This window comes from Nymphalis io, chromosome 8, assembly GCF_905147045.1.
Source record: "Nymphalis io chromosome 8, ilAglIoxx1.1, whole genome shotgun sequence".
NCBI classification, from domain to species: Eukaryota; Metazoa; Arthropoda; class Insecta; order Lepidoptera; family Nymphalidae; genus Nymphalis; species Nymphalis io.
Window position 1 is genome coordinate 5,419,945 of NC_065895.1, and position 72,089 is coordinate 5,492,033.

General features: G+C 32.8%; 1 protein-coding gene across 1 annotated transcript; it reads right to left on the reverse strand.

The window, feature by feature from the left end:
* Nucleotides 1-246: 246 nt before the first annotated feature.
* Nucleotides 247-44,235, reverse strand: LOC126770305 (heparan sulfate glucosamine 3-O-sulfotransferase 1). The gene is made up of 9 exons (XM_050489663.1): nucleotides 44,002-44,235; nucleotides 18,738-18,765; nucleotides 16,927-17,174; nucleotides 15,149-15,317; nucleotides 6,960-7,103; nucleotides 6,463-6,678; nucleotides 5,732-5,949; nucleotides 1,776-1,933; nucleotides 247-1,302 (listed from the first exon to the last, which is right to left on the reverse strand). Exons 3-9 carry the CDS (start codon nucleotides 17,025-17,027, stop codon nucleotides 1,097-1,099), a joined length of 1,212 nt encoding a protein of 403 aa, XP_050345620.1. The 5' UTR covers nucleotides 17,028-17,174; nucleotides 18,738-18,765; nucleotides 44,002-44,235; the 3' UTR covers nucleotides 247-1,096.
* Nucleotides 44,236-72,089: the final 27,854 nt, after the last annotated feature.

Below are 72,089 nucleotides of genomic sequence, written 5' to 3' on the forward strand. Positions count from 1 at the left end.
CATGGCAACACAATGTAGTCATGGCAGTCGGGGTTGGTTAAATACGATGCAGTATATTTTATAAAAATTAATATATTACTTTACTTTTTTCGTCACTACAGATGTATTTGGCATTTTTAAAGCATATTTAAATATAAATAGTATTTATTAAAACCAAAGTATATTACTAAATAATGTTTTTATAATTTGAAATATCTTGACAAGATAGTGTTGCCTGTAAATAAAAAAACGTCAAAATTCCGCAGCATAACAAAGATTTTTATATTATCTGTCGGCCTTTACTAAAAAAACTTATAAGATTGAATTAAACATTAAGACACATTGCACGACCAAATTACAACATCTAAAAAGAGAAAGCGAATAATTTACAACACTCATTCATTTAGCTATACTTAGAGATTAAACTTACATTAATTTCTCTTAATATTATTAAAATCAATCGATTCTAAAAAACGAAACGATCACAAATATTAAAATTCATATCTGTATATCTAATTAACTTTGTATAAGGATAGCACACAATACTTAGTTATATATAAAAAATATATTGCTCAGGGTTTCAGTGGGTCGGTTTTATCAAATCAGTACACGTTGGATGCCTGTAGATTACTTCTATTATAAGTTTGTATAAAATACTAAGAAAAAAAACACTATCAGCTCGAAATAAAATTAATCATTCAATTTTATTTATTAACATTTTGTTCCCTTTCTTACACACTGCCCGTAAAATTTCAAAAACAGAATTTACTAATAAAAATTTTAAATAATCAACATAATTATGAAAATATATATATGTAGCTAACATTTTAATTACTTCTTTTCGAATTCAATCATTAAAATTATTTGCCTAATTTAATAATTATAATCACTCGTCTTTATGTAAATAAATAATTAATAAATCTCTTAAATAGCTTATTCTATGATACGCTAAAATGTATACATAAACATTTTTAAAAAATCTTATTAACTAGTGATATGTTAATTTTTATTTGATATGTATGTATTACATTGATATGTTCATCACAACGATATGTAATGTTTCATCTTTGATAGACAAGTTGATGGATTAGTTGATCGACTAGTCGGATTATATAGCTTAGTCCTCAGGCCAGCCGAGATCTTCCCCGATTAAATCGTAAAATCGTTGATTATGCTGGACAAAGAATTTCCGCAACTTAGTGACGACTGCGGGGTCTACCCGAGGGTGCTTGCGGCCTTTTGTCTCCCGGAGGCACTTGTCCGTGGTGTCGTTACGCAAGCAGTAGAATCCTTTAGTTTCGTTGAAGTAGAAATTTTTCCTTCCTGTTGTTAAACAATACTCCAGGATAAAAATTGCAAAAGTAAGACAGAAATCTCAAGTCTTGAGGTCGGTCGGAAAACTTTTGTTGTAAGGATGTCAAGAGTTCTTACAAAGGTAACTGACTTCTCTACCCGCTCAAAAAGTTTTTTCATTAATATTTTGACAAAATGTATGATTGCTTGTATTTAAGTAAATTATTATAATTTATGTTTTCTTCTTCTTAGGTATGTTTACTAACACGAAAAACGTATAAATATAATCTTAATTTCACAAACTAGGATATACATATAAAAATATAAATAAAAAATTATACATTACGATACTATCGAAGTTAAAATCTATGTATTTCTCATATAAAATCTCATATCAAAATAGATGTCAGTAAGTATTATGTATTTAAGCTAATTTCGAAGTTTAATTAGCAAACAAATTGGGAGTGCTTATCATTTTTCTTAAGATAAAAATATCATATTACCTATTTTATGCTCCAATCCAAGAAACCTTTCGATGCGACGCAGCTGCGGCACCGGATCTTCAATCAATTGGTCTCCGTTCACGACCAAAATCTGTTCGCGGGGGAACACTTCGAGCCATCGATGTAGATACGCGTGGTATAAGGATATGGCTATTGGCCTATGAACAAAATTATACCATAAGGCAAAGTATTTATATGAGATAAACTGTGTATTATTTTATATACAAGTTTATTTTTAAGAATATTTTATCAAATAACATTTTTGATATTAACAAAATACAGACAAGTAGATAAGCCATTTAATGGTATTTTTATATTTAGGTAAGGGATTGACAAAGTCGTAGGATCTTAGTTGTAAGCCCCTTGAGCCTGCAATTACTTGGGCGCGTTCTTTCCGTAAATGTAGATTGTATGAACATAGAATATAATGAAAGTATTTATATCCATTTATTCAACGATTATATGCTTTTGTTTTTAACGTATTGTTTACGATATTCACCGCCTAGATAACATGAGTCCCTAACCACTTAAGAATTCTTATGCGTATATCATACCTTGACATTATTTAGTTTCACGTCAATAATAATAATTATATTTTTTATAATAAGCCGTGGAGTACCGGCTTAGAATAGTACTCCCCCAATCTCATCCCGTGGGTGTCGTAAGAGGCGACTGAGGGACGGGGAAAAGGGGGGATGGGCAGCAGCGTCCCTCCCATAAACATCTTACCCCCCCTACTGCGCTCGCCAACACGCCTGCCCAGCGCGGCGAGTATGGGCAAACCCCTCCATTAATGGCAGATGCGCCCAAAAAAAAGGCCCCCAGTTACCGGCAAGCCCGCTAGGCCCGACCAAGGTAGCGGTCGCGGTATCGGCAGGGCAGGGGGTGCTAAGAATCACCGGTTCACGGCAGGCTACCGTATAAAACGACTGAAAATGGCAACGTATAATGGACGCTCGATGAGGCTGGACCATCACCTCGCCGAATTAGAAGTAGAGTTAAGTCATATAAACTGGCATATACTGGGGTTATCTGAAGTCCGAAGACAGGGGGAGGACACGATAACTCTAGAGTCCGGTAACTTACTCTACTTCCGCGGAGGTGATAACCTCTCCCAGGGTGGTGTCGGTTTTCTAGTCAAAAAGGATCTCATTAGCAGCATTGTGGAAATCAGTAGTGTGTCGAACCGGGTAGCGTACCTTGTCCTAAAACTTTCCGACAGGTACTCCCTGAAGGTCGTACAGGTATATGCGCCAACTTCGACATACTCTGATGATGTGGTCGAAGCGATGTACGAGGACATCGCAAAGGCCCTCAACGACACCTCGAAGGCCCACTACAATGTTGTTATGGGAGACTTTAATGCTAAAGTGGGAGTACAAGATAGCGGTGAATCGAAAGTCGGACCTTACGGCTTGGGCTGCAGAAATCACAGGGGGCAAATGCTGGTAAACTTTCTCGAAGCTCAGGGGCTTTTTTTGATGAATTCTTTCTTTCAAAAGAAGCCTCAGAGGAGGTGGACCTGGCGAAGCCCCGATAACGTGACAAGGAACGAGATAGACTTTATCATTTCGAATAAAAGGCACATATTTAGAGATGTTTCAGTGATCAACAGGTTTAATACCGGAAGTGATCACCGCTTGGTTCGAGGCACTCTAAATATCAACTTAAAAGCCGAAAGATCGAGAATGATGAGGTCTACTCTCCGACCTACCATGCTCCAAGCTGCTCAAGGCTCCGAAAAGTTCCAAATGGAACTTCAAAATCAATTCACCGCGTTGGAAACCATAAGCAGCATTGATGAGAGAACCGACACGCTGGTCAAAATACTGCAAAACACATCCCGCAAGTGTTTTCCGCCACAGAGAAGAGACAACGCACCAAAACTCTCTGCTGAGACACTCGAGCTCATGAGAAAACGACGAGAACTACCATCGTTTTTGTCAGATAAGGCCTTAAACCGAACAATAAAAACGCTGACGCGACGCGATCTCCGACGCTCCAATACCCGTGCCATCAAGGCTGCGATTGAGCAAAATCGGGGATCGAAAGTGTTCGCTCGCAAGTTTGGGAGGCCGCGTCTGACAAAACTTAAAACTGAAAATGGTGGGGTCGTTACCTCTAGGCCTGAGATTATCGGAGAAGTAGAGAGGTTTTATGGGCAGTTGTTCTCTTCAAGATCGGATAAACCCGTGGGAATCAGTATTGATGACCAGCGCGCCCCTCTTATGCGCCATTACTCCGAGGAGCTCCCGGTCGTTGACCAAGGAGAGATTAGGGCGGCTCTAGAACAGCTTAAAAACAACAAAGCTCCGGGAGATGACGGAATCACAACAGAGTTGCTTAAGGCAGGCGGGACTCCGGTCCTGAAAGAGCTAGCAAGCCTCTTTAATTCCGTCATCCAACATGGCAAGACCCCGGAAACGTGGAGCGGGAGTGAGGTGGTACTGTTTTTCAAGAAAGGTGATAAAACCCTCTTGAAAAACTACAGACCAATCTCCCTCCTGAGTCACGTGTATAAGCTGTTCTCAAGAGTCGTCACGAACCGTCTCGCCAGACGACTTGACGAGTTCCAGCCCCCAGAGCAAGCCGGCTTTCGATCAGGCTACAGCACCGTGGACCACATCCATACTGTTCGGCAGATTGTGCAGAAGACCGAAGAGTACAATCAGCCGCTGTGTATGGCATTTGTGGACTACGAGAAAGCCTTCGACTCCATCGAAACCTGGGCAGTGCTCGACTCATTGCAGAGATGTCATATCGATTGGAGATATATCGAGGTACTGAGATGTCTGTACAACGCCGCTACAATGACTGTCCACATCCAGGACTGTAAGACGAAGGCGATCCAACTGCGCAGAGGGGTGAGACAGGGGGATGTAATATCCCCGAAACTGTTCACCAACGCGTTGGAAGACGTTTTCAAAACGCTGGATTGGACTAGGTATGGAGTCAATGTAAACGGCGAGTACATCTCACACCTTCGATTTGCCGACGATATCGTCATCATAGCAGAGTCGCTGGAACAACTCACCGAAATGCTGCGTAGCCTAGGCGAGTCTTCCCGGCGTGTCGGTCTCGGTATGAACTTGGACAAGACCAAGGTCATGTTCAATAGGCATGTCGTGCCGGGACCGATATATGTCGAGGGGAAACCTCTCGAAGTTGTTAGTGAATATACCTACCTAGGACAGGTAATACAAGTCGGTAGGAACAACTTCGAGAAGGAAGCCGATCGAAGAATTCGCTTGGGATGGGCAGCATTTGGCAACCTTCGTCAAGTCCTCAAGTCGTCTATACCGCAATGTTTGAAGACGAAAGTCTTCAACCAATGCGTCTTACCTGCCATGACATACGGTGCCGAAACGTGGACACTAACTGCGGGACTAGTCCACAAATTCAAAGTCGCTCAGCGTGCTATGGAGCGAGCTATGCTCGGAGTATCTTTGAAGGATAAGATCAGAAATGAGATTATCCGGAAAAGAACCGGAGTCACCGACATAGCTTGCAAAATTAGCAGGCTGAAGTGGCAGTGGGCTGGTCACGTATGTCGTAGGACCGATGGCCGTTGGAGCAGACGAGTCCTAGAGTGGAGACCGCGAATCGGCAAGCGCAGCGTAGGGCGCCCTCCAGCCAGGTGGACCGACGACCTTAAGAAGGTGGCGGGCACCAACTGGATGCGGAAGGCGGAGGACAGGGAGCTTTGGCGCACCTTGGGAGAGGCCTATGTTCAGCAGTGGACAACGATTGGCTGTTGATTGATTGATTGATATTTTTTATATAATTTACGTGTAAACAATGACGCATAAGGGCTGGGCTAGACTTAGCTAGATATAATAAAATAAAAGGAATACAATTATATAAACAACTTGTCGGTTATCAGACAAAAAATAAGATATAAGATTAGTATCGTTATTTTAAAATTGACCAGAAATAAAGTTACGTAAGAATCTCACCTATAAGCGATATTTATAGAACCATCAGGTGCCAAAGCGAGATGTTCGAAAGGTTTCGCAGCGTCAGGTAATGGATGACCCACAAGGGATACCGTAGGTGCCGAGGGTGTAGCACGGCTGCGTAGCTGAGTATAGTCAGATATGGCTCGAGTCACTGGTTCCCGAACTATTAGTAACAGACGCACCGAAGAATTCATCGCACGCACCCTTTCTGGTACCTAAAAAATATCTTCCATTAATTTATTTTTCAATTATAAAATGTTCAGAAAAATGTATAAACATAAACTACTACAATATTTACATCACAAAACACTTAGGTAATGGGCGTACATACATATGTAGTATATATTCAAATCTAAATTCAATTTTAATATTTTCACTATTATGCTAAGCGAGCGAATAAATTTCGCACAACTTTTATGTTCTGAAAACATTTTCGACGGTATAATTACTTTAATTAATTATTACATTTACGTAATGGAGTCAGAAAAACTGTATGTTCTTCCTATAAAAACATTTTCAGTAAAGTTTCAATGTAAATTTAAGGTAAATATGAATTATTCATACTAATAAACTAAATTTATAAGAATGCGTAACGGTATATACATTTCTTTATCCCAATTAGCTACATTTTACGAATTGGTAAAATTGTTTTCGTCATAAGCCTTGCCAACAAATGCCATGCAATATTTACTTAGTAAACAAGCCACGGCACGCTATTTGTTCCTTACCTCGGGGGTAACGAAGTAGCTTGGACTTTTTTCTATAGTTATTTGCCCTTTAAATGAAAGAGGCATTTTGCTTCGATACCATTCTAAGCCGAGGGCGTAATTTTCATCACGGTCGAAGAAATGCACCTCTCCCGACGCCTTTTGTACCATAGGATGTAGATACAGCATTTCTAAGAGAGCACGGGTTCCGCATTTACGGACTCCGATGATAAGTGCCTGCATGCAAAATATAATAATTATTTTTATCTATTATAAAGAAATAATCAATTATTGAGATACAAGAAGTATACAATTTTTAATGTTATGATATGAAAGCGACTATGGAAAAATCATTTACATTTGAGATCTATGGAAGATATATATTTCTTTCAAAAGTTTAGTATTTCTGGTTATCCTCTATAATTGTGGTATTGGAGTATGAGTAGCACTTACGTAGCGTATATTGGCGGCAATTGCCAGATGTCAGTGCAGAAATATATGTGTCAAGACGTTTATACCTGCGGGAGTCGGCGGGCAGGCCTCGGCGCGCGTGGCGGTTTTAACCTTTTTCTCAGAGCCATAGGGTGGCTTATTGTACGGCTGCTCTCTTGACTTTGTAATATCTTACGGCCTTCACTGGCAGCTGACGCCATGCTCGCCGCCTGTGGAAATACACTTGATCTCGCTAACTTCAAAATGTAGGAAGCATTTCATTTTAGCATAGAATAGTATTCGAAATACTATTTTATTTTTAACAATGTAACAAATTTATTTTCCTTACATTACACCGTGAAATTTATGTTTTAAATTGAATAATCGAATACATTACCCTTATTTGAAACTGATGAAACTAAAGTCAACATATTTGTAGTGTCAAAAGGAAAGGTGGTTTATTTTGACGTTTCAAGAGGCAGTGAAGGAAAACATCGTAAGGAAACCTGTATCACTTGAAAATCTGCTACATGTGTATAAACCGCATTGGAGCAACGTGGTGGAATGAGCTCCAAGCCTTTACAGGCTGTTACCTTGTACTTGCCAACCTTATATCTCCATCACATCATATTAACCATCCTTGATAGTAAATTGGTATTATTCAACCGAGAACTTCCATTCGGCAGAAAATGTTATTGATATGCATTTACATTGCAAATCTTGTTCCGAACGTAATAAGAGCTATAATTGTGTATTTTATCTGTCTGGTTTGGCTATATCTCCACTGTAGACAATATTCAGTGAATCAGTTTCCATTAGTGCATTCTCTTTGTAGTCGTTCCACTGCGATTCATCATTTAACATACAATTGAATTGCGTATATCTATCAATCTATCAGTGTACATCGAAAAATATGTTCATCTTATTCTTACTTACTCTCTCTTTTTCCATCTTAGTAAGTAATCATCGTATATTTTTAACTTTTAATAATTAAAGTATCATACGACAATGACAATATGATAAACGACGAACGAACTTAGATGCCCGTCCCAACTTCATAAAAATCCATTTCCCAACAAGGAGGGAAGTTGAAGAAGTGAGCAAGGGAGCTCATAAGGTATTTATTATTCTGTATAATTATATACTCTATTATTTAAAAGCGAATTACAGCAATACAAAGTATGTATGTATAGTATGTTTGTTGCGGTAGATATTGTTGATGTTTTTCATTCCGAATCATTATTTATTACACATATCTAATACTGATTAAAAAAAATGTGGTATCGGCAATTATCCAATCGCTTATCGAAATTTCGATTTTTTTCTTGGCCTATTTATTCTTGATGTATTTAGTTCCAGTAGAAAATATTATTCAATTGGAATTAAAGCTATTGATCTATATAATAATTTTATATAACTAAGTTATGTGTAATGTTGCTATGTAGACGTTATCATACTACTACCGCTATATATCGTAAAGTGCCTGTAACTTCGAGGTAATTCAACAACGGTGCCATTAACTTCGGGTAAGGTAGCCCATGTATTTATGCAACATGCCAATTTAAATCGTAAACCGTTTTATTAAAGATTAAAATGGTTTACACGTATATATTGCTGTCTATTTGATGGTATCTTAAAGCAGGTGGAAACATTACGCCTTCAGAATATAGAGACCACGATAGTTCGCAGTAGGGCTTGGTCTGACACGCCCATCACGTACTCATCATTATCGTAACATCGAACGGATATAAAATATATAATAGGCTATTTTACAAAATAAGTTTCTTAAGAGAATACTTACAATTGACATTAAAATTTAAAATCAAATGTATTTTTTAAGTCCAAGAATTCAAAAAGACATTTTTTGGTGTTATTTTTCTGATAATTATAAAGATTAGATATATACTTTAGTATAAAAATATCACAGCAGTCGTTTTAGTTTAAATTTGCTTTACTTAGCTTATAAATAAAATTAATGAAGCAAGAGCTTGGAAGTCTGTTTATTTCTGTCCCTAAAATTGCATCTTCAATTTATTTAAAATTTATTTGTAGATTAAGGTTCATTAAGTTATATTCAACAGTACGGGCCGCCAGATCCAGAGCGGACGATATTAGGAGTACCAGATTCAAAAGTATTCTTAACCAATACTGAATATCACAATAAGAAAAACATTCGATATATTTAAATTTTTAAAACAAATGCAATAAATAATATTAAACTTAAATTTTTAAGTATTAGGTCCATACATATGAAATTAGGGTTTTGTCGTACTTGACCACTTTGATCTGAAATATCTCCTCTTTGGTTAAGAATTCCAAATTCAAATATATAGATTCATTTAGCTGATACATTTGAGTTTTGAAAACAGTCATTCATTTGTTTTTTCCTCATTATTTTTTCTTTGGCGTCTTATTACCGCACAATGGAAAACATGAAATATCGGTATTTTTTTTTTTTTATAGAATAGGAAGGCGGACGAGCATATGGGCCACCTGATGGTAAGTGGTCACCAACGCTCTTAGACATTGGCATTGTAAGAAATGTCAACCATCGCTTACATATCCAATGCGCCACCAACCTTGGGAACTAAGATTTTATGTCCCTTGTGCCTGTAATTACACTGGCTCACTCACCCTTCAAACCGGAACACAACAATATCAAGTATTGCTGTTTTGCGGTAGAATATCTGATGAGTGGGTGGTACCTACCCAGACGAGCTAATTTTTACGAGTATGAGTTCTACCGTGGCACCAGTGCTGCAGAAACAGCTCCAAGGATTAATGATGTGTACGGCGCTGGTGTCGCAAAAGAAAGCATGGTACGTTTTTGGTTTCAACGTTTTCGTTCTGGAAATTTCGACCTTCAGAACCAACCCCGTAGACGGCCGGAGACCAAAGTGGAAAATGAAGAATTAAAGGCTATTGTGGAAACGAATCCATCACAAAGCACTTCAGAGATAGCTGCAGGCAGGGTAAGTGATAAAACTGTATTAATCCACTTGAAGCAAATCAGGAAAGTAAAAAAACTTGACCGATGGGTACCTCATGAATTGAGTGAATCAAACTTGCAAACACGCTTCGACTGCTGTGTTACTTTGCTCAACCACATTGACATAATAATGAAGGGATTTTAAATCGAATCATTACTTGTGATGAAAAGTGGATATTGTACGACAATCGGAAGTGCTCGTCGCAATTGCTGAACCCTGGAGACCCAGCCAAATCCTGCCCTAAGCGAAAATTGATTCAGAAAAAGTTACTTGTGAGTGTTTGGTGGACTAGCGCCGGTGTTGTTCACTACAGCTTGCAAAAATCTGGCCAAACGATTACGGCAGATATCTATTGTCAGCAACTGCAAACCATGAAGGAAAAATTAGCTGCTAAACCGAGATTGGTCAATTTCTCTAGACCACTGCTGCTCCACGACACCGCAAGACCACACACTGCACAACAAACAATGACTAAGTTAGATGAACTACAATTGAAATGTCTGCGACATCCACCGTACTCCCCGGACCTTTTTACCATTACACACACACACACACACACAGATTACCATTTTTCCGGAATTTTGACAACTTCTTACAAGGAAAAATATTCAACTCCGATGCGGCAGTCCAAGCTGCCTCAAAGAGTTTATTGATTCTCGCCCCCATGGTTTTTTTAGTAAAGGGATCAATGAACTACCTATGAGATGGCAAAACTGCATAGATAACAACGGTGCATACTTTGATTAATTAAATATATTTTACAAAAAAAAATGACCTTATATTCCTCCCGTACAGAACGCCAATTTCATATGTAAGGACCTAATATTAAGTAGGGAAATTAGTAGTCTCCTTAATATTGTTAGCGTAATATTTTTAAACTATATATATATATATATATAAAACTACACATCACAAAAAATCGCAGCGCTTCTATAAATCTAAGAAAGTGTTTTATTTTGTAAGTGGTTTTGTTTATGTTTTTCTTACCATTTAATAATACGTCGTTACTTCTTCTACATAGATTAATTACATTGTTTAGAAAAAATATATAATCGTTAATATGAATAATATTAAATATTTATTTTTTACTTAACTGTTATTACACATTTTATTCATAATTCCGTCACAATATTAAATAAATATGCATTAGAATAACATAACTTTAGGTATTAAATGCACGCTACATGTTTGTCTATTATGATAAAAAATAGCAGCTTTTAACGGTTACAGGCATAGCGTCGTTGGCTAGTTGGTAGGAAATAGTAACTAGGGAGTTTCTTGCCGGTTCTTCACGGTAGATTGTCAGTACATGCAAGCCGGTGGTAGCTGTGCAAAGCTATGTAAAATAACAATACGAACGTACTTGTGAATGACTTTTTAAATAAAGTATATATTTTGATTTGATTAGATTTGACCTTGAAAAAGATGACGCAAATAAAATAAATTATTCTTATTGGCTAAAAACTGAAACTTTGTAAGTCGGTCACGTAAAACAAGCTACTAATGGTCCCGTTCGCTTAAGCGAGTTTAAATAAATTGAAATCGAATTTGTTACTTAGTATTACACTCTATATTAAATATCTTTAGTTTTATTTATATTTTTATATCATTAAATTATTTATTTATTTATTTATTTATTTATTTATTTATTAGGGAAACATACAGCATATCGTATATTACAACTTAATATAATAATCATATTTTAACACTTATGCCAGTTAAGTTTCCACTACTGTTTTAACAGGGAAGTGGACTAATTTTGATGTTACATAAAATATAACTATTTATGACAAAGTAAAATTTTAACGTAAATATGGTTATGGTTAATTACTAATAAGTATTTTTCACAAGATTATAAAATTTACTTAAACTATTTTTAAACAGATCAATGTGGTTGTATTTTCTATTATGACTATTACAAGATCTTAGAATAAAAGAATTTTTGAAATAATTAGTTCTATAAATGGGTATTGAAAAAGTATCCTGAGAGCGAGCGTTAAAACGAGGACACTTAAATAAAATCTCACTGAGCAGATATGGAGAATCAATTAAATTATTTAATATTTTGTAAAGAAACATTTGGTCTCTTTGTTCTCTACGTTCTTCAAGTGGCATAAAAACAGAGTCAGGAAAAGTAAATTTGTATCGCAACCTCCTGATAAATTTGTTTTGTATATTTTCAATTAAGTTGACATATTTTGCATATTGTGGATTCCAAACAGTTGACGCATACTCTAAATGTAATCTAACGAAAGCATCTATCTTTACTATAAACATTGTATAAATAGATCTTTCATATATCCTAATTATTAATTTATCGTCGAACATTTCAATGTGTTTAAGTTTGGTATAAGTAACTTTATATTATGATAAAAATAACATGAGTATCTGTAATATATAATTTGATATGTACTATTTATTAGTAGATGACAAATTACTAAAAAAAATAATATAGGATTTACCTATAAATGTTGCTTAAAGGGTGATTTGTTAAACAATCCTGTGTCTTCTTCATTCGAATGTTAATAATGATGATATAAAGAGAAAAAGTGTACACTAAGAAACGCTTATAAATGTGATAGTAATTTAATTATCAGGTTTTAAAGTGTAGACTGTGAGTATGCTATCCACTTCAGTAGATTAGTACTAAAGCTAAAATATTTCAATTTTACACTCACGACGTCTGGCAAAAATAATTCAGTGGCATTTATGTGAGCAACAATCGTTTCTTTTAATTAAGCTATTACTTTGTTACTTTCGTCGTTTCATTATAAGATGTTTGTGCTATTTTAATAAAATTCTATGTGAAGTTATTATTGAAATAAAACTCTGATATTTGTATTAATTTAAGTTATACATAGTTGATACAATAGAATAATTTTGTATCATATTTCTAATGTTAACGATGTATTTTAATAAAAGTTAAATTTCGGATTTATTACAAATACCTTTTAGATTTAAATGGGAAAAGCTGTTCTATAATCGAAAAATGATGATGAATGATATGAGGAATTCTTCATATTATCGTGTGACAAAAAATATGTACGTTTATGTTTATTTCACCGTGTAACATTTTCTAAGTAAGCTTATTACAAACATAAAACCTCCCATAAAGTATGTACTTAATTTGACTTTATTTAAAAGTATTAAATATATCATTGATGTCTAATTCTATCAGTACATTTTACACAATGTAACAAACTATAAAAGTCAAAATGTCTTCTCACAAAATAGACAATATTTTTAACCTTTTATTTTGAGAACAATCTCCTCGCTGCAGAAGCTGAAGCAGTAATAACATAACATAACTTTGTATGTGTCATGTGTTATTTTTATAAGTGTTTAAAAAAATACATAAATAGCTCCGTATTTTATTGAGATTTATTAGAATGACTTGATAGTCTTTTAGCAGCCTTCAACTGTTGACTATTTATTACGATTGTTGTTGACTATTTATCATTTAGTTTTTAATATAATAATTATATATCATAAATAATCATTATATCAATTTTTATTTATTGTGGTCGATTAATAATTATTTTAGCATTGCATATAAAATTGACATTTCAATCCTTTATCTGTCACTGTTCTTATATATTATTGCTTTCACAAAATTCTTTATTTTAACTAAGATATATATGGTAAGAGGACTGCCCAAAAAAAGAGGAATACCCTTTCGGTCAATTACAGACAAGCATTTCATACGTATTTTGCCATACACAATTTGTGTTGGTTTTGATGATTATTTTATCAAATTGACAGTTCTGTTCTCCCATATTATCGTTAGTATTGATGGATAATGATTGTCATTATTTGGTAAATATCAATCAGAATAGTTATAACATTCAGACTTATTTTTATTTTAACTCATCATTACCGTCAAGTACCTCGGAAATTAGACGTGGTAGAAACATGATACATAACGCGCACCTGCTTTAATTAATAGAAATCTATTATAGCTACCTATTTTCCGAGAACCGATTTGTGTCGCATACTGATTAATCGCTTAAATTTGATTAAACCAAATAATTTAATCGGTAGCCTATTCAATTAGTTCCTGTAACATGACTATTTAAAGTGATTTGAAGAGCCTTCTTGAATAAAGAACATTTTGATTCCAATTTAATTGAATTTCAGAATAAATTAAAATATAGAACATGAGAAAATATAATTTATAAATAATAAATTGCAATCACAGAAAAAGCTAATAAAACTACTAAAATAATAATGAGATGTTTGAAAGTAATGTGATCGTTAAAGCTAAAAGATTCATATATATCTCAAACTGTATGTAGTACGACGCTTCAAACGCTGTAAATGTATCCATTTTACGCTCTAATTGCGAAATTGTTCATGTGAATTTAGAACGTACATTTGTGTATTTACAGACGACAATACAATTGTTCGCTGTTGCATCGTGACAAGTAAAAACAACTTCAACCACTATGATTATATTTTGATATGTTATTTGTTTATTTGGTCACCAAATGTATACTCATTTACGCGAAGGCGATTTATTAATTTTACGGCAGAGCAGAACAAGATAAATGTTATTGATAGTATATGCCGAGATGGCCCAGTGGTAAGAGCGCGTGAATCTTAACCGATGATCGTAGGTTCAAACCTGGGCAAGCACCACTGAGTTTTCATGTTCTTAATTTGTGATTATAATTCATCTGGTGCTTTACGGTGAAGGAAAACATCGTGAGGAAACCTGCATGTGTCTAATTTCACTGAAATTCTGCCACATGTGTATTCCACCAATCCGTATTAGAGCAGCGTAGTGGAATGAGCTCTAAAACTTCTCCTCAAACAAAAAAGGGAGGCCTTAGCCCAGCAGTGGAATATTCACAGGCTGTTACGAGGAAATGTATTACATAAATCAATTTCAAAAAACAACAAAAATATGTAATCAAACTTTTACAAAAAATAGGCTCATATTAAATTACAAAGTTTATTTTAATACACCACAATAAGGTACAAACTATAAGGGGTTACGGTTATAAAATAAGAGATTTCAGAAAGATTTATCAGAAATAATTACATAAAACATATATGAAAAGTTCTACTAGCAACAGTTCACGCAGATTAAAATTGTGAAATTATTGAGGAATCATGAAAGAACTGATAAAATTAAATAGTTTCATGTTAGAATACGAAGCACCAAATAAAAACCTCAGTTACAAGAGCGAAAGATATATAAACACAACTCATATTTGTATCATAATGTCGACACACTAGAGCATCACGTAGTTAACCTGGTAATTAATGATGCAACTACTTACTTGAATACTGTAAAGGGCGCTGTCGTAGAGCACATGAAAGGTGAGAAATAATGATAGTAGTGTGACGGAGAGGAGGGCCGCGGCGAGCTTGGGCCGCGACACTCCGACAACGAGCACGCAGTCTGCCAGCTCGCCCTCCGCCGGCCGAAATGACGACCGCGGCAACCATCTAACAAAATAAATAAACATAATTATTCTGTTGAGATTTCACTTCTTATCATTTGCTAAAACATTAAAATCGTTATTCAAACTATCTCTTTAACCGTTAAGAGCTCTTCTCCCAGGATTGGGACATTTACAGTCACTTTTAAGTCTCGGTCAAAAGGTGGGCGGGGCGGACACGTGACGCGACGATGACTTGATAGCAGCTGATGTGAAAGCGGTGTTGCTAATGGTTCCGTTCAGTCAAGAAAAGTCATACAAAAAAAATCGAGATCGCCATTTTTGCAAATAAATATAACGCTGGTATCCCGTCGGGTGCGATGTGCCCCGCCGTCTGTTTGCCTACTAATATGAATAATAGCGCGAAGCGTCGCGCCCACGCTCACGCCACGTCGCCGTCCCGCCCCGCCCGCTATCTCACCAAATCATTTATTGCCAGTTATTTCCTAATGCTATTTTTTTCTGTTTCGTTAATTTTACATATATTATTATATTTATTATTAAATACGTAGAATTCGTAGGTTTAGGAATACGTAGGTTTCGTTGATTTTTATGGTGAGTGTATGCATTTATTTGTATCTAATTAATAAATATCGACTGTAATTATTGAAAAGAGTATTTTGACTTATTCCTAAGTACTTGTAAGGAACTAATAAAAGTATAGTTGATTTTGTGCTTAAGCGTTTATGTCCATGATAACAACAAACCATATGTAAATTGAAACCCGCCTATATCCCTGAAAATGACGTTTTATCCATTAAAGAGAACGTTTTATGTCTAGCCCACTACGCTATTTTGCGGGTTGACAGATATACAAAAGCTTCAAACGAAATGGCTCCCGGTAGAACTGCTGGGCGGAAACACACGAAAACCAACCACACAAAACACATGTTTCCTCTCTACTTTAAATAGGTCCAGCTTGTACAAACTCCTAAATTGTTATTTTTAATGACTATGTTTAAAAAACCCCTTTTTTATTTTTGACCTTCTTTAGTAAACAGTATCGCTTATATGTTAATTTTGCTTAGTGACTGTTATGTAAACACTGATTTCGCTCATTCTGTCATTATGGATTTGGTATTTGAAAAAAAAAGACACAGCATTGTTTAACCCGATATTTAAACTTTTATAAGCAAGGCCGTTAGTTATTATCTACTATAAATCTAACTTGACTAAAGTTTTTGTATACTGTATATTTAGGTATCAAGGTATTAATAAAAACAATAAAATTAATATTTTTTTTTTGAAATATTTTATAATTTAGGATAATTTACTGTATTGTCATACTATAACAGTTATAATAAAAATAATAATAATATCCTGGGACATTTTTCACACACGGCCATCTGATCCCAAATTAAGCTTGTACAGAGCTTGTACTATGGAAAACAGACAACTGATATACTACATATACTATTTTTCATTTGTAAATACATACTTATATAGATAATTACACCCAGACTCAGAACAAACAGACATGTTCATGCATACAAATATCTGTGTTGGGTGGGAATCGAACCCATAACTTTCGGCGTGAAAGGCAAGCATCCACCAACCACGCCAACCGCCTCGTCAACAGTTAAAAATACATGCAGTATAAATACAATATTACTTACAGAATATCAAGTGGCAAGGCCTGCGAACAGCTCCTGTAATTTGCGTCAGGTCGTTGATGTTTAGTCGGCAGAGACTGACTCATCTGCGCACGCGACTCCATGAGTCTTCCATTTAACGTGCCCTTGTAATCCTTCAATTATCTACATTGTACTTGTGTGAAATAATATTTTTCATTTGATAATTTCTCTTACGAATGTTAAGCTTGTTACTTGTTCTTCGTCATTTTGTTGTATTTTATATTTTGATTCTGAAACAAATCTCTGAAGTTTGTCATTACGTTACATTAACCTTAACATGCAAATTCTCAATTTTAGGCAGAAGTGTAATAAATACCTAAAGAAAATAATTTTTACATTGAAACAATAAAATGTGATTTTGTACTAATATAAACAAAATTCAAAAATAATATTAAGAATATTATCTATAATAACAAAGGGATAAGACCTATAAAATTTGGCTTTTAAAATTTGGCACAATCTCATCCCTCCTCTCTTTGAAAACTTTTTACAAGGTCTGCTCATAAAATATTTGACAAAATTGTGTTATTAAGTACGGCTAAGTACGATAATGTTTATTGTGCCATTTCTTCTTAAGACGGTAATATACAAGATCACATATAGATAAGTTTTTGGATATCATCTTTCACCATCACACATGTGTATAGGGACGAAGGTGATCACTTTCCAAGAAAGGTCAGATGGACTTTGTTACCAATAGTAAATATAAATAATATTTAAACTACTTGATTTTTTTTAATTTGAATTAAAGTTTAAAACTAAAACATTTCTGTTATATAATTCGAATTATTTCAATATAATATTTATAAAATACCAACATGTTATGCAATAAACAAGAACATTGTTCTAAGAATTGCAATATCAAAATATTTATTTTAAAACCCTATGCTTTTAAAGTTTCAGTTTTATTGCAAAGGTAGACAAATACATGGAACAAAAGAGCTTAGTATTTTATTGGAATCGTTCTTCGTAGAACGTTTTCCAATAAATATTTTCTTAAAGACTTCGGTTTAATTAAACGTAACATAAAGTGGATTCGTTCACGTTTTTAAATATGAAATTAATTTTTTTGTTTATTAGGTCTTGTTTTATTTTGTTTTTCTAAGAAAATATGTAATATTAATATTAGCACTTTACGCGCAGCTTTGCTAGCGTCATAATTTAGAATTGCTAAATACCAACTTCCATAGATAGCTCTTACTTCAACAATAAATTATTTTCATACAAACTTTCATCCATTTTATAAAAACTACTTTAGGGGTAAATTTTTAAAAATCCTTCTTTATTGTTAATCTATTGTGTAAAAGGATGCAAAGTATGCAATTGTTCATGATTCCAGCCCCAGTAGTTTGGGCTGTTCGTTGATATGTCAGCCTATTAATTGTCAGTTAGTTTATATTATGACTTTGCCTAATCTTGGTTAAATCAGAGGTCAATTAAGCCTCAATGGCTTAACGATAAGCCACATACCTAGAGATGAAAGAAGCTGGTTCGATCCAAAGTTCTTGAATCTTTGTTTTACAAGCCTTGTTCAAAAATATTTACATGTAGGAGAAAAAATAACTGTAATTAATGCTTTTACTGGAACTAATGCAGAAAGAAATACCTTAATGCTCGTAAGCGGCGAATGCTTGCACAAACCAACGTAAACACTTATCATACATCGGAATCGATATTTTCTTAGTGTTGTTCCAGACACATATATTTTATGCAAAACACGACTCGTTTACAGGTTTATAAGTATAAATCTATTAATGTATATATATATATATATATATATGTTTTTAACATACCATGTTACGGAGCAACGCTGCACAACCCCTGTAACGAATGAAATTATTCTTGATTAGTAATATACGAATTTATAATTTAATTATAAATTTATTAAAAATATATATTTAAATAAAACCAACTTCAAAATTTGCCTGAATGTACAGTTACTAAAAACTTAAAAAAATATATTTTTTGTAATAGCAGACAAATTGTGTAAGTTGGCTTTTATTATTTTAATAAAATATATTACATTTTTCAATTTCTTGTCATAAATAAATATCGTTTGATAATAAAATATTTTTTAATTAAATGATAAAACACGCGCCACTCAAATTAGAATAAAATGACGAATAGCCTTGATTTTCAACCTGTCATTCATTTTTTTTTATAATATAAGTAGGCAGGCTGGCAAGTGGGCCACCTGATGGTAAGTGGTCACTACCCTCCTTATATCGCTAATCCAACCGGAAAACAACAATACTAAGTTTGGTAAAGTAGAGTGATGAGTGGGTGGTACCTACCCAGACGGGCTTGAATAAAGCTCAAACACCACGTAATAGAAAAGAAAAGACAAAAATATATAATGTCTGAACGAGACATTATAAACAATTCAATAAATTAAAGTAAGTTATAAAATTTTTGGGTGTATTTTCATATTTTTAACTCCATTATGAAAAAAAAAACTTGTAGTTGTAGTTAATTCATTCTTTATACATTTTTCTCAATATATATAGAATAATATAAAACACATGAATGCGCAAATTTCATTACTCTGTTTTTATAACTAGACATAAAATATTTATTGCCGTGTATTATACTATTAAAAGCAAGTGAATTATTTATATCATAATTATGTCTTCATTTAGCATTTTTATGTTACTACTGTTATTGCAGAAAGTCGTATATAGAAGCTTACTATATATGTATGTTTTATTCAATAGTTTTGTGGCTTTGCCGTACCCACGGTAACTAGTATATGACGTCACTTTTATAGTATCAAAACACCTTAATAATGTCAGTTTTAAACTTAAAATATAAGTTAAATATTGACAACAGTATGTCACAGTACTATGGCAATCAATAAACTATATTCAATCATCCACCAATCCATATCTAAGTGGCATTGTGGAATAAACTCCAAACTGTCAAAAGATCATCAATCTCCTAAATCAAAAAATGAAAAACTTCAATTAAACATTAATCCTTAAGCAAAAGAAATCGTTTCTTGAATTTAGATTTCGGATAGAATTAAAAAACAAATAACAATAAGAACCCTTATATAACAATAAGACCAACCCTTCAAATCAGGATAATGATTTCAAAAATTGCCGAGAAATGTTAAGGATAAAAATCATTCGTATTTTAAAAATCTTCTATATTTTATTTTTTACATATTACATAACATTTACATTATTTAATACATGTTTTATATACCATTTTTGAGCTGTTATCGCAAAAACTACTGACGTTTTGTTTTTTTTTCCTTAAATTTTGACATCTCGAACCATTACAACCAAACCCATTAAAGAACAAAAAGGCTGTTTCAATTTTGATGAAATAAGATTGTAAAGTTTTGAATGAATAGAAAAAACTGGTATAATTGAATTATACGTGCATTAGGTATTAAAGTAAGAGATTCTTATTTAGCCGACTTTAAAAATAATGAGGTTCAGCCTTGTTTTTTGTTTATGTTTCCCGGGAACCCTACTGATTATAAAGCTGGTTTTGATGATCCTTTTAAATTTGATAGTTCATCCCGGAGATGATGATCATTTTTTGTGAAGTTAAATGCTAGCGCGAGCTCTCCCGAAATTATATCAGATTTAAAATTTAAAAAAAGCCTTGTTGTAATCTGTCCTTTTGTTTTAATGTATCTGATGCCACAGACAGATAGAGACCGACAAAGGTTTGTTACGTAGCGCTCTTTTTGCATCGGTGGAAAAATTGGTTTACTAACATCAATACAATACAACTAGCATTTAAATATCTAGATGACAACCGTATACCCGATCGTAAAATCGAAGCAAATAAACGTTCAAATAAGTGAAGTATCTATTTCGAATTTCTACACGAGACTGGTTTACTTTATAAACATTTATAGTTCATTTCATTAGCATTATACAAAACAGAGCTGATATTTCTGTAGTTGATGACATAGATACATGGTCTATGTCAATTGAAGATCCCAGATTAAGATACGGGCATGAACCACAAGGTCCACATGATTGCAAAAGAAAAAAAATATCTTTATAACACCTGCATCTGTTTTTGCAATACATAATAATATGCTTTATTGTACAACACGAACATATATAAAAATAAAATGTTAGGACTAAGAAAATATTTATAGTTGTCGTTTGGTTGTGTTGGTGCTTTTAATTCAAATATGTTGAAAGAGAACCAACCAGCAGGCATATTTAAGGGCACTATACCTAACATAAGTAACATCAATATAAGCCCACTTATATACAAATTAAATATTTATTCAAGTTATTTCGTTCGATATCCTATATGATATTATAAAGGTGAAAGTGAGTTTTTAGATTTGTTTGTTTTCACGCTTCAACTTCGCAAGCGATCATTAAGAAATTGTGCATACACATTTCTAGGGGTAGAAAAAACAACATAGGTTAAAGAACACCTGCCCCACCCTCACTCGTGAAAAAGTCGCGGGCGAAAACTGGTTGGATATGTTATTTTATTCATGAATTTTTTGTTTATTTATATTACCTCATACATCGTACGTTTCACACTTTAATTAAAAGCATATCAGTCCAGTGATATTGGTGAGATGATAATTTTTTTTTAATTTAGAACTAGGGTAAAATAGAGTGCATACATTGGTTTATATAATGAGTTTGTTACGCGTAGTGACAAATGCAGCATATTTTAAGTACTAGTTTTTTCATGTATATTGTTTCATTAATAACTTCATGTTTATGACAAGTATTTCTTTTATACTCATAATAAAGTTTTAAAATTGCTCTCCATTTAAGGCAGTTTGTTGAGAGATCTTACTTTAATAGTTTATCCGCTAGGCAATATAGATAATCTAGATTTTTTAATGAGAAATGATTATTTGAAATGAGCCTGACAGAAGCGCTTAAAATAAATCCGATAATCATATTATGAATATGCAATGTCCAGAGATGATATACAACAAGAATACTACTTTGGATGAATGACGATGGTAGCTTATACGGCAAAAGGAAAACTATCTATTAAAAAAAAATAGAATATCGTTACAAAAACCTTTCCACGTAACTAGAATTACTTGCAGATATTACAAAAAGATCAGCTATTTTACCCCAAAATATTAATTATTTATACTGCTGTATCATAGTTTGAAAGATATTTGAACCAGTGTTATTACAGGCACAAAATATCATCTTAGATTCCACGTTAGGCAGGGCAGTCATAATGTAAGAGATGGTTTAATTTTTTTAGGAAAAATGCCAATATAATATTCGATGATGATCACTTACTTTAACATTTGTCCATAAGCATAGCGTTTTTATCCTCTTGTCAATAAAAAAGCAACGAACGCTGCCTTCTTTGTTTGTAGCTTTAGATGTAATAATGTATATCTTGGTGAATATAACCAAACAATTTTACCCTAACCAAGGTTTATTTAATTTTAATTTAAAGGTATTTAAATGTTTTCTTTTGTGTCTAGTTCTAAAATCTAGAAGCCGACACTAAATTCTTACATGTATTAATAAATTGTAAAAAAAATAATTAAAATTTTTAATCAGTAAGTTGCAAGACCCATCGCAGAAAAAGTGACATTTATTAATATTTTCAATATCTTTAAGTATGTTAAAATAAATATTATTATATTTGTTCATATTATTTTGTACACACGGCAGAGTGGGTTAATCTGCTCGGTACGATAATTTTCCATATCAAATAATAATACAAATATCAAATATTATACATAGCAGTACTGCCTTAATACATACTAAATACTCATTAACTAAAAAGAAATCCGCATGTTTTGAATACAATTCTGCCCTATATTCACCCCAGCTGTTTAGTGAAATAAGCTCCAAAAACTTCGCCAATAGATTATTCATGGGTACATTAAAACCTATATCTGTTTCAAGATTTGATGATGATGAAATGAAGAATAATTATCTTGTATATGCATTTTCCTTCATGTTCACTGAAATTATACTCTAAACTCTAATATTGATAACAATTTATCAGACCCGGAATTGCAAAGATATTAATCACAGCTTAATTCAGCCATTGTTACCAGTTAACAATAGATTCGAATCAGACAATGGCCAAAGATTCTTCCCTTATCTGTGTACAATATTTACGATCCTACCAACTTTCCACAAATAATACACGTTACGGCTCTTTTTATAAAGAAACTTGTGAATATACAACTTCATGACGTGGTATATTTTGAAAAAAATTAAGTATATGATTCAACAATTATATTTACCGTTCGTAAGTATAATACAGCCGAGATGGCCCAGTGGTAAGAACATGTGAATCTTAACCGATGATCGTGCTCGATGATCGTGACCGATGATAAGCTCCAAACCTTCTCCTCAAAAAGAGGAGAGGAGGCCTTTAGCCCAGCAGTGGGACATTCACAGGCTGTTACGGTACGGTAAGTATAAAACAGATACAATGATGTCAAAAGTTTTTTTTTTTTTATATTTTCCGGAAAGGCAAATGACTTTACTCCACTTAATGGTAAGTGGTAGTGGAGTCCAAACGCGACGACGGCCAGTAAAGTTGGGAAGAATGTTTTGCACCAGCCGCCAACGCCTTGCCGGCCCGCAATATGCCTCTTCACGCGTCGTTTGAAGGAATCTGGGTTGTAAGAGGAGGGGAACACGTGAGCTGGTAAAGAATTCCATTTTTTGGAAGTGCGACAAAGAAAGGAGTTTATAATTAAATATAAACGGCACTCTTATCCATTGAAGAGATTTCTTCCGGCATTTTAATATTCAATTATTCTCGTATTTATCGTAGATAGTGTTTTAATTTTTTTTTTTAAAAAAAGCCGAGATGGCCTAGTGGTTAGAACGCGTGAATTTTATCCGATGATTGTGGGTTCAAACCCGGGCAAGCACCACTGAATTTTCATGTGCTTAATTTGTGTTTATAATTCATCTTGTGCTTGACGGTGAAGGAAAACATCGTGAGGAAACCTGCATGTGTCTAATTTCATTGAAATTCTGCCACATGTGTATTCTACCAACCCGCATTGGAGCAGCGTGGCGGAATAAGCTCCAAACCTTCTCCCCAAAAAGGGAGAGGAAGCCTTAGCCCAGCAGTGGGACATTAACAGGCTGTTACTGAGTGTTTTAATTTTTTTTAGTTAAAGTAAATAATTATTTAAGAAGTTTTTTATGGCTTTTGCATCGATACCTTCATCTATCTTATCAGATCCGAATATAAATTGTGATTCGCTAATACTTTTAAACGAGAGCTGGAAAACTTAAACACTTTTATACTTATTCAATGTATATTATATAATATATGTATATTTAATTCATATATTTTATAAATAATATTTCTTACATAAGGCGAACTTTATTAGCTGCTTTCTCTCCTTATTTATTATCTTTATTCTGTTTTCCTGTTGTTTAACGAATTCTAATGAATCCAATTATTTTGCTAAGCATAAGAAAATATGTATAAAATGTATATTATTATAATACGGTTGTTGTTTATATTAGCAATCGTATTCTTATCTAATCATTTTGATTTCCAAGTTACTTTCTCAGTGGTAGGACTAAATGCCTTAGTGTTACAGCTCTGTAAAAGCCCGCACAAAAACACTACTCAGTATTGTTTTGTTTCCGTTTGAAGAAAAAGTGAGCCAGTGTAATTTTATAGACACAAGGGACAAATTTCTTAGTTCCCGAGGTTTATGACGCATTAACTATGTAAGAAATGGTTAATATTTCTGGCAACGCCAATCAGTTAAAGTAATATTTATATATAGTAAAGTAATTACGACTTAATATACAAAATTTAGCCGAGATGGCCCAATAGTAAGAACGCGTCAATCTTAACCGATGATCGTGGGTTCTAATTCGGGCACCACTGAATTTTCATGTGCTTAATTTGTGATTATAATTCATCTCGTGCTATACGGTAAATGAAAATATCCCGAGGAAACCTGCATGTGTCTAATTTCACTGAAATTCTGCCACATGTGTATTCCATCAACCCGAAATGGAGCAGCGTTGTGAAATAAGCTCCATACCTTCTCCTCAAAATGTCCCACATTAGGCAGCAGGCTGTTACTGTATACAAAATTTTATTACCAAATGTTTCGTCTCTTTATTACATATAAATACTGAGAAAACAATAATTTTGAAACGTATAATAAATGAGCACTAAGAGCATTTTCGCTCGAAGAATGTTAATAAGAAGAATTGGTATACATTTTTTAATCATTATGATTGTATTTGAACGAGTTTATTGGATAGAGTTAAAGCTTAAAACAGTGCAGCGTCCCAATTATAATGAAAATTTTATAAAACTACTCTTAGTGGGATATTTTATAATACGAAAATGAAATCTTTTAATTTATATAAATATCCATTGTTAGTCAGTCAAACACTTTATAAATCAGGATGTAATTTTATTATTATTTCATATCAGAAATATGTACATTTATTAACAAACATCAATTAAGTTATAAAACTTTAATATGTAATAACATTAATATGTATTAAATTAATAACTGAGTAATCCTTTGAGTCTTTCACTAAGCTTAACCTATATTCATGTAGTTTTTAATATCGAGGCCGTCTGTCCATAGGCGAAGGTTAGGTCAAGGCGAATGCACTAGCGTATTTATATGATGTGAGACCTACAACCAACGATGTGTACTAGATTACTAGCCCCCAACTCCGTTTGAAGGCCGATCTTAGATTATTATTATTCAATGCCTGAATATACTCGCCTAGTAAGTTTGCCTATGAATAAATTAAACGGGTAAGGCTAAATTTAATAACTATTGATTGTATTTGAATGTGAAATATCTATTGGCTCGTGAGATCGTCTCGTATATCGTGACAGAAAACGGTATCTCTCTCTCTCTTACGTTGTAACGCATCCATTCATCCATTTTGTAATCTTTTTTTTTTTTAATTGACTACTTATAAGAATTTAATGAAAAAAATGCCAGATGGCAAGTTTGTGCTTCCGTTTCGTTTAAAATATGTTTAGAGAATTAAAATCGAAAGACTGACATTCAAAAATTTTTAGTTTAGTCAATACTTACTCTCAAAAATCAGACGAGTACTTAACGTTTAAATAAATAATACATATAATGTTCATATATAGACTGTACTTTCAATCAATAACTTTTTTATTGTGAAACTTAACAGTTGATGTTTTTAAACGCAAGCAATTTCAAATAAAGTGTTTTTTGAAATCTTAACCTTTAGGATTAAAAGGATGTAAGTGTATTAAATAAGATTTACTTATTATAAATATTCTGCAATAATAATATAATAAGTTGCATTTTACACTTGAATAAAAAGATATCATAAGTACTTTTCAATAAACAAACGAAGTTATAGGTAATTTTTATGAAGCTATCAAAATTAAAATCTAATTCTAAATATAAATTTGTTAAGCGTTTCGGTTTACCTAACCTCAAAAATATCGTACCTTCATATCATGAAATTCAAATAGTTTTAACAATTCACATTACTGTTTTAAAGGTGTCTGTAAAACACGAATGTAAGCTAATTAAAGAACAAAATTGCTCCACGGAGGCTCTTTTTTACGACTAATCATAAAACGGCCTTTCGGATCTCCGCATAAAGTTACCAACCCCGTCGTGTAAAAACCAGAATTACGTTCCAATTTTAAAGTTTGCTTACTGAATTCAGATTTGCATTTCGTTTTCTTTAATAAAAGTATTATACATAGAAAACGAAGAAAAACGTAAATAAAGAGATTGAACGTAAACAGAAAGTGTTGTTTTTTTACATTATGACGTTTTATGTTATATATATAATAACTGTCATATTGTTATAATCACTTAAATTATTAGTATGTAATGGCCATATTCTGATCCTTGTCTAAATTTGCTTGCATTCATTTTAAACTGCAAAACATTGTATCCTCGTTAAAATCAATTCATTTCACCAGAGATACGCAAATCCCATACCAACCGTACTTCAACCGGAGTCGTTACTATCTTAAACTCATTTATCAAAACTTTGGACCTTCGAATTGGCAATTTTGGTAAAAACCCCAAGGTGAATATATCGCAGGAACTGTGAAGTAATAAAAGTGTTTATAGTTACATGATGGCTTAATATTACAATGTATATAGAAATACTCGCAAATTTTCCACTGCTGGACAAACCTCCTACTTAACAAGGAAGGGCCAAAAAGGCCCCTTATATACGTAGATAAGCTTCAAGGCTTTGTAGCTTATCCCATCACGTTGCCACACATCGTTTGGATAGATAAACATGATAATAATAATAATTTACTAATAATAATTTAAGAACTTCTTAAATTTTATCTTTTATCAAAATCATAAATAGTATTAAATTACTATTAATAAATCTTATTACGCGTTAAAATAATACTTTTTAGCCTTTTTTGAATAACAATGCTTGGCTTTAAGTTTGAGTTCCGACGCAGACTGATCAGGAACAATAATCGTGAACACTATCCACATTGTTAATGTTATTTATTTAAAAAGAGCAGCTACGCAAGTATCGTACCGTTTTTTCTAGAAACTGCTTGAAAGGTGCGGTGGTAGATACATACCAAAACAAAGAGGTATATTTCGTTTGTTTGTATATTCCGGTTTCGAATGGATGTTCGTATTTTTTTAAGAAGTTGATTTATTATTATAGGACGGACAAAAGGTATAATAATTGATATATAATTATATATCCATTGCATATTAGTTTAGGTTTAGTTGTGATTATAAACGCTTGAAACGCTTAATCGTATACAGCGGGTTTAAGCTAATGCAAGCAACGCCTAAATTAACTTGGATATGACCAACTAAATACTAAATAAGACACTTATAATGTTAATTATATAATAGTAAAAAATATGTGACTGTCACGACCGTAGGTGTGAAACATCGAAGTTGAGGGTTATTGAAATATTTTTTGTTCTATAGAAAATCGAGAAATAATTATGAATTAAATAAAACTAAAAAAAAACTTTAATAAAATAAATAGATTTTCTAATCATCAGTTCCGGTTTAAAGGGTGAAAGAGCCAGAGTAATTACAGGCACAAGGAACATAACATCTTAGTTCCCAAGGTTGGTGGCGCATTGGTGATGTAAGCGATGGTTAACATTTCTTACAATGGAAATGTCTATGGGCGTTGATGACCACTTTCCATCAGGTCCTGCTCGTCCGCCTTTCTATTCTGTAAAAAAAATAAGAGAACGTTATGCCGATTGCCATCCCGAAATACGACTATGACAACTAGATGTTTACATAAAAACGCATTTATTTGGTTGTATACATAAGAAATGTTTTATATTTCTTATTGCTTGTCCAATGTCAACCAGATTTAAGTAGCTACTATTATAAAAAAGAGCAAGTTTTCCGGCGAATAAAGGATCCCGAAGGTTGCCTTTCTGCTGTATCTCTATTGAACACTCGAAGCGAACTCGGTACAATGAAATAGTGCCGCCACTACCTTTTTTATTTGCCACAGAGATCGGTAAAGTGGATTGAAACGTTTCTCGCAACATTTCGAATAAATTCAAATATATTGTAACTTATTGAAGTGTTTTGCGAATTGAAGTAGGTTTTCCTCAATAAATAATTCATCTTAATTCGTGTAATGCTACGAATATAGTAGTAGTAGGGATTGGGTGATTATGAAATTTTATATATTTGCAGCCGCATAATAGATTGATCTTAATTCAAAAATTAGTATTTCTAATACGATCTACGATAACTTACAATTGATTTGATTAATAAACCTTTTTTTAAAGTTTCATGTAAACAGTTTTTTTATTAGTTTATTACCATTCAAAGTAATCATCATTTTACTGGTGGTAGGGCTTTGTGCAAGCTCGTCTGGGTAGGTACCACCCACTCATCAGATATTCTACCGCAAAACAGCAATACTTGATATTGTTGTGTTCCGATTTGAAGGGTGAGTGAGCCAGTGTAATTACAGGCACAAGGGACATAAAATCTTAGTTCCCAAGGTTGGTGGCGCATTGGCTATAAGCTATGGTTGACATTTCTTACAATGCCAATGTCTAAGGGCGTTTGGTGACCACTTACCATCAGGTGGCCCATATGCTCCTTCCTATTCTATAAAAAAAAATCAGATCTAGTATCAACACGGGTCAACTATAAAGTCCAATTCACTTCAACACACAATTCACACAATCACTTTGTGGTATTATATTTTTTATAACTACAAATAAATTTGATCATACTTGGTAAAACGAAATCTCTGTCATGAGTATAACCGAGTATCGATCTCCTTCTACATCGCAGGTTTGTAACCATTAGCATAAAGTACGGAAGCAATAAACAAAGGCTTCAAGAAATTCCGCTCACGCCGCTACTTCGATACGCGGGAAATTATGAAACGAAAATTCGGTATATTCACGTTCAACGTCTAATGCATAGCTACTTTATTTATAATTCAGCTATAAAGTTACTGAATATCTTTCAAGACCACGAAGTTATCCAGTTACGAGGAATGCGTGTTTTGTAACAGAAGATTTGGTAATGTGATTAGAAGTTCATACTCGGCTGTGTAGTGTCTGCTAAGTTATATTTATTAGTCCCTTGTTATGTGTAAATAATAATTAGAAAGTAAATAATAATTAAATTAATTATAGGAACTAAAAAAGGGTTTCTTGCTTTATACTAAAATTCAAACTTACCTTCGTATTAAAAATTTAGGACTAAGTATAGTGAATAAATTATGAATCAGCTATTAAAATCTGCTTAATAACATTTTATATTTTACCAAGCCAACAAAAGACTTAATAAATTAAACTATTTATCCTGAATGTACTTCAACTCAATTCAGCAATGAATTTGAGGAAACTTCCCGAAGCGTTTAGTTCAATTTTCTGCGCAATAAAGCAGTTTAAAGGAAAGTATCATTGAAACTATAAAGAGCTTAGTTCTAAGTCGAGAAATAAATTCATTTCACGTCTAACAACTAAAGAATTTGAAACAAGAATCAATTAGAAATAAAAATGGTTCGAATTTTTAAATTTCAAAGGTGATATTATTTTTTTTCTCTTTTTGACAGATTTAATTAAAGCCATTTCGTCTTTAGTGGATTGGAACGGTTCAAGTTCTATAATAAATATTCATACAATTAAGATTGAGTTACTGCCTTGAATTAAAATATTCAGGCTACATCAAGTATAAGGTTTATTTAATGAGTTATCAATAGTGCGGCCTAGACGTCTGTGAAAAATGTTTATATGCTCAAAAAAAATTATCTAATACATTTAAATGTCAACATTTTCTTTTAAAGAAAACAAGAGAAATATTACTATTTATAATATAAAACATACTAACGGAAATTGTAACTATTATTAAAGAAATAGTTTCCGCACGCGGTTTCGCCCGCGTTTGAGAGGGTGTCTTTTTTCTGTACCCCGGACAACGTGTAAGAAAATTTCATAATAATCGATACTCATAACAACATGAATAATTAAGACGTGAAAGTGTAACAAACAAACAGACTCATTTTCGCATTTATCATATAAGTAAGGATTAATTTACGTCCTATAAACATTACGAATACTTTACGGGCTGCAGATAAAGATAGCGCCAAGCGCTCGCCCGTCATACAAAGTTCACTAGAGCATTCTATTACAACTCCATAATAAAAGTGTATTGGATAAGTTAGATTCTAAATAAAACTCTCTTACAAATTTTAATTTTCGAATAAATTTACATTTTAAAACTAAGCTAATTTTTGTTTTTATAAATAACGTGGGAGAGTAATTCTCTAATTCAGCTGTCTCTCTTTACAGCCTTACTTCTTTAGCTCAGCTATATATCATGTAATTGGTCACAGTTATATATAGAAATAAAAGTAAAAAATAAATATTATGTTAAATCTATCACAGGTACTAAATATGCCTAAAATTAAAAAAAAATGTAATTGCTTTTTTTATATACAAACCATAAACAATTTACAGAAATAAATCTGAGGAATGTAAAAGCAATTGTATTAAAAACTTAGTAGCATTAAAATTTTCGCATTACAAAAGACCGTAAAAAATATCCATTTTTAAGGAGAAAATTTAATTTCATTTGAACCATGCATATTTAAACGGAAAGGTCGTACTTTCTGGAACAACTTTAGTTTTCTTTTGGCTTCGAAAACTTGAGATCGGGATTATTAAGTTGAGAATTTTTATAAAGAGAATTCAAAAAACACTTCTCTGAACTACTGTGATAAGTTATTCTCTTTTAAAAGGAGTTAAAATCTTCTCTTATATACAAGAATTTACTTATAATAAATGGGATAGATGAGCCGAGATGGCCCAGTGGCTAAAACATGGCATTAATCAAATTGAATATTGCGAGTTCAAATGCAGGCAGGCATTAATAAGTTTTTTTGAGCTTATATTTATAATCAATCAAGTGCTCGACGATTAAAGAAACATTTGTAAGAATATGCATATGTCGAACGAAAATCCATCGCACATCCATCCACCAACCCGCTTTGGTGCAGCGTGGTGGAAAAAGCTGCAATCTTTCTATTCAAGAAAAGAGAAAGCTTTTGTCCAGAAGTGGTAACACATCTTGAATATTTGTTTCATAATTTAGGATTACAGAATTTATTCTTTTGGCATTCCAAGTATAGCTAGTTATTTTATAAAATAGAAAAATATGTTCTTTTTCTAGGATTCACAGTAAGAAAGTCCTTCTATGTAGAACTTGCGTGATTCTTCCTTGTCAACCACACTATTACCCGCCCAAAGCCTCTATTGCTTGACAAAATGTCTTGTGTGTCGCTTAGATGAGAAAATTATTTATTAAAACCAAAAAAGTGTTATAGCCTTAAATTGTAAAAACACTGACGAATTCAATATAAAAAAAATGTTAAAATACATTTTATAAAATTAGTTTTAGTCGATGTAAATAAAGCAATTAATAAAAATATCGTATTTTACAATATTGCTAAATTAGAACGTTAACGTTTTAATCCGTGTAACTTAATTATCGGACGCAGTGGCTGTTAAAATTTTATATTTATTGTATTTCATTTATGCGGAAAATACCTATGTTGTTTGTGCCAATTAATTATTTCCGTTTGTTTGTATAAGATTCAGTGTTTTGAACAGTCGTGACTAAATTGTTTACGTTTTCTGTCAATTGTAGCGAAAATATTATGTTCTCATTTACAATTTTGATTTTAACATTACCGCGTGTTATGATGAACTAATTGAATCCCAATTAACGTAACAGTAATAATAATTCTTTTATTTGCCAGATTACTGCAAAGATTTCTTTCATATATACATACCGTAACAGCCTGTGAATGTCCCACTGCTGGGCTAAAGGCCTCCTCTCCTCTTTTTGAGGAGAAGGTTTAGAGCTTATTCCACCACGCTGCTCCAATGCGGGTTGGTAGAATTCACATGTGGCGGAATTTCAGTGAAATTAGACACATGCAGGTTTCCTCACGATGTTTTCCTTCACCGTAAAGCACGAGATGAATTATAATCACAAATTAAGCACATGAAAATTCAGTGGTGCTTGCCCGGGTTTGAACCCACGATCATCGGTTAAGATTCACGCGTTCTTACCACTAGGCCATCTCGGCTTTTATACGTAATCGGCATATATACATAAAGAGTGTCATATCTTACTTTATAACTTTATGAAATTATACAGTCGGCTGCAAGATAGTAACGTCATAAATACGTTTATTTTTTAGATAAATTAACTGTTAACAAATATACTACCAACCGACATTTATAAAAACCTATACAAGCTAAATGTATTATTTTTACTTTAATACTTTATTTTATTTACTTATTCTCTTCTTCTTTTGAACTGAGATGTCCTAGTTCTAACAATTAGAATCTTAAGCGAAGATTGTGGGTTCAAAGCACCACTGAATTTTCATGTGCTTAATTTGCGTTTAACTCGTCTCATCTTTGACAGTGAAGGAAAGCACAATATGCAAGTTGCAGGACGGGTTGAATGAAAATAGAGTGGAATAAACTCTGTATCTTCCCCTTAAATGAAGATGTCTATAGCCGTGGAATATTAACAGGCATTTACTTTTTGCATAATTTTTCCATCAAATAAGAATAACATAGGTATAAAAAAATATATTATGATTTTGAATATATGTAAGAAAAGACGAGCATTTACTGTAGTAATTTAATAATGCTTCAGCAGGATGCTCTGTAAGAATTCACTTCGTATCTCACTCATGAAACATTGAACTTACGATATACTCGACGTCATTTTATGTAGTTTTATTTTATGAATAGTCGTAGTGGATCATTAAAAGTTGTGACGGGAGCAACTTCAAAAACGAAAAAGGTAATCTAGATACTACAATACTAAGTTCTATTCGTGAAGTCTTATATGCGCCAAAAACTATTCATATTATAAATTAGGACACTATAAACTAAAATATATTTAAATTTAATAATATCCTGTCTTATTACACATCTGCATTACAAAACCAAAAACGCCTCGAAAGTTTAAATCCGCTTGTCTTATAGTATAAGCTATGCGTTGATACGCATGTAAGCCTTTTTTATATAATATGTATATAACCCACTACGAGTCCCGAGGTTACAAGGGTAAAATTAGGGTTTTAACCCATGACGCTTTCGTCTATCTATCCATATTGAACGTATATAGAAGGAGTACACAAACATACTGACCGTTTTGTAATATTGGAATGATTACTGTAAAAGCAAGGATACGAAATTAAAACATTTAAGCACTTTTAAATACTCAGTTCTTTTGTAATTGGTGTCATATATCAAGGAGTAATTAAAACAAGAAATGAAGAATTTACAAAGAGAACTGTGAACAAGATTGAGAACGCCAGTTGATATTCACATTCATGCTATTTGCATCATTAACAATGTTAATTATGAACTTCAACATCGGGGAGGTGGGTTATGAAACCGAGTTTTTAAAAGGTTCTGGTCGATTATTCTCGATGGAATCTATAATTCGAACGAGTGGTACCGTAATTTGTTTAATGAATACTGTTACGGACAAGATATATGATGTTTACTTTCAGTTGATGTTGGACAATTGAAGTCTTCGTGTTGATAGTTCAGTTTTTTTGGTATTGCTTTAAATTAAAGCTGCAGTGGAATTCATATTTGTCATCCCTTGCAGGTAGATTCAGCTCCGCAACATATGCGGTTATAAAAGTCAGACACCTAAAAAACATTGATATAGCTCGATTAGCATATTTTGAAAGTTTTCATAGCACTCTGATGGTATATTACTTTGGGGTAATGCTGCAGACTTAGAAACTATATTCATTCGTAAAAAAGAGCTATTAGGGCTTACAAACTCAGAGCTCGAGATTCCATTCGATATATTTGCTTGCATTCGCTTGCATTTAGCTTCATTATATATCGAAGGGAATATTTTTAACATATTTATCATACAATCAGTGTATCACAGTATATTAACAACAGTATTATGTATTTCCATAATAAAATTGATTGTTTTAATAGAAACAGTATTATAATAATTATACACAAGAAAACTAATAAAAAACGTATGACACCAGCTTCCGTCTCCGATTAGTCAATTCGTCGTTCCTTGATCAAGGTATTCGCTGCTATTACAAAATTCTTCGTATACTTTTAGCTTTGCTAATTAATAAATTTGAGTCCTATTAATGTTAATACTATTATTATTCTAAAAAAATATATAGATGATAAAAAAGTATGGAGTTAGTATTCGTTAATTTCCATGCAAGATAAATAACAAATCAATTGTATTTAATTACCAATGTAACTTAACAATCAAAAAAGTAACTGCTAAGTTTCTTACCGGTTTGTCTCGATATTATACATTCCGAACCGGTGATAACTTCAAATTTAATTTAATTTAATCGAATGACGATGCGAAGCTCTCATCTCTTGTGAGCTACTTGAATAAAATATTTATTAATTTGTACAATCTCCAAGATTTAAGATCCACGAGTTCGATTCTGTCATTATAGAAGGATTTTTACATATGTTTTTGTGTAGATACATAGTAACATCATTTTTCTTTATTCTTTTATATAATGTTTTATTATCCTTGCATAGTTTGAAATCGACGTGTAAAAGTATAATTAATTTCGTTTACTTTTTTTTTAAAACACTTGCTCTGAGTTGCTACGTGAATCTTCCCTCAGCCCGACCTGAGGACTGAACTCACCACCTCGGGATCTGTGACCTTATAGCTAAAAGTATAACTAAACTAAAAACTCAGTTTGGTTAATCCTTATCTATTTATATTAATAAATTTTAATCTTATATTAATAAAATTAAAATTAATAAAAACAATTATAAATATGTGCATGGTTTTTTTTTTTCATTTAATGTATTATGTTTTCATTTTGCCATAACACAAGAAATATAAAACTAAAAAGTTAAACTATTCCGTGAGACGTAATTAGCGAAACACGCTTCGAACCAGAAATAATAGAAGACTAAACAAAATCCTAGAGCATTCAATTTGAAATGTCGGAAATTGCTTTCCAGTAATTAAGTTATAAGTACATTAATTGATATCTTAAGTAACTGAAACTGAATGTAATTAGATTTTCTATTTTTCTAATATATTTTTAACTCAATCCTCGTAAAATTTGTAACAACATTTTGACCGGGCACGTGGCAATGAACTGGAGATTTTATAATGCATAAATATGGGCGTACACTCCGAGTTTTTCTATGGGACCAAATATTGTTTTCTTATTATTAGCAAAAAAATATATAGTTAAAAATAAAAGCGATGGAAATGCTGGGCTCACTTCTTAAGGTGGACTTTAAGTATGATTGCTTCCTAAAGACCGCATTTGGGAATATAATTAGTTCAGTAGAACACAGATAATCATTCGTTGACTATACTGACGCTGTTGTATCGAACAACACTTCCCCTTATTATGCGCTGATTTAACAACCGATAGAAACTTAGCTTGTTTTCATGCAAATAGGATTTTAATGGTATCTATGAACAAGATAGTTGCGAACTTGCGACATGATCGCATGCTCTACGAGGTCATTTCCGCTAACCTATCACCGGCCCTGTTTAAATATGTAAATTAAATACTTAATTGATTCCTAAACGACTAGAAAATTGTTTAAAGCAATTCACATTCGCAGTGCCAGTACGTGTCAGGTAATAACCAGTAAGGTATTTAACCATTTATTATAAAACTGATAACATTTAAATTTCTTTGAATATGTATTTAGCATAATTTTCATAAATTTAGTTTTGTGAATGATTCTCTCAACTGTTGCCCCAACGCTTGCATTTAGCTTCAACTACATGTTTTATTGATTTAGGATGCAAGAAAAATAGGGATCCCGTTTAGGTTTATTATTTTTGCTCGTGAACAAACATAGTTCTGAGCGGTCACACGTACTACGTTTATTTTTTTTAGCTTTTATTTAACTTCGCCTGTTACTTGGAGTAAGTTAAATCTGACAACTGAATTTTAAACTAATCTCCATTTCATGAATTGAACTACAATACTTTTGTATTCTGAATCAGATAATACGTTGTATTTAAAAGTTTTGTTTTTTTATTACAACTTATTTATTTTAATTTATTCAGCATAAAATACATCATACGATGCATTTTTCAAAATTCTGATTGAATCAAAATTTAGTAGAATTTTTATGATAAAAATAATTCTTACTTATTTATTATACTTCCAACAGTAACTATTATGTACTCATATAATGTATTAATTAATTGTATATTTGCATTATAATCTTGGGTGAGTAAAACGGTATCGTAAATATTGAATATGCATTTAATAAATAGAAAATTTGTTATAGACAATTCGAATAAGGAATATAAGGTATATTTAAAGCGAAATATGTTCCCGCAATAGTAATACATAGTAAAATATGGCGTCAATAACGCAATGGTTTGTGGGTCGCCAGGCAATGTGAAAGTTGTAGGATCCTATGACGTTCCTATATTTTCGTCCCCACTCTAAGCACAAGCTCTACACTTAATTGAGAAAGTAAATAAGAATATTAGTAATCCTTTAAAACTGAGATGTTTTGTTTTTATATAATCTATATGTCGTTTAAAAAATAATGTGTGATTATATTTTCATATCTAAAACACATTTGATGTTACATTTTTCGATTCGATAAAATTAAAGATATATAAATATAGATAAAAATCATAAGGAAGCCATGAATATGAAGTCTTTTGTAAGTACGTTTTTCCTATTTTCGGCGATTCGAGGCGAGATTAACATTTATTACCTAAACGTGATATTTAGTATGCACAAAGCTTAACACAGAATACGTTATATTCTTCGCAATTTAGTTCTTAATACTATATCGACGAATGTGTTAGCTTATATTAAGTTAGCTGTTCATCCCGACTTCATTCGGATAAAATTCATACAAACAACCCACTTACTTTTTGCGTAAATTCCGATCTTAGAGTTCCGTCTACGTCTCAAAAGAAGTAACTACACTAAATCTCAAGTTAATCGGACCGATAGTTTCGAAGAACTCTTGTATGTCATTCAGCCAGTGGTATTTCGCTTATATATAAAAAATATATAGAAGATTTATTTATTTATTTATATATTGTAAGCGTTTGGTTGGATACATGATATATATCTCGGTTGTCATGACTACTAATTGACAGGCGCATTATCTTGAGCTCGTTTTTTATATTATTTCATTTTTTGGTCGTTATGATCATTATAATTTAATTTACTTTATTACTCCGTTTGAATTGTTTTCTGTTTATAAGTAGCTCTAAATATATATATATCGATTTGATTATTAAAGTTGCCCATAATTGAATATCATTCTACTTGCACTGTACACGTGTAAAAAGAAATAATTGAACTCTGCGAAAGTTATGAGCTACATGAATAAAACTGATAATAAAATATTTGCTGATTAAAATCAACAGCAACATATCAGAAATCAAATAGGATATAACTGTTTAACGCATTATTAAATAGGATGTACAAATCTTAGGAGTTTTAAAAAAGATCGAACTAGTTGTTGTAGAAGATGTAATGAAGTCAAATAAAACGTCAATACATAACGAAAAAGCCGTAATGGCGGCTAAAATCTGAAAATCTACCGAACTTATATATACTTAGCATATAAAACTTAAGAGTTCGTTTGTCTTAACATGCTACTTCTAGGATTTACCATCAGATTTAAAAAAAGTTTTTATGTTAGCCCTTAATATATGAGTAACATCATGTTACGACCCACGGGGGCGGAGTATTAACTTTTATAGCAAGTAAAGTCGCGCAGAGCATAGTAATACATAACATACATTTGAAGTTTTAAGCGTTTTGAATTCTTCAATTCTATAGAGCCACGGCAAAGAAAATTTATTGAAATATCAGTTTGCCATTTTATAAAGTCATACAGAAAACTTATGATAATAATAATAATGTCTTCCAGACCGATTTCGGCCACGGCAGCCAATCTCAAGATAGATTGACCAACTGCGCAGGAGATATTAAAGTGCACAGGTGTGTGTGTTCCCTCACTCTCATAATCCGATGGGACGGCAATACGACACGACCGGAAAGAGTTCAGGCGCAGGACCAACAGCTTAACGTGCTTTCCGAGGCACGGAATGTACACACTTTCAACTTCCAGGCTCCGGGATGCTACTGAGAATTTTGTGACAGAATAACAGTCAGACTCAATAACTTTTTTTTTGGCCCGACCCGAGAATTGAACCCAGGATCTCCGAGTCCGCGGCTTTACATCAAGCCACTAGACCAACGAGGCAGTCACACAGAAAACTTATACGTGTTTCTAACACTAAGAACGAACACAGAAACCAAAATTATTTTATTAAAGACATAAATATTTCACGGTCACAGAAGTAAATAAGTAAATAGGTATTACTAAAACGCAACACTCATCAATCTGCGTGTTGACAGGTTATAATTTAGCGCTCGACCTACGAACTGGAAGTATAATTAGGACCACGAATATAATAATTTGGTATTATAACTTCACATTCCAACTTAGTTATTGACTTAGGGAAATTATTGTATACTTTTACTCTATAGAACGCCCCTATTTTGAGTAATCAGATATGTGGAATATTTCTATGTATAAAGTTTGTAGTAATTATGAGTTTTGTTTTGTAATATGGTAACACTTAACTGCAAAAACATTGAAATGATATGAAAACTAATTTATTTCTTGTGCGTCACCAACTATGGCAACAAATTGGCTACCAATAAGGTCGATGCTGAGGAGATTACCTCAACGCTGGTGTTCAGTGGTTACCTTATATGCAAGAAGTGATAGTGATACATTAATCGGAGATAAAAATACAGAAACTGTTACCTTTTCACGGTTTTACCATCAAATCGATTTTGATGTAAAATTTGGTAACGCCATAGCTTAAACCTAGAGGAAGGACACTGGTAACCTTATCAAAAATGAAATCTATAAAATGCAACGCTATTTATTTTTAAATTACCAATTGTTTTAGTCGTCATCACACGGGCTAATATTGTTTGCGTGAAATAAGTACCCACAAATTCCACGCAAACATAACCGCGCGTCACAAATAGTCCTTAGATGACTAAACATTGAATAATATATTGTAATTTATATATTAACTTTAAATAAAAATATATCGACAGTTCACATGTGAAAAATACATTTAACAAAGATAGCGATTTCCTTACTCTTATATATACAGTTTACGATCAAACATAACCCAGTTAAAGTTTTATTATAAGCTAAAAATTTCAGTCTTAAAAGTGACTGCACGTAAAATAAAATTCTTTTTCTTCGCATATTTTTTATCATAATGAGTTTTGTGTGTACGCTTTATGATACATACGTGTTATTCTCATTTATAATAACGAATATCCATAGTGTAGTAACTAAATATTGTTCAAATTTATGATGATGCCTTTATCGAAATCGGTCGCAGCGGCTATTCTCAAAGGAGCTTAGCCAACTCCGCTGGAGATATTACAGTGCACAAATGTATACAAAACTTCCAAACAAGATACACTTTGAGTTCCTTCACACTCATAACCCGATGAGAGAAAATCCGAAACAACTGGATAGAGTTTAGTAGCCAAAATTTGCTTTCCGAGGAGTGCAAACACCGCCATCTTCCCAACACCGGGCTGCTTAGAACTTCTTGACAAACAAGCAATAACTTTTATCGCCCAAACCCCAAAATTAAACCCAGATCATCATTCTAAATCTGTTACATGTTCGTTTGAATATGTATATATTAAATTAAATTAAAATATGTATATATTAAATTACAATGCAACGTAATACAATTTTTCTTTTTAAAACTGAATGCAAAGGTCCATTCCAAGATTCTAATTTTTCAGCAGCGTTTCGTTTTCTTCTCCCACAAGAATCCATTGTGATTTTAAGAATTTGCATTGTTATAACACTATTTAAATTAAACAGTTGCAATTAATTGCTATTTGTAAAATTGAAGTGTGAACTGCTACGTGAAAGTAAATAAAGTGTATTTAGCGTTTGTCAATTAACACCCTGTATATGATGATTGAATTGTATTCACTATAGATCATTAAGTAGTGAATGAAAAACAAAAACGCGCTAAAGAGGCGTAAACGTTCAGTCGGTGTAATTAATTGAATAAAAGGGTGGATGGTAGCGTGTTCGCATGATTAATTCAGGTGACCTCTAATTCAAGGCTGCTCGAGTGGAACTGCCGGTGGACATGTTGACATTTATTTATAATGCAGTAAGAAATATTTCAAATCCAAGTACTTTCATATTTGTAACAGAGTTTAAGGGATTTGATTCTGTTAACTATTATATAGGGACGTGTAAAAATATTTTGTATCGAAGGGTTGGTTTTATCCCTTGTTTTACTGAAAAACAGCGATACGTTGCATTGCTTTATTCTAGTTTGAAATTTGAGTGACCCAGTATAATGTAATTATGTTTTTTGAAATGCCTATCTGATTGGGTATCGCCCTCTTATCAACGGTGTATTCCGGTTTGATGGGTAAATATCATCTTAAATTTTATGGTTGGTAGTGTATTTTTAAGGTAGGCTTATATTTCTTGCAACTCTAGTGTCTATTGGATCAGGTAATTGCTATCAGATGCCCAGTTGCAAGTCTGTCTCTCTAAATTTAATAAGGACCTAAGTCATCACCACGCCATGAGATAGTTTACATGCAAATATATAAGCTGAGATCGCCCAGTGGTAAAAACACGTGAATCTTAAACGATGATCGTGGGTTCAAACCCGAGCAAGCACCACTAAATTTCATGTGCTTAATTTGTGATTATAATTCATCTCGTTCTTTACGGTGAAGGAAAACATCGTGAGGAAACCTGCATGTGTCTAATTTCACTGAAATTCCGCCACATGTGTATTCCACCAACCCGCACTGGAGCAGCGTGGTGGAATAAGCTCCAAACCTTCTCCTCAAAAAAGGTAGAGGAGGCCTTTAGCCCAGCAGTGGGACATTCACAGGCTGTTATGGATACATATTATAAAACAAAGCCTCTCCCGGGCCTGTCTGTTTGTTTGAACGCTATCGCGTTAACTCAAAAACTACCGACTTTCATACTGTTTCCACCAATGGACGTAGTAATTCATGAGTAAGGTTTAAGTGTATAATATATTAAGTTTTTGTGAAAATTAACATACATGAAGATAAATGTTGAAGATGTCGGAAAAAATCATGCTGATCGGGAGCCTTACTGACTGTGTGCTGCGTAAATCATTTGATTATATGTATTAAGATATAAATGATTTATGTAGACCATTATTCTGCCCGTGCGAAGCTGGGGCGGTTAGTTAGTCTATACAATATATTTTTCACCACCAATTTTATAAATATTCTTAGTTCAAGCTGACTAAGACATATTACGGTTCTGTAAAATAAATAGATTCCAAATTCATATTAAGACTGAAATGTTCAGAAAAATCATTAAACTCAAACTTAGTATTATTCTTGTGGAATTTTAAATTCGCGAGTTTAAGAGAAACTTTTGAAATGCGGTTTCTTGATAATGATAGACTTTATTTTTATAAATTCATTGATAACACGCATCATTTTTGGAACGCATTGCACGCTTTATAACTTATTAAAAATATTAAAGTTAGTATTCAGGATTTAAAAATTTTATCGTTTATAATATATAAATATAGTTTTGCAATATATAAATATGTTGGTGACACTGATCGAGGTGAAGTCTGAATGAATTTCTCACCGGATCTTTCCGGTTGATACTTTACTCCACACCAGTGTTATCAGATTAAATATAGAGCCTATTTAATTACATCTTATTATTTGATTTTTAGCTTCAAGATATTGCTTATCACGAGCAAAGCTTATTTAGAATTTAATTTAAGTTTAAAATTAAAAGTTTTTAATTTAGCCTTTTAATGGATGTTATTATATTTTTTATTACAGTATTTTAGTAAAAAAATAATATTTTAATATGCTATACGGTACTATATAAAGTACTTAAAGTATAATTTTATCCGAACAATTTAAAATTTACTTTTTAAAACTCAAAGATAAATCAAACTTTTTAGCAACAATGTAAGATGTTTTTTTATTATTCAAATTCGATGATAAGTTAGTTTTATTATTATTATATATATTTAGAAATAATATTATACTTTTATGATGACAATATTATAACAAAGTAATTTTGTAATATATTTAAATTTCGAAATGAATATTTTTCATATACAATCAAGATTAAAAAATATTTTTTTTAATTATTCTATATTATAACCGTAACAGCCTGTGAATGTCCCACTGCTGGGCTAAAGGCCTCCTCTCCTCTTTTTGAGAGAAGGTTTGGAGCTTATTCCACCACGCTGCTCCAATGCGGGTTGGTAGAATTCACATGTGGCAGAACTTCAGTGAAATTAGACACATGCAGGTTTCCTCAAGATGTTTTCCTTCACCGTAAAGCACGAGATGAATTATAATCACAAATTAAGCACATGAAAATTCAGTGGTGCTTGCCCGGGTTTGAACCCACGATCATCGGTTAAGATTCACGCGTTCTTACCACAGGGCCTAATATATTATAATATTCGTTTTATTAATAGACTGTGAATGTCTGCTGGAAAATTCCCTGCTGGAAAAAATAATTCTCTCGTCTTATGATGAAGCCTTGGAGCTAAATCCACCCTGCTACTTCCGTTGCCGGATTCTTCACGATTGTTTTACTTATTTAATGTGTAATATATACTATTAAAAACTTTAAAATAATGTATTTTTAATATTTTAACTTTTTATATTATCACATACAATTACGTACGAATCAATCTGTTTCAACGATTTGTAATAACAAGCTAAGATCAAGTATAATTCATAAAAATACGCTAGAATTAGTTCTACAGAAAACGGTAGAAACGGTAAAGCAAACTTTAGTAGGTATCTTTTTAAAAAAAAATCTTATACTCACGTAAAATGGTGACAATTAGTATTTTATAATACGTTAGTATGTATAAAGTATTCAAAGGAAAAATGAAGTAGAAGTAATAATAATAATGGTATTGAACAATTATATTGTACGCTAAACATTTAGTTCATAAAGTTAGTAATATCTCAAGTCACAAATAAACTTTATGTGTTTAATAAGATACCAACTACTTGACAGTTAACTTCGTCCTGTAACGTAGAGGTGAATAACGTGCAGAATTATGACACTAATTGCTACGAGCGTCTGCTGCGACTACGACGTAGACATCCGTAGAGGGCACTGGACTTTGTACATATTATTTTCAATAATATACAATGCATCTCAAAATTTTGAATAAAATATATAGTTTCATCTAAAGCTATTCATAAAATTTCTCTTATAATAAATATAACCGGCGACCTTGACGTTGTTTCAAATTCGCTTGACCTAATGTGAACCCCTTTTAGTAAACACAAGCAAAAAAACTACACGATAAAATCTTGATCATGCTTTCTTATAAAGTGTTTACTACATGCTACGTCTTGATATCCTGTGCGCTACTTTCAAGGTCCCGCAGTGGCCTTCAATTATTTCATAACTTGTAATTATTTACTTAGGCCTTAGTTAGAAAAATAAAAAATATCTTACCGTGATGACAGCCACCAGATATATAGAATTCAGCATGCAAAGCACAAATTCACTTGACACAACAATCTCTTTTATTTCTCATTCACGCGCGTCGCATATTTTAGAGCTTTGAATTAATATTATAAATCATAATAAGTTTTACTCAATGATAGTTTTTGCAGATATGCGACGTATGTTATTTTTTTCTCGTAACGTTTTGTGAAATATTGAGGTTGTGTTCGGCGGCAGCTGTCACGGGTGCGTGGGCTCGCGCGACGCGGTCCGAGTAGCGAGGGTGACTGAGGCGGCGCGCGCCGGGCGGTCGATATACGCGGCAGAAGCAGAATAAACACGCCGTACTAGGATAGGAGTACCCCAATGTTGCCAGCCTCACGGCACTCCCGGTATTACTATTTCCGAAAACAAGGCTTCCTACGATGTCATTCGAAGGAATTTATACATCGTATAAGTTGTATAAGGAAATTACATGTTACTCATTGTTTAATCGCTACTGATACTCATGGTATTTAATTCATTTTTAGATACATTATTAAATTAAAATTCATTGAACTATAATATTAAAAATATTGTCGAATAAATGAACTTGCATAAGTTTTATATTTTATCAAAATTATTATTACTTTTTCATATATATTTGAGTATATAATACATAAAAAGATGAACACCAAATAAAATAATAGTATAGTGATGCTTTTGTGAGAATTCTTTTCGTATTCCACTCAAACATATTAAAAACCAACTTATAGTGATATGTTATTTTCATTTGTTTAAATGACATAATTATTACAGTTAATCTCGCTTGTCAATTTTAAACATTATGTATGTACCCTTTAAATGTTATAATTTTATAATAATAAATATCACTAATATTTCATGACCGTTTGCGGCGAGATTTGAGTTTGTTCTTACTAAATACCTCTATAGATATATATAACGTACCGAAGCTTTTATGTGGTTTGGGGACGTGTACGTATAATTCACATGTAACCGTCAGTTATCTTTGCGTTTGATACGCTCGATTTCCATAATAAGACCATCTGTAGTCGGATGGGATTGCTTGCAGTTTTGTCTTTAAATTATAATAAAATATCATCATACTATACGTCATAATAACACCCAATGAACATATTTATCGATATCAAACTATGTTAATATTACACATATATCAATTTCATACTTATTTCATACTTTTCATTTTCTTAATTATAATACTCGAACCAAAGTTAACTCACAACTTCAATATCCGAGTGCGATATTGAACTCTCGGGTTTTTGAAAAAAAATAATATAAAAGAGCATAATTAAATGTTCTCGAGAGACGGTACGAAGAAAAGTTTTCTCATTAGCTCGAATAATCGAAATTATTCTGGATAAAGTTTTGACTGTTATCTAAAGTGCTCCCGGGACAACATGACAACATGCAGTGCTCTCGAATAAGACACTAAAATGGCCTTGATTACGACTTTTCTGTATGATTCTTAATAAATTTAAGCATGTTTAGGAGTACACTAGTAGTCCTAAATGAATTTGGGCTATATTGGACAATCTCTAACCCTTGTTACTCACAAGCTACGTGGTAGATACTACAGTGCACATGTGTGTGTAAATATCATGAGAGAGTATAAGTACAGTTTTATACGATTTGCAAGACAGGTATATCAGCGCTAGCTTCCTACCTCTCAAGTTCTTCCTATGAATTTTGAGCCCGACTCGACGATTCCAACCATTGATCAATACTCGTATTAGCTAACGAATACGAATTAGTTGTTTTTTATTAATAATTTTAGTTCTAATAAAAGTCTAATAATTCCATCATTTCAGACGATTCGATGAATATAACTATAATTTCACGGAAGAGGTATCGTTACCGTCCTGCCGCAATATATCTCAAATTATTTCTTATCGTCTATAATATCGTCTGAGATATCGTTGGTATCTCTTAAACCAGTAATCGTATTAATTAAAGGACATTATATATAACGACTAAAATTACTTAGTCGTTGTCTCCATCATTTATACGTTAAATTAAACTGAATATTTAATAGAAGACTAAAATTTCATGTTTAAAATGGTGATTGTCTAAGTATGTATAATTACAAGAAAAAAAATATAGAATATGAAGGCGGACGAGCATATGGGCCACCTGATGGTAAGTGGTCATGAACGCCCATAGACATTGGCATTGCAAGAAATGTTAACTAACGCTTACATCACCAATGTAAGAGATGCATAATATTTCTTACAATATCAATGGTTATAGGCTGAGAACTTCTTACTATCAGCAAGTCAGTGAAACATTCTTTTTTTTAATTAAAATTATTTTACTTCCGATAATATAACATGTCACAAGCTTTTTTATAACTACTACTGCCCATTCGACTTATCGAAATAAAATTTATTTTTTGCACGTTTGTTACCATTACCGGCGGCGGCGGCGAAGCCGGGCGGGTGCGGCGGGGCGGGCGCCCCGCCGGCCCTTTCGAAAAATATGAGTTTAATTTTAAATCTCTTTTTAAAATATACGATATTTATGAACTCATAAAAAATTAAGTACATCAATAAAACATATATACAGCTACTATTGCATAGCTTCGTTTAAGAATAAATGTACTTCACATTGCGATACGGGGGAGATGTAAAGCTTGGAATACCGTTACTTTTTAGCGTCCCTAACTGAAAGGCTATTATGTCGTGGGAAAGGGGCGATCATGGGTCCTTAAAAAATTATTATATTTTTTATAAACTAATTACTCAATTCATCTGTAACATTTAGGATGTCTTTATTTCGTAACATACAGTTCTAAAACAATTTCAATTCTTAAAAATAAGACTAACAAAATTTCTTTTTTTTTTTTTGGTGACAAGTTGGTGGATTTCTATCGACGAGCCGGTTGACATGGTTGGTGGATGCTTGCCTTTCACGCCGAAGGTTGTGGGTTCGATTCCCACCCAGGACAGATATTTGTGTGCATGAACATGTGTGTTTGTCCTGAGTCTGGGTGTAATTATCTATATAAGTATGTATTTACAAAAGAAAAATAGTATATGTAATATATCAGCTGTCTGGTTTCCATAGTACAAGCTCTGTACAAGCTTAATGTGGGATCAGATGGCCGTGTGTGAAAAATGTCCCGGGATATTATTATTATTATTATTATTTTATTCACTCATTGGCTCTGTAGAAATAGAAACTATTTCTTTATTGGTAATGCACCGCCAACTATATACCAACTACTAAACCCTTTTTGTAATATTAATACAATAAATGATACGTATGGATTTTGTGCCTCTAAAAGTATTGGCTTTCCAATTCAGAATATTGGACATAAAATTCTGACACAAATGGACATAATTTAAATAAGCTTTGTCTATTGAACACCTCGACCGTACAGTTAACCACAATGCGGTATTACATTAAAGGTTAGGTGTCAATTTCATTTAAAGGCCAGTTGGTAAGTGCGGGTTTTACAGGCGTTTCGCCATCTGGCAGTGGACTAACATTGGTGGCTAATGTACTCTCGTAATATGTACGTTTATTACGTGTAAGGGCTGTAAATGACTCGAAATATTATCTCACTTGAGGTGAAAGCCAATTTGTCTCAATTATATAGTGCGGACTTTAATATATAACAATGAATATTATATATTTATAATACGTTATCACGTATTCTCAAATTTATAATGTAATTGTTCAGACTAATAAAATAAATTAAAACATCTATATGTTTTTTATATCTTTCATGTATTTATGTTTTATTAGTTTTCATTTGTGGTACAGCCTTGTGCAAGCATAATCGATATAAATGACATCTGTTTACAATGTAAATGTAAATTACAGGGATTAGGAATCCTCAATCATCCTATTTCTATTTTACATAATATAAATGTAAATTACAATCGTGTTTCAATATCTTTATTATTTGCTACTTTACACAAAGAAAGTATTCAATATATTCTCACTCAATAGAAAACCTATATTCCGCCCAAATCGTGAGACCGTGGCTAAATTACTGCCGTGCACATAGATTGTAATTTGAGGAGAATTTCGTGCTCATAATTAGTTGGCAATTTATGGTTTGTTGGACATTTAATGCGATCATAATAAACGCGGCCAAATAACTACGTTACGGTTGTAGCATTTTCGGTAAGTTACTTTATGAACGTTGATTTAAATATTTTAAAAAAATGTTAAAATTAGATTTTAGGGCCCTAATAAGTTAATTAAATAACATATTTTAAATATAAGCCAAAAATGAAAACAAAGATACAGATTAAGAACGAAAAAAAGTCCGCATTCAGACAAAGCCACACAAAGACTCATTGTCTTATTAGTGTATCGAAAATCTAGTCCTCACTTACAGGCTAGTGTTTAAATTTATGTTCAATTCAGTGTATTGAATATAAACAACTTTAATATTTTTGCATGTTTATATTCGCATTAAGTCAAAAACTTAAATACAAACACAGAAGAAAAAAAAAATATTAAAAGTAATCATATAACAAAAAAAAATCTAAGTTTTAATTAAAAGATACATAAAGATTTAATCGCATAACACGTCTGTTTACAATACCGGTCCGGCTTTTAACAAAGCAAACAAAGCGATTTAGCGACAAACATGCAAACGCAATATCATCCACAATGGATCATGATATTATCCGAAATTGATATCAGACATTACAAACAATATTAATTATATAATTACAAACAGTCGCTGCTTTAAACGCAAACTAATTCCAATTAAATAGAATTGGTATTATATACATAGTGCTCGAATGTAAACAGCGAATAACTAATTTAAAAAAAAAACTTGATTTCCTTATAAAATGTCTAAGATTTTAATTAATTAATATGCTTTTTTTCTGCTTTTTAACAGATTAAGGTTGTGAACCCAACAGACTTGAGACCTGGAGAAAGAAATGGGAAAATATATTATGGGACATGAGAAAAAAAGAAACGGGTGCTATGGAGAGTCACTGAAAATAGTTATTAAGTCATTATTTATTTAATTTTCTATCTTTGTGATGTCTGAAAAATATCCTCAAAAAGGTTTAATTGCTTGAGATTGAGAGACGAACTTTCTTCCAGCAGTAGCACATTTACAGACTGTTACTTAATTATTCTTCAAATAAACTGTTTTTAGTACAAGCCTAGTAGAATAAAACAAATAATTTTAGTACAAATTTTCGATTAAAAATTAATATGAAATCGATTGATGTTTATCGAACAAAAGGAATCCATTCTTATATAATTGTCAAGCGTTTACTGGTGGTAGGGCTTTGTGCAAGCTCGTCTGGGTAGGTACCACCCACTCATCAGATATTCTACCGCAAAACAGCAATACTTGATATTGTTGTGTTCCGGTTTGAAGGGTGAGTGAGCCAGTGTAATTACAGGCACAAGGGACATAAAATCTTAGTTCCCAAGGTTGGTGGCGCATTCGCTATAAGCGATGGTTGACATTTCTTACAATGCCAATGTCTAAGGGCGTTTGGTGACCACTTACCATCAGGTGGCCCATATGCTCGTCCTCCTTCCTATTCTATAAAAAAAAAAAAAAAAAGTCGTGACAACCGAGTAATTAATAGTAGAAGAAAGGTTTGTATATAATTTGTACTTATGACATTTTGTATTATTAATACGCAAATTTCTCCCCATTTGATACGAAGCGTGATTTAAATTTACCGAAAAGTCAGAGAACGTATCACATTATTATGATAAGCGTGTGTGCCGAGTTTATGTCGGATTATTTTTTACCTTATCAACGCGTTTCATACAAATCACTCCATATCTATCCCATTTATCTACAACATAAATATACCACACTTAAGATAAAATCTCTTCCTCCTCCCTGACAAATACTTGTTACAGTTACTTACAAAAATATAATCTCGTACAAAAATCACGCATTACAAAACAAACATATAGCACAGTGATATTAACCGAATCGAATACATCGCATGATCATATCCGAACACCACTAAATCTACAGACATTTGAATGCTTATCAATTATCTTATTCATGCCAATGAAGGAAAATATCTTACTTATACAATTGCCTAGACCAAACAGCAATAAATCCATGGGACAATTACGGGCTGTACTAATACTGTGATATAATATAACTTATATTTAAGCATAACTATAACTAAAATCTGCATTAAAGCTTAGTACGTTTAAAAATAATGTTGTGTTCCTATTGATTGCGAGTAGCCAGTAAGTCCGAATAAACCTTTTTTTTTATAAAATATATTATAAATTTTTTCAATGATAAACGGAGATGTCGTTTTTATAATTTATAAATATATATTTTAAAACTATTTTGGTCTTCAACGAAAAACATTGTAGTATAAATTATATGAGATTTGAGGCAAATTTAGTGCCTAATATAGATATTCACCGTGCGTGCCATCGCGACATCTTCGAGCGTAGATATCATGAAACCCGCCATGCCAAAGTACAAGGCCGACTGAACCGCCCCAGCGCTATTACAATCGATTTATAAGACGAGCGTCTAATTAGACGACATTTATAATTGAGATTTATTTACTATTTATGTTATATTATACGCGACTGTGTTCGGATTTTTGTGCTATTCAATCGGGGAAGCTCTCTCTGTCTATATATAAACACTATTTGCGAAATAGTTTGATAACTAGAGACGGACAAACAAACAAAATTCTCATTTATACTTATATTAATTAATTTAATTATGAAAATAAAATGTTTCACAAAATATTATCAAAAACCGAAGTTATAATTTCAAATACGCGCAACCGAATGAATGAATGATATAACACATAGAAGCTTATTTATTGTTTATATAAACATTGTAATACAAAATACTTTTTTAAACAAAATTTTTATTCAATAACTAGACTAACGACCACCAACCTTGGGAACTAAGATGTCATGTCCCTTGTGCCTGTAGTGCCTCGCTTACCCTTCAAACTGGAACGCAACAATACTAAGTATTGCTGCTTAGCGACAGAATATCTGATGAGTGGGTGGTACCCATCCAAACGGGCCTGCACAAAGCCCTACCACCAGGTAAATGATATAAGGGATATCCCTTGCTTCCTCAATAAAAGAACTGTATTGCGTTTTTTTTTTAAATTAAACTAGTAGTTCCTGATATTCGTACGATAAACTATTCATACTTTCCAGCATTTTATACACACAATATATTGATTGCTTGTTCCACTGCAACTGCCAAGGCAGCGCTGATTTTATGAATAAATAATTTCAAACGTCATAAAGTTTATTGAGGAATCAAAAATTGTTATTAATTAAATACAAATTTATTTGAAAACTCTCCTATGGTACAAAAATATGTCCTGTTAAATTCAAAAGTTAAATAAGTTAAATACTACAAGTACCGCGTTTCATAATCTAATAGATTATAAAATATCTCCAACGTATGGCGAGTATAAGCTACGCAGGTATTTTAATGTACTTAATTACAAAAATAACAAGTTTTACGGAAAATAGAAAATAAAATTGCATGCAAAGGTAGCTTTATCACTAATAACGGCAACCGCGGGTGCCGTGAGATTAGACTTACAGGGAACGGTAATGCTGTCTAGTGAGTTACTAATATACAAAAGATTGGAGTTCAGATGTTTTAAACGAACTAATAAATATAAGGATTCTATTTAAATTTCATTAATATATATAAATCGATGAAATTATATATAAATGTTTAAATTATAGAAGACATTTCTTGGCAATTTTTATTGAAAAAAGTACATGACTCATTTTATTTGATTGTGAATATGTGAACTGCTGGGCTAAGGCCTCCTCTCTCTTTGAGGAGAAATGCTTTTTAGATAGTACACATGGGACAGATTTACAGTTTTCCTCGCGTTGTTTTCCAGACGCTTAGCACGAGATTAATTATAAACACAAATTAAGCACATGAAAATATATTGATGCTTGCCTCTATTCTAAGAACAGAAATTATAAATAAAATAGTGCTTATTTTCAGGGCTTTAATGTTTCCCGTGAAATATTCAAAAATTTTTTTGAATATAGTACAAAAAAACCCAATGGCAAAGCTCCGTAAGAGTTTGTCAATTTATAATTCTGATTTTATTATACAAAACTCACAGTTTTCTAAGCCTTTTGTATTTATTATTCATTAGATATTTCATACAATTACTCTGCACTTATAAAAGCAATCGATAAAAGTTCAAGGTAAGTAAATAATAAATAATAATGGGACAGATAGTATCGTACATACAATGTAATAATCTATTATATTGATGTGTGTTTTCTTTATGCATACAAAATAAATCGTAATTTAAAAATTAATATAAAAGTAATAAAGGAGAAAACTCACTGATGGGTAAAAAATAACTCAAAGGTAAAAGAAATAATCTCATCCCGTGGGTGTCGTAAGAGGCGACTAAGGGACGGGGAAAAGGAAGGATGGGCAGCAGCGTCCCCCCATAAACATCTTACCCTACATGGTAGATGCGCTCAAGAAAAGGCTCCCAGTTACCGGCAAGCCCGCTAGGACCGTCCAAGGTAGCAGTCACGGTATTGGCAGGGCAGGGGGTGCAAAAAATCACCGGTTCATGGCAGGCTATCATAAAAAACGACTTTACATGGCAACGTATAATGGACGCTCGATAAGGCTGAACTATCACGTTGCCGAATTGGAAGTAGATTTAAGTCACATAAACTGACCTATACTAGGGTTATCTGAAGTCCGAAGACAGGGGGAGGACACGATAACTCTAGAGTCCGGTAACTCACTCTCCTTCCGCGAAGGTGATAACCTCTCCCAGGGTGGTGTCAGCTCTCTAGTCAAAAAGGATCTCATTAGCAGTATTGTAGAAATCAGTAGATCAACAGTTTTAATACCGGAAATGATCACCACTTGTTTCGAGGTACTCTAGATATCGACTTCAAAACCGTAAGATCGCGAACGATGAAGTCTAATTTCCGACCTACCATGCTCCAAGCTGCTCAAGGCTCCGAAAAGTTCCAAATGGAACTTCAAAATCAATTTACCGCGTTGGAAACCGTAAGCAGCATTGATGAGAAAACTGACACGCTGGTCAAAATACTGCAAAACACATCCCGCAAGTGTTTACCGCCACAGAGAAGAAACAACGCACCAAAACATTCTGCTGAGAGACTCGAGCTCATGAGGAAACGACGAGAACTATCATCATTTTTGTCAGATAAGGCCTTAAACCGAACAATAAAAACGCTAACGTGACGCGCTCTCCGGTGCTCCAATACCCGTGCCATCAAGGCTGCGATTGAGCAAAATCGGGAATCGAAAGTGTTCGCTCGTAAGTTTGGGAGGCCACGTCAGACAAAACCTTAAACTGAAAATGGTGGTGTCGTTACCTCTAGGCCTGTCGGTGTCGTGGCTCTATAACAGCTTAAAAACAACAAAGCTCCGGGAGATGACGGAATCACAACAGAGTTGCTTAAGGCAGGCGGGATTCCCCTCCTAAAGAGCTAGCAAGCCTCTTTAATTCCGTTCTCGAACATAGCAAGACCCAGGAAACGTGGAGTGGGAGTGAAGTGGTACTGTTTTTCAAGAAAGGTGATAAAACCCTCTTAAAAAACTACAGACCAATCTCCCTCCTGAGTCACGTGTATAAGCTGTTCTCTAGAATCGTCACGAACCGTATCGCCAGACGACTTGACGAGTTCTAGAGCAAGCCGGCTTTCGATCAGGCTATAGCACCGTGGACCACATCCATACTGTTCGGCAAATGGTGCAGAAGACAGAAGAGTACAATCACCCGCTGTGGCATTTGTCAACTACGAGGAAGCCTTCGACTCCATCGAAACCTGGGCAGTGCTCGACTCATTTCAGAGATGCATATCGATTGGAGATATATCGAGGTACTGAGATGTCTGTACAACGCCGCTACAATGACTGTCCACATCCAGGACTGTAAGACGAAGGCGATCCAACTGCGCAGAGGGGTGAGACAGGAGGATGTAATATCCTCGAAACTGTTCACCAACGCGTTGGAAGACGTTTTCAAGACGCTGGATTGGACTGGGTATGGAGTCAATGTAAACGGCGAGTACATCTCACACCTTCGATTTACCGATGATATCGTCATCATAGTAGAGTCACTGGAACAACTCACTGAAATGCTGCGTAGCCTAGGCGAGTATTCGCGGTGTGTCGGTCTCGGTATGAACTTGAACAAGACCAAGGTCATGTTCAATAGGCATGTCGTGCCGGGACCGATATACGTCGAAGGGATACCTCTCGAAGTTGTTGGTGTATTGACCTACCTAGGACAGATCATACAAGTCGGTAGGAACAACTTCGAGAAGGAAGCCGATCGCTAGTCGCCGAAGGAAGAATTCGCAGCGTAGGGCGTCTTCCAGCCAGGTGGAAAGCGGAGGACCGGGAGCTTTAACGCACCTTGGGAGAGGCCTATGTACAGCAATGGACAATCATTGGCTGTTGATGATAAGAAATAATTGAAATATTTATAAATTAATGTCGCCACAAATCCTTAACTTGCTCAACTTTCCGGAAAAGGCAATCGACAAGAGCATTAAAATTTCACAGAATCGGCCACGTCATAACCGTTGCAAGAGTTCTGGGAACACATTCACATGACGCATCGATTCGTTCTATATACATCCACCCTTGAGACCAATCGACATTCGAAGATATGTAGGAAACAATATTGATATAAATTATTTAATTCTATCGCTTTACCCGCTACTCATGTCATGTAATGCAGAATTGCCAAATACCAATTTACATAGTTCTTTCTTCAAAAGTGAAAGATTTTCATCCCCTATTACAACACTTCCTAAAGGGTCAAATTTTCAAAAGTCCTTCCTTAGTGCTAACATACCGTGTTAAAGTGTGTTGAATTGTCAGTCAGTCAGTCAGTTAACCTAACATTTTTATCTGGTAAGTAACAACAACTATAATGGAGGTTATCTTTTAAAAAGAGATAGATGAATAAATAATAGAATGAATAAACTCTTACAACAAACTCTACTTAAAAAGTGAAAAAAGTAATTTTAACTTTAAATGTGTGTTAACAATTTAAATAGTTTTTATAAAAATAAAAAAAATAATCCATTCTATAAAACAAAGCATCATTTTTATTAAAACATTTGTTATCAAACAAGGTGATTATGTATACTATATACGAATCAATTACGTTTTATTAGTAACGAAGTAATTACTATCAATTAAATGGAAAGGTAATTTTTGAAAATCAATAAATACAACTCATCGAATACAAATCAATATTTTTATTTAATACAGCACCATGACTTATTTATAATCAAAGTATGAATTAAAACCTGCAGTGCTATTCTGTAAGAACTCACTTCATTACACCCGTGAAATGTTGACAACCGACTTATGGTCATATACTATTTTGATTCGTGTATTCTTAAATTAAATAATAATATTATATTTATTATAGCAATCAATGTTATTTTATTTATTATTACAGCACCTATCTTATATCCCATGAGTTATTTCTTACACCGTTGGTTGCCTGGAGAGATCGCTATGCAATAAGGCCAACAGAGTTGTATGCTACTTTTATGTTGGCTGTATCCATGTTTTATATTTTTTTTCCCTTTGTGGTGTACAATAAAGTATAAAAGCAAGTATAATATCACTTTCTGACACTGATTTTATTGCGGCGTTTCGATTTTAACTACCGGTAGGAAAAGTTTATATTTCTTACAGTGCAAATGTCTATTAACTTACAATTAAAAAAATAAGGCAATGTTATTGGTGTATATTATTTTAGACTTACATTGAATATTATAATCACATTCTATATAATTACGTCATGCACTCATGCTCCTCTATTATGTCGCTCATGTCATGTTTTATGAATGGGGTGAAGACTTGTACGTAGTTCAGTTCTGTTTGTAATTCTAATATATACTGGTATATCGCATACATGTAAAGTAAGCTATGTAAGCCGAGGCTATATTAATGTTCCTGCCCACTCAATGACGTGAGCGGAAAGAAATACGTAAATATCGTCGTTTGTTTTGAATGTAGTATAATGTTCGTCACATTATTCTTTGTTTATTTATTTTAGGAAGACAGACGAACTTCAGCTGTACAGACACTGGCACTTTAAGTTATAAGTTCAGTACAATACCAATCACGGAATCAAATTCTGTTACTCACATTATACTTATAATTACACTGGCTCAATCACTCTTTAAAGTACAATACAGCGAGCAAGTTATTGTTATTTCTTAGTAGGGTAATTTAATTAAATATTTATTAGCGAAGATATCGAATATTAGACAAGCAACAAGTGATGATTCAACATTTACTTTGTACAAACCCGTCTTGGTAGATATAACCCACTCATCTGATGTTCTACTGCCAAGCAGCAATACTTAGTTTAGTTGTGTTCCAGTTTGAAGAGCGAATGAGCCACTATACATAGTAACTACATGCACAAAGGAAATAATATCTTAGTTCAAAAGGTTGGTGATCCATTGGCGATGTAAGGAACGGTATATATTTATCATCACCTACCTACTTAACTATTTTATAATAAATAAACATTGAATTTTACACGCTTATATTTTTTAACCTATAAACTATTAAATAAACTAGAATTGACAAAAGAAAACATTAATTTTGAAAGTAAACATTAATGTCGATTGAATAATAAAAAAACGACTATTACTAACTGACATGAAACGACCATTTACCAATGAAGTGGTAACTGGCCTCATGATTACAAATACTAAACGTTTTCGCCACACCGATGGGCTGTCTACTCTGAAATGGAAAGTGATATAATTTGCATGTTGAATAGGTGAAAGCCACTGTCTATCAATTAATCTCTATCCCTTTGTAATTGCTGCTTATTTAGAACATTTGATAATTTTGTTGCTAACTTCACGGCAATTAAGAACAGATAATACAAACGAGACAACATAGAACACTTGAATCTTAATCAAAACCTGCGGTTTCATACCCGGACTACGGAAGTTTCATGTGCTTCAATTGTTTTACAATTAATATCTTATTCAGTGGTATAGAAAAATATTGTGAGGAAAAATGCATATCTCGAATGAAAATTGACACGTTTGTTCACCTACCTTTTTCCAGCAGTGGTACATTTACAGGCTGTTATTAGTACAATACATTTCTATTTGTGGCTACAATGGCATCGAAAACAAAAGCAGTATAAATAAATATTGTTTTTACATTTGTTTTCTTACTCAATATCCATTCATCAATCAAAAGTAATTTGTGTCGTTGTTTCGGAAAAAAATAATATTGAAACATGAAATATTATGTTTTAATAGTCCACAATATTCCATTTTCCCGAGGGAAATTCGATCAAATTCCAATAAGTCATATCGTTAGGAAGGTATATAAAATGAGCAAATAAACGAATTATGTTGATGGTTGAAATAAGACCTTCGTTGCAACGCTTTTACGTGTGAATTATTCATTATTGAGTACCACTCTTTAAATAAATGGCAATTTGTCATAATAGATCATTATAATCATTCATTTGGCATTCAAGGTGCAAATCGATCGATTGAAATTGTTTTGTCGATATTTCTTTTTACATGTTTACATAATATGTTCGTCACCACCAATAACTATTCTAGTGACATTTGTAACACTTTGGATCTGGCTATTATTTATCATTAATTTAGTTGCTAGCTGCAAATCCCAAAGACCTAGGTTCAAATCCTGAATCGAGCCAATAAAAAGATATTGGTTATCGCCCGCAACGATTGGCGTAAAATAATTTTAGTATTTTTTTATAATTAATTAAATTATATATAAGATAATCCTCGGCATAGTCTACTTCTATGAGGATTTTCATTCAAATGATAAATTGTGTAACAAACATCCAAATACGCACACCGATTATATTTACTATAAATATACTATAAAATATGTTTTCTGACATTTTTATAGTTATTGTTAAAACTAAAATCTTTATTACTCTAGGGCGGCGTCGCATTGATCTTGTAGAAAGCTGAAGAGCACTTAACTTTGACCCCATACTTCGAACAAGTATTACTTTCATACCTGGTCTGATGTCAAGGGTAGGATATCCCGTACTTTGCGCTTATTTCAAGAGAAATTGAGATAAAATCTCTATACAAAAAATACTTACATAAAATCTATATAAACGTTTATTTTTAATGTACATAAAATTTATACCAGAAGAAGCAGTGTGTTTATAGTATATAATATTATTATGTAATTAAGTGCGCTTCGCAGTTTAATCCACTTTAAATTTAGACTATTGACTGTCTGAATTTCATGTTCTTGTAAAAAATATAAAACAAAAATATTAACGTAACAAAAGAAATAACCCTGTTATACGATCTACTTAAATAAAATTCAGTAAAATGTATAAATTTTATTCATTTCTATTTTAATAAAATCAATGAGTTGAATAAGAGAGGTAGCATAAAACAAATTGGCGTAGAATAGAACGGGTCCATTTGTGGGAATGGTTTTATTATGAAAATTAGCCAGCGGGGACACGTTGCGACGCCCTTGGTTCTCGCTTCCGATGCTACAGATTAAATAGTGCATTTTACTTGCTAGCCTAAAATAGCTTGACATCATTTTTGACAGAGCAATAAAAATTTCATTTTAATAGTAATTGATTGAAATCCATTCATTGTGCCGTCAAGCAATTATTTCAATCAAGTTATGAGCAAATTAGGTAATTATTTTATAAAGCTTCGTTTGACCTCTACTTTTGGTCAAATTTTCCACTTTAAGGATTCCCTTTCCAATTTAAGCTTATAAAAATTTAAAACAATGAAGTTTAATATAAAAATGGTCTGTTAACTTTTTTGGCTACTGTCAAAACAGAGTAAAGGGACCTACGACAAAGAAAATATAAATAAAAATACAATCGTATTAGGTAAAAGTCAATAAATAGTTGTTTTTTGTTCTAATCATCTTATTAACGTTCAACACAATACTATATTTTTATATTTATTTGTTAACTCGTCAATTGTTCTACCGCCTGTGGTATTTGAAGTGTTCCAGCTTTATAGGGGAGTGAGTTATTGTAATTTTACGCACAGAGTATGTCGTCGTAGCACTTGTTGTTTGTTTTTCATATTCAAAAGTCAAAACCATTTAATCGTATGAATTAAAAAAAAAATAGTAAAAGAACAACAAACAAAATACTTCGAATATATATAGTAATTAACATGAGATATTTTCACTAAAATTTTTTATTTTAACGTTACCCACCATAATGAAGGTTACCCACATGGATGAATGGATGTGTGACCGACTACGCCAAGTTTCGTATCCGGTTGATTAATCTTGCTGTTCAGTGGTCACATGACATCACACCTCATAATATATTAATATGTGTGTTTAAAAAAAAACTAAATTTTTTATACATTAATTATAATTATTAGTTAAAAACTCTGGAGTTTTTGTAAGTCCACTGGGTAGGTATTTGTATTTCAATCAAGCGATGCATGAGACAGTGTTATCGCATAAACAAAACATTATATCTTAGTGAAGGGGGGGAATTATGGGTAAAAACGTCGTCGTGGTAATTTGTTATTTATAGTCTAAGTCACAAGTCAGAAGGAATCTTATGCTGTCTCGCCTCAATCTGGCGCCTTCTTTCACATGACATTATCAAAGAAGAAGGTCATCCACGCCGATTACCCGACGAGCATCGTTGACATGACTGTTTACAGTGAAGAAATCTTTACCGATCGTACGTACCGAGATCTGCCTTTGCATTAAACACGGTTACAATATTTCATCGTAATCTTTACGTTTACGCTATGATATGTCTTTAGTAAGGCAATGCTACGAATAATAATAATAATAATATCCTGGGACATTTTTCACACACGGCCTTCTGATCCCAAATTAAGCTTGTACAAAGCTTGTGCTATGGAAACCAGACAACTGATATACTACATATACTACTTTTCTTTTATAAATACATACTTATATAGATAATTACACCCAGACTTAAGACAAACAGACATGTTCATGCACACAAATGTCTGTCCTGGGTGGGAATCGAACCCAAAACCTTCGGCGTGAAAGGTAAGGATCTACCAACCACGCCAACCGGCTCGTCAAATCGAATTATCAATCGTCACTTCTATTAGAACAGTGCAAGGACTTATAAAATAACATTTATTCATACACACATTCAGCTTACAGAAATACAGACAGGTACCTTCCTCCTCCCGCTTGTAATGTAATCTGCTTAAAAGTAACTAATTAATGGTAATGCTCTGACTTAATTTGGGCTTATATGCTTTCAAACTATGAGATTTTATATTTAATTTCGATTGATATTTTATTAAAAATCTAAGATTATTAAAAGTAGTAACTTAGGAGCTAACTCCTATCGATAATATATAAAAATAAGCTTAATATTTTATTTAAAATCAAAATAAATTTCACAAATGGACTAGTTTATTCTTTGCAGCATCAATTTAAATAATGTTCGTTCAATCAAGCTTTCACGAGCCATTCGAACGCGTCAAACTATTGATTTAGAGATTAGGAAGTTACAACCGGTACGGAAAGTTGTGACTGTCGAGAACCAATATCTAAGTATTTAAAAATTATTTTTGTAGTTGACTGTATATAATGTCATATTTATTTTGAATATGAAACAATCAACTCCTGACAACTGAAAATTTTTTCAAGAAGCATAAAATAAGGCAAGAAAACTGCTTCTCAGATCAGGATATGTTTTTTTTTTCAAATCCGTGGATTACGTTAAATAAAGGAATTGGAATTTAATTTCAAATATTATTTTATAATAAATGTGCTATTTTTATAGAATCACATAACATTTTATCAAGAGAAATAGAAAATAGATCCACATTTATAATAAGAATTGTTTCAATGCAATCAAAGACAGATCTTCAGTGCATACAAAGATGCACCCAGTGCGCCTGCCCGGTACAACAAGGTCACAACATATGGGATGAGATATACTTTAGTAATAGTCGTAGCTGGTTGACGTCACTGTATATGACGCATTAGTGAAAAAAATGGTGTACAAAAGGCTTTTTGTATAAAGAGTATGAACTGATTTTAGACACTTTATATCTAAAATATATATTGGAAATTTGGAAAACGAATTCAAACAGTTTACTAATGAACTTTCAAATATAGAGTTTTTTCATGTACGGCTCTCAATAAATAGAAAATATCAGTTTAAAAATATTTAATTTTAAATTAAAAAAGTAATATATATTAAAAAATAAATGTATGTCCCTTAATTGACGATATTTATGCTTCTATTGTCGAATCAATTACAATTCAATTAAATGATAACCCAACACTAAACTTACACTTGACCTCCTCCTATATATCAATTACTTTGCCGTCAAACACACAATCCCACTTCCAGAGTCAATATAAACTAATTTTGGCAGCTTGCCTGACTGCCTATTTCATCCGTATACAAACTCCGACCTTAAAGATCAAACGTGCATACTGGTATATGTGTTGCATGCCTACCACAGTTTACGTATTACGCTTTGCTCTTAGTAGGAAATTTAATTTGACGTGCCATCTCGACGTTGCTCCACCTGCTTCCACTTATACCACTCAGTGTAGTGAAAATTTTATGAACGTGTCGTGCTAGCTCGGCAGCTTTAGATACTTATCGCTCTTTCTATCACTAAATATTATCAGTCTCAAAGATCAGCGAGGTATTTTTAAAAATCGAACACGATTTTTTTTATTATTTTTTTTTTGTTACAGATTTATTCGAATGTAATTAGTTCAACATCCTTTAAAATGTGCAACATTATATACTTTTCAACAAATGTCTTGTGCAAACAGTGATTAAGGCTTTCTTTTATTTCAATAGGTGACCCACTTTCAATGCGCAACTGCATCGTGCTTGTCGATTTCTATGTCATTGTATTAGAAAGAAATACTTTATTCTTAAAACAGATGAACATAAAATATTAAAAAACGAGACTATCTTCAAATTAAAATTATCTATATTCAAACCAATTTTAACGATGGACATAGTGTCGTTTCAACTCAATTTAATAATCCTTTTGTTATCGAATACATTTTGTGCAACCTGATTTAATTGTAATTGATCAATCGAAATTAACATACTTCTAAAAATAGATAAATATAATTATAAAATATATTCAATTGATGATGATTGAAATAAACCAATCAATATAGCTTTTTCACATTTTAATAGATTCAAGTTTCAGATGTAGGTTTTATATTTTATGAGAAAGAGCTTGTTGTGTTGTAGTTAGAGAGATACATAAGTAACGATAAAAATGTTATCTTTAATAAATACATTATATACGATAACTGTGGGTTAGTTGATTTGTTACACTGTGTTGAATGAAGGTAGGTAGGAAATAAAAAAAACCACGAAATGTTCTCTAATCTTAATTTTTTTTTTATTTATACTCGTAATGTCTATAACATTACGAATATAAATCAAAAATTTTTTATTGTTATTGAGAAAAAAAAAATTAATTACAAATAATCCAGGGTTGCCTCTAGGGATTATTTGTAAGACCCTTTCATTTTATACTTATAACAATAAAAAACTTTAGGCGTTAACTATATTTTATTTCCAGAAAAAATAAACATGTATAAACAGGTCACCATTACTTTAAATATATATTTGTTTCTTAAATAATTTGTTGCGGCGCTGTTGAGACGAGACGACTACGGAAAATAATTGACAACGTTTTGTATTAATTATAACATTATAGCTTAAAGAACTCTACCAGAATACTTTGTAAACGCGAAAGAAAAATTAAATATATAATACTACCGGTCGTTGTAGATAGAAAACGCACTAAAATCCAGGTGAGGGAGGCGCGGGTGAAATTTAAAATTTTGCAAGCTTTAAGCATACACTTAAGAACCACGTGCTCTTATCACTGGGTCATCTTGGCTCATAAAGCCCTACCATATATCAGATAAAATTGTTTGTCTACTAATGGACCTCACATTATGTTTACCTTAAGATTATGTAATTTGCATTCTACTGTGACCTAACATTAACAAAACGTGTGAGTGGCGTAGCCTCCCAAGAGGGTATGCCGGACTCGGCAGCCAATATTGTATTCCCAGACATCAGTTACCATTTAGAAACAGGTGTTGGAGATGAGCAAATATACTGAAATAAGCATATATTTGTTAATGGTTAATCCAAACAATTGTTTGGAGAAATCAAAGTGTAAAAAACTGGCCACAGATAGTATCGCAATAATTTTTACATCAAATTAATTGCAATTGCAAACCCTTGTTTATTTGTTTACGTAAACGCGCCATTACAAGAGTCAGTTACGTTACCCATTTGATTTATACCCCAATATTTCATTCGTAAAAAGAACAAATTCTTACAATGCTTTGTCCGGAGAAAATATTTCATTTGTCTTCCAAGTTGACGGAATAACCAGGAAAAAGATATAAAAACGTGGTTTTCTTTGTACTAATGGAAATTTTTATTCGCGTCTAGTACGTAGAAATACATTTTCTACGTGATTACACAAAGGAAACAAACAATTGAAGTTCTGAAATGTAACAAAGATACTTAGTAAATTGGGCAATTTCATTATTTTATTTACAGGTGAACAGCCTGTGAATATCCCACTGCTGGGCTAAGGCCTCCTCTCCCTTTTTGTAGAAAAGGTTTGGAGCTTATTCCACCACGCTGCTCCAATGCGGGCCATCTCGGCCAAAATATTTTTATTTGTGTTTATTTTTTATCAACCTTTTTTATAAATTTACATATTTTGGACATATAAATTATAATAATAATATACAATAAAATATAATCGATGACTTGTTTAGTATATAATATACTCATTTTTGGGACATGTCAAGGTAAAAATGTAACTGTTTCATAAATTATACATAAATATACTGTAGTGTAGTATATAAGCAGCTGACACATGGTATTGGGAGCAGTAATAAATTTATCTTCAAACCTTAAACATCTACTTTATTTACCTAGTCCCGTCCTTACATGGCGACCCTGCCATTTAAGGTTCGGTTTCGGGTTCTAACGAAGTGCAGTATAACAATATAATGTCGCTCTGTGTAATATTGGACATTCGTGTATTTAATTGTTCGAACGTTAGTAGAGTCATAATACAAAATGGGCAAAGAACAAAGTAAAGAACAAATTGTGATTGCACAAAATGCCGCAGGAGGCGTGAATTCGGCCGACGTGGAACTAATACACCAAAATCAGAAAGTGACAAATATAATTTTGGGTATTTTTCTTTTACTTTTAATTTTGGGGGCAAAGTTTGCCATATATAAATTATATAAACGCTGCCACATAAACTGGATGCGTCAGGAGATGGCCAGGAGCGCTTTCAGACGTTCGAGGCGTGGACCAGAGACTGGAGAAATAAATCAGGAACGTGTCGTTTAGCCTGGAGACGCATCAATAGATGTTTATAAAAAAAATAGGAGTGTAAAAGTGTGAAAAATATATAAAAGGAGAAGTGAAATAGTGTCATCAGCAAAGGTGTTATGGTATTATAGACAATAGATATATTCATATTTTATCATTATTTTTAAGTGTATATTTTTAAGCCGTTTCTTAAGATTTAAATGGATCATATATTAGATATAAAACATCAAATTGAAAATATAAAAATAAATTTAATTAAACTAAGTAAAGGGAAAAGAACTAAAAAGTTGTTAGAACAGAAATATTTAGAGGCAAAAAGTTTATATGACGAATATATAAAATATCGTGACGAGTTAAACTTTAATGCATCTAAAGGGTATATAAAAAAGGAAGAGATAAATTACTTATTAGTTGCTTGCGAAGAAATTGAATCGTTTTATCAAAAAATTCAAACAACTTGTTCAGTTAGTGACCAAGATTTTAGCACCATGACTGACTTTGACATGAAAACTGCTACTTCTCTTCTACCTATTATGACAGGAGATGAAGAAGTTACTAAAAAATTAATAGATTGTATCGAATTCTATAGCCAAACCATTAGGAAAGAACATGAACAGTTACTTATTTCTTTTGTCCTTAAAACTCGTTTAACTAAAAATGCCAAATTACGTTTATTATCTAACTATGAATCTTCCACAGAACTTATTGCCGACATGAAAAATAATCTGTTGACTAAGCAGTCAGCCACGGCACTACAAATAGAAATGTTAAAATCTAGACAAGGTTCGCAGAGTATTGAGGAATTTGGTAAGAAACTTGAGGATTTATTTGTTGAATTGACTATTTCCCAAGCTAACGGTGACGATAACGCGTTTAAAATATTGAGACCCGTAAACGAAAAATTAGCAATACAGCGATTCACCGAAGGTTTGAGGAACAGTCGATTAAGCACTATTTTAGCGGCCCGCAACTACTCAGAGCTGAAAGATGTTATAAGAGCAGCCAAAGACGAGGAACTGTCGCGTCAAGGCTCTTTTACATCAGCTGGAACGATTTTCACGACTCAACATCGAGGTAAGTACCAACCATCTTATAGGGGGCATAGTAGAGGTCGAGTATTAAACAACGCACGCCAACATTACACGCCAAATAGTTCATTTAGGCCGATGCCGAATCAAACATCTAGTTTATACCACCGAGGAAACAATAGAGGATCCACAAGTAATTCTCGAGGACGCGGACATAATTTTGAACGTGCAGTATCGCGAGGTAGAAATAATAACGGTAGAAAACAGCATGGGTATCTTATGAATCAATCCCAAAACGATATACAGGTTACTACTTCGGAAAATAACCAAAACTTAGAGTTTTTTCGATCCTAACTTTATTCTAGCATGCAATACATATAATAATTTCGTAGAGTTTACAATATTAGGTACCAAATATAGAATGCTAATTGACACGGGCGCCTCGATGTCAGTGATTAAATACGATGTAATAAGAGATAGGAATATTCCAATACATCCAAAACGCGTAGCCGTAAATGGTATTGGTGGCACCTCGTACACCGAGGGCTATGTTTACATACCGTTTACCTTATGTGGAATAGAATTCAAACATAAGTTTTATGTCTTAAAGAATTTGCCTTGTATTCAAGATGGTTTAATCGGACAAGAATTTTTAACTAATTATAATTGTGTATTAAATTACGAAAATAATACATTTACTTTAAATAGCTTCGACAAACCAATTACGCTCTCCTTAGGTTTAGGAAAATTAGGTAAAAATACATTTATAAAGGTACCTCCGAGGTGTGAAAAGTTTTTTCAAGTTGATTCTTATTTGAATGAATCGTGTGTTATATTTCCCAGAGAATTGTGTGAAGGTGTATTTATCGCTGGAAGTATCTGTCAACCGAAAGAGGGAAAAATATTTATTCAAATTTTAAATACTCGCGAAACAGAAATTAATCTTAGTTATTTTAGGCCTGAAATTGATTTATTATCGAATTATAATATTTGTTCGTTTAACAAAGAAAATTTGGACGGAAAAAGAGTTCGGAAATTATTATCATTAATTAAATTGAATCATTTGAACAAAGAAGAAAGCATTAGTATACAAAGTATTTGTGCGAAATATGCTGACGTATTTTTCTTGCCAGGAGACAAGTTAGGTACGTGTAATCTTTACGAACAAAATATACAACTAAAAGCTAATACGAATCCGGTCTATACTAAACAATATAGATTACCGTTTTCTCAACGTGATGAAATAGAAAAACAAGTTCAAAAAATGTTGGCCAATGATATTATCGAACCCGCTAACAGCGAATGGTCTAGCCCAGTACTATTAGTACCTAAAAAATCAGAAGATAATAATAAAAGCTGGCGTTTAGTGATAGATTTTCGGAAATTAAATGATTGTATAATGCATGACAAATTTCCCCTTCCGAATATAAGTGATATATTAGACTCACTTTCAGGAGCTATTTATTTTTCTCAATTAGATTTAACACAAGCTTATTATCAAACGAAGCTAAATGCTGACAGTAGGAAATATACCGCATTCACAACACCGTCTGGCCAGTATCAAATGACCCGTATGCCTATGGGTTTGAAAACCAGTCCTGGTTCATTTTCACGCTTAATGACAGTAGCAATGTCGGGACTTAATTACGATAAATGTTTTGTATATTTGGATAATTTAATTTGTTTCGGAAGAAATTTAGATAGTCATAATAAAAATTTGTTAGATATTTTAACAAGGCTTAGAAAAGTTAATTTAAAATTAAATCCTGATAAGTGCGATTTTCTTCGAAAAGAAATTTTATACCTCGGACACGTGGTATCAGCGGACGGTATTAAACCAGATCCAGAAAAAATTAAGGCGTTAATTAATTATCCGGTTCCTAAAAACGTAGACGAGCTCAAACGATTTGTAGCCTTTGCGAACTATTATCGAAAGTTTATTCCGAATTTCGCCCAAATCTGTATTCCATTAAATGATTTATGTCGTAAAAATGTAATATTTAATTGGGATAAAAACTGTCAAAAATCATTTAGTACTTTAAAAGAAATGTTAATGAGCCCTCCAATATTACAATATCCTATTTTCGATTATAATAACACATTTATACTACAGACAGACGCCTCAGGGTATGCAATAGGTTCGATTTTATGTAATGCTGATCGTAGACCAATAGCTTACGCCAGTCGTAGTTTAAATAAAGCTGAACGTAGGTATCCAACGATTGAGAAAGAGCTTTTAGCGATTGTTTGGTCTGTTAAATATTTTAGACCGTATCTCTATGGACGAAAGTTCATTATAGAAACAGATCATAGACCCTTAATATTTTTATACAATATGACAGATCCTTCCAGTAGATTGTTAAAATTTCGGCTAATACTTGAAGAGTATGATTTTAAGGTTACTTATGTGAAAGGGTGTGATAATGTAGCTGCAGATGCATTGTCACGCATAGAAATTAGTAGTGAAGAATTAAAGGCGATGAATGATCATATTTTGTCAGTACTTACAAGGGCACAAAAGAAGAAGCTTGATGAAAAACCTTGTAATTCTACTTCGGTTTCTAATATTTCTACTGACGATTGGACTGATCACCCAAGAGTTGTAGAGATGTTAAAACTACCGAAGTATTACACGGAGTTGGTATTTGTGAATGAAGAAGAATGGAGAAAGTTTAAAAAATGCGTATCATTAGAGCGTGGTGATTATGCATACTCGTCGTCAAATCGTACAATTTTTGTGAAACTGTTTACCCAATCCCAGTGTACACGAGCTGTCTCTGTGAGGGAAATGGAATCATTTTGTATCGATTTAAAAATAAATACGTTATATGTAATAAAAGATGAGAATAATTTTCAAATAATTAAAGAGCTAGCTCAGGTTATTAATAAAATGCGTAAGTGGTCCGGACCCCGTTTATGCGTAATTAAAGGAGTTACAAAAATTATAGACGACGATACGAAAAGAGTTATATTAAACGATTATCATATCCTGCCCACTAGCGGACACGCAGGAATAAGACGTATGTTAAATAACATTCGTAAAAAATATTTTTGGCCAGGATTAGAGCATGATGTTAAGCTTTTTGTAAAAAAATGTAGTAAATGTCAACGTTATAAATATTTAAATACCATAAAAGAACCTATGACCATAACGGACTGTGGAAATTCAGCTTTTGATAAGATTTATTTAGATTTGGTAGGTCCATTGACAAGAGATAATAATTATAATTACATTTTAACGCTCCAATGCGACCTCACCAAATATGTCGAGGCATATCCGATAGCAGGTAAGGATGCGCGCACAGTAGCTACAACTCTAGTAAATAATTTTATACTTAGATATGGCATCCCTCGGCAGATCGTGACCGATAGAGGAACTGAATTTATAAATTCTACAATGGAAGAGGTTTGTAAAATTTTAAATATAAGTCAATTACAGTCTACAGCCTTCCACCATCAGACCTTAGGATCACTTGAAAATAGTCATAAACATTTAACATTTTATTTAAGAATGCAAGTTAACAGTCATAGTCAGGAATGGAGTTCATGGATTCCTTACTGGTGTTTTTCGTATAACACTTCTGTACACTCGAGTACAAAATTTACTCCATACGAATTAGTGTTTGGCAAACAATGTAACTTACCAAGTAATCTTAGGTCGACAATAGATCCAATTTACAATTTTGATGATTATGCAATAGAACTAAAATACCGGTTACAAAAGTCACAAAATGATGCTAAAACAAACCTCATAAATTGTAAAACTTTAAGAAAAATAAAATATGATAGAAGTATAAACCCAGTGGAGTATAAACAAGGAGACTTAGTATTGATTAAAAATGAAAATATTAGCAAACTTGATCCATTATATTTAGGTCCATATACAGTTGTTAAAGATTTATCACCGAATGTTGTAATTTTAGTCAATGGTAAAGAAAAAACTGTTCATAAAAATAGGACAAGACTTTATGTTGAATGATCATTAAACATATTGTTTATTAAGACTTGTGATTATGACTGTACCTATTATGATATTTGATATTAAATTTCAGCACTGCATTATTATACCTTTGTTTACATATTTGTTTTATTTTGTTTAATTATTATTATATTCAATTTTATTTTACTTTTTCATATTGTATTTTGATTAAAAAAAATGTTAATGTATCCAACATTTTTTTTTTGTTTGGTAGGGCATGTAGTGTAGTATATAAGCAGCTGACACATGGTATTGGGAGCAGTAATAAATTTATCTTCAAACCTTAAACATCTACTTTATTTACCTAGTCCCGTCCTTACAATACATTGCATGTTAAACTTCAAGAACTAACATTAGTGGGCGTGGATATTTTACAAGCATTCCATTTTTCACAGCAAGCAAAAAATGTGGCATAGATTAATAATATCAATTAGACAACTACTCAATAAAATATAAACTATAAGTATTATTATTCAATTATTATTATTATCAAAGTAAGATATGTAAAGGTAAATGAGAGGATACAGGAAGAAACTATAAAATTAATAAATGATTGTATTTATTTTAATTAAAAAAATAGTAAATGACAACAAAATTTTGATCAAAAAAAACCCCTGAAAATTACTTAAAAATACACCTATTTACAAAAAAAAACGTTTTAAAAAATATATATATATAAGCACAAATAAAACATTTTTATTAAATTAATTTAATATATATATATATTGCCATTTAAATATTTATTATATGTACATATTATAACCCGAGATGGCCCTATGTATATAAAACCCTAACTTTTCAGGCATTCATCATTGATGCCCGATTAATAATTCATCCCGTGTCTGACGATGAAACATCTTAAGGAAACCTGCATGTGTCTAATGAATTTCTAACACATATATATCCACCAAACCGCAATGGAACAGCTTGACGGTGAGTGTTTTGGAACCGTAATACTTATTGTTGCTTTTATATTCACACTTGTTGTTGTTTTTATACTTTGCTTATATGGATAAAATATTCAATATTACTGTCCGCATTACTTCTTATTAATCTGTGGCATCTTGCATAATATTTCACAACTTAACACATAATGTCTTCGCATCGTCTCTGGCAAATGACAGCAAAAGCATTAAATTGCAAAATGGCGTGCAGAGACGGAAATATCTATTGTCTGTTGTATAATTTTGTATGTTTACAGAAATGCATTACGCTTGAGCGTTTTGACAACTAAGATCCTTTATGAAATTGCCTTTATGTATTTAATAGAACAGTTTTTCGTTTACTTTCTAAATTTAACCATTTTTATAGTATGTGTTTATTTGCATGGATGTATTTCTATAATTTTGTAACATATATAGAAATTTGATCTATATATCATTTCAAAGTCAAGGATAAGCTTTAAGCATAAGCTTTGTCAAATACTCAGAATTAAACGATGTAAAATTAATCCTAAATAATCTTATAAATGTGAAAGTTAATTTGTGTATATGTTTGTGACACTTTAACGTATTAACTAAAACCTCAGACGAAGTCGTAGGCGAAGGCTATTTTTAGTAAATATTATCGAAAATAATTCTGTTTATTCCTGACTTATTTAAAACACGTTTTATTGTGTCGATACAATTCATCTTGTAAGATTAAACAAAAAATTAATAATTAAATATCGAAGATTCTAAAAAAAACATATATCTACCGTGGAACAGTCAATACCCAGGAGAAACACGCAATTTCTTTCAAAATATAACTTCAAGAGAGGATTACAATAATATAGTATATTTATTAAGCTGGCGGTTTCTCGAGACTCGTGTTTATTATATTATATATGAGCTCAATGCTGTTCGTAGAAACGTTACCTTAATCAAATGCCATATTTGAAAACAAGCCTTACGAAGCAATAAATAAAAACAAACGGCCTTACGAATAAACGTGCTATAGCGAGTGAACAGTTACACGCCAGTTTATTTCTTTCTGTCACTATCAATTTGAGATTCAAAAGAAGAAGATAAACATTGTTTAACTATTCAACTGCTAAAAAACATTGATTAGTAAGATTTAATTTATAATTTCAATTTAATAAGAAGCCAACGTGATTAAAAAAAATATATTACATAACTTACAGGATGTAACTGACAGTTTACAATTGCGTACCATCACTTACAGTAACTCAGCATGTGTAACATTGTGTTTGAATTTTACTGATGGTAGGGCTTTGTGCAAGCTCGTCTGGGTAGGTACCACCCACTTCGTCACGGTAGCATGCGATAGCGATCCCGTGGCGCTCCACATTAAGACGGAAAGGGTATCGCTGGTTTTTTAATGGGTATTCCGATGTTCGGGGCGCACTCAGCGTCTTGGACACACACCGGCGAGCCCCATATACACCCCCACTGTTCCCGTGGGGGAAACGGGTAAAGCGTTTTTCCAGCGTTAAAAAAAAAGTACCACCCACTTATCAGATATTCTACCGCAAAACAGCAGAACTTGGTATTGTTCTGCTCTGCTTTGAGGGCTGAGTGAGCCAGAGTAATTACAGGCACACATGACATCTTAGTTCAGAAGGTTGGTGGCCCATTGGCGATGTAAGCGATGGTTAAAATTTCTTACAACACCAATGTCTATGGGCGTTGGCGACCGCTTACTAACATGTGGCCCATATGCTCGTCCAAAAAAACTTAACAATTA

Bases quoted from the DNA above. Each gene is read 5' to 3' on its own strand.
- LOC126770305 (XM_050489663.1), bottom strand. From the start codon at position 17,027: ATGGAGTCGCGTGCGCAGATGAGTCAGTCTCTGCCGACTAAACATCAA. The intron at 6,679-6,959 runs GTATAAACGTCT...TTTTGCATGCAG, and splicing joins CTGCCCGCCGACTCCCGCAG to GCACTTATCATCGGAGTCCG. The intron at 5,950-6,462 runs GTAAGGAACAAA...GATATTTTTTAG, and splicing joins GCTACTTCGTTACCCCCGAG to GTACCAGAAAGGGTGCGTGC.